Raw genomic sequence first — 72,089 nt, forward strand, 5'->3', positions numbered from 1 at the left:
CGTGGCGGCTTAGAAACTGAAGTTAATGTCACAGATTTGTTTTTATATCAGCGTTATTGAACACAAGCAGAGATGGGGCCACGAGATCACAGAGGGCCCACAGATCTCTTTATTGCTAGTTACTAGGAAACAGAAAGAAGGACTAAGTTGCTATGCAAGGTTTGTTAACATGTCATTTCCAGTGTGCTGCGTACTACGTTAGGTTCACAGCACAGCAGAGGTATATTTAAAAGTGATCAGGTAACAAAATCTGATATTTACTTTTTTACATTTATGTACTTGATTGTTAGAAGATTGGTGAGCTGTGTGGTTTTAAAATGAAAAATGAAATGAATCAGCCATTTTCATTTGTCCCAGCCATGTTTGCTCCGACTAATGAGTTAATATTTACAGTCTTTTCAAAGCTTCCAAATATGTATCATAGCAGAGAACATACCAAGAGGGGGGTCCTTTGTAATGTTAGCTAGAGTCTCCCTCTTCCCTTTTGTCATCAAACACAGCGTTTGGTTTTCCATTTGAGAAAGAACACACACACAAATAAAACATGTCCAACCGTATTAGTGAGGGTGGAACAGCCACTCTGATGAGGAGCGAGCTGCTGTCATACACAGGCCAGAGGGGACTAGAAAGAAAACCAAAACCACAACAGCAAAAAATCATTACTGTACAAGTATTTAGGATTTGTTATATATTTTAAATTTTCCATTTCATATTTATAGTTGGGACCCATTTTCATTTTTACTTTAACAGTTCCGACAAGTTATTTCTCCCTTCGTTCTTTCTTTAAAATGTCTCAGGTCCAGAAGACAGATACATGGAGTCTACGAGACGAGAGCGAGCGGGAAGCAAGCGGAGAGGACGAGGAGGATGCGCTGGACGTCCGAGTCCAAATCCAGCCAGTCTATCAGTGGCCTCCCTCCTCCTCCCCTCTCTCTCCCACGCACCCCTCCGCTGCTCAGCTGTTGCCGTCTGATTCCTGTTGCCACGCCAATACCCACTGTTGCCGCGACGACGCCTGGCCTCGCCTCCTCTCCTCTCCTCTCCTCTCCTCTCCTCCCCTCTCTTAGACCTTGGCCTCCAGCATCTCCAGGAAGAGTTTGTGCATGGGCACCTTGCCCTGCACCTTGATGCTGTAGAAGTGCTGCACGGCCTTGGTGGCGGTCTGCCGCAGGAGCGGGAGGGTCATCAGCAGCTTGCCGGCTCTCCGCGGGTCCTCGGCGTGCTGACCGCCCTCGAAGTCCTGCAGCGCCTCGTGCAGCGAGTCCTGCAGCTTCTGCACCGCCTCCAGGTCCTCTATGTGCATGGAGTCTACGGGGCAGAGCGCGTGAGGAAGAGGAGGAGGAAGAGGAAGAGGAAGAGGAGGGTGAGCAACACTGAGACAGGGGAGGCACCAGGTTCATACATTACATTTCATTACATTTCATTACATTACATTTCATTTGGCTGACGCTTTTTAACCAAAGCGACTTACAACATGAAAAAAACATTTAGGTTTTTAAGAGCATTTATAACAACAAATAAAAAAAAATACTGTAAGTGCATCAATGAGTGTAATAAGTGCATAAATGAGTGTGATTGTCTGTAGCATCATACGATGCCTTCAGCATGGACATTTACATTAAAGCTGGACTTATAACTTATAGCATTTAACACAAAGGACACCCTATTATTGTGATGAAGCTGAGCAGATGCTGAGGACCATATAATTCACACTGGTTTGTGTAGCTGCCCCCGCCATAGTTAATCAGTCAGTCATATAGTGAGTATAGTACTTATATAGTGCTTATATAGTACTTATTTCTTATTTTGCGGTTGCGGTTTTGAATTTGCTGTAGTGTTTTTTGATTTGCCGTTGTGATTTCTATTTGTTGTTGTGTTTTGCACTTCAGGGCCACCGTACTATAGTATAGTCAGCTGTTTTCACAATATAATATGATTTGTGTGTAAATATGTAATGTTTAAAATATTGTTATTATATTATTATTAAAAATATATAATTTCTTTTAATTATTCTTATACATGTATATAGAAATACACTTGCATACAGAAATCTAGTTAAAGCGTACGTGTAATGTGCTGGGAGATCTAATGACATCTAATGTGTGTGACGGCAGCTTTGCTCCAGAGAGCCAACCTTACATCTATAAAACAGCACTGACATCTGAATCACCTCAGAGTAGAATAGGGAATACACACTTGCTAATTCTCCCCAAAATGTGTTTACGAGAACTACTGTATGGTGTTCTCAAGATATTTCTCACATTGAAAAATGTGTGTGTGTGTGTATGGGGGGAGGGGGTGGGGGGTGCAAGTCAATTGAACAAAAACAGAAGAAAGGTTTTAGTCGCATGATTTCACTCCAGTACTATACACTATGTGTGTGTGTGTGTGTGCATGTGCGTGTGCATGTCTCTGTGTGTGTGTGTGTATGTGTGTGTGTGTGTGCGTGTGCGCGGCCATGTGTGTGTGTGTGTGTGTGTGTGTGTGTACGTGTGTGTTTGAAGGTGAAACATGAAACATTAATGGGGGAGGCCTGTACAAGCTAAAAAAAAAAAATGAAGAAACAATTTCCCTGCAATCCATCAGAGAAGGCCGTCGATAGTGCTGATAAACTGCTAATTACAAAATCAATTGCTATGAATTTTCACGGCACACAGAGAGTGGCTCTCCCAGGGGACGCGTCTCAGAGAGGCCTTGTTCAGGTGATTAGTACATTCTGCCTCATTTGAACCTGTCACTGCCATCCTCTCTTGCCATCTCTCCTCGGCATCACACTCTCTCACACGCTTCTGATCACTATGGCTTTCGTCCTGCTCTCTCCCTTTATGTGTGTGTGTCTCTCTCTCTCTCTCATTCTCTCTCTCTCTCTCTTTCTCTTCTGTCTCCATTGTGTTTTTCTAGCTTGCCTTTTATCATCTTTCTCATATCCCACCTCCTTTGTTCAGAGAGGATCGCGATTAGAGCGGAGAGCAAGAGGCACCATCAGCATTTTTTATTTCCAGCCAGAGGAGGAGGGGGGGGGAGGGGAGCGGAGGGGCCGCGTGTGTTTGTGTGCAGGACAGCTCGAGAGGAGACAGGAGTGACCAAAGGCAGGGCCGCCCATTGATCAGAGGGACAAGCGCTGCCTTCTGAAAAGCAAGCTGTCGATATTGCTGCTGTGCCCCCTAACCAGTGAACAAACGAGCCACATCACTCTCTGATACTCATTCCATTCCACTTAACACATTTTATTGACAGTCCCTGCGCTACTAATGAAATGCTAAATTTATCTCCCGCGGCTGCCGTGTCCCCTGGCTCTTTTTATAGAGATAGAGGAGCCACAATGCAGGGATGCCACGGGATGGGTGGCATTCAATTAAAAGCTCAACAGTGCACCCCTATCCCCCATCGCACGCACGCACGCACGCACGCACACTCTCTCTCTTCTGTCTCTCTCTCTATCTCTCTCTCTCTTCTTTCTCTCCCAATCTCTCTCTTCAATCTCATTCATGTTTTATTTGAACAACAGTTCAAACAAAATTAAAATCAGATTCATGTGTTGCTTTATATACTATATTAGTAATAGTAATTAGTAGTATAGTATATATTGCTTGTGTATTTATTTGCATGCTCACTACATTGCATATGTTTGTTTTTAGTCATCCAAAACAAATATTATATTTCTGAATTCTGATATATGAACGTTTTTGGAAATGGTAGATTTAAAATATAATTATCTTATAATGGTATTTACAATCTTCTCATTAACTAATCCACTTTATGAACTGTAGTTTGATATTTCTCACATTTAGAAGAAGAAGGGGAGTGTAAGCAACATTCACAACAATAGAAAAAAGATTTTAGTTGCACACTTTCTCTTTTTCTTTTAACGTATAGTATAAGAGAGAGATCTGCTCCATAGCTGATGAAGGCTTGGCTGCATTAATGTATAGTACAGGAGAGAGATCTTCTCCATAGCTGATGAAGACTTGGCTGCATTACTGTAATGTATCGTACAGGAGAGAGATCTTCTCCATAGCTGATGATGGCTCGGCTGTGTTGACACACTACCTGAGTTGGCGAGTATAGTATGTACAGTATGTATAGTATATGTGTACAGCATAGTATGTATGTATAGTATGTATGTCTAGTGTACGGTGTAGGCTGTGTTGCCACCCTACCTGAGTTGGCGAGTATGGTATGTATGTATAGTATATGTGTACAGTATAGTATGTATGTATAGTATGTATGTCTAGTGTACGGTGTAGGCTGTGTTGCCACCCTACCTGAGTTGGCGAGTATGGTATGTATGTATAGTATATGTGTACAGTATAGTATGTATGTATAGTATGTATGTCTAGTGTACGGTGTAGGCTGTGTTGCCACCCTACCTGAGTTGGCGAGTATGGTATGTATGTATAGTATATGTGTACAGTATAGTATGTATGTATAGTATGTATGTCTAGTGTACGGTGTAGGCTGTGTTGCCACCCTACCTGAGTTGGCGAGTATGGTATGTATGTATAGTATATGTGTACAGTATAGTATGTATGTATGTATGTACTGTATGTATAGTGTACAGTGTAGGCTGTGTTGCCACCCTACCTGAGTTGGCGAGCGCGATGGCCTTGAGGGTGACGAACTCCTCCTTCTCCACCTTGAGCTTCTTGTACTTGCGCACCAGCTGCAGGATGGCCAGGTAGAGGTCGAGCAGGCCGGTGAGGCGCGAGTGCTCCTCGTCCATCACGTAGTCCTCGGCGTACACCAGCTCGTCCTCGTACGGCAGCGAGCGGAACACGATGCTCAGGATCAGGATCTCCATCCAGGCGCTCTGCAGCAGGCTCATCTGGTCCCCCAGCGACAGGCTGGAGAAGCCTGCACACACACACACACACACACACACACACACACAGGCATTCAGAGCATGCTCAGTTCTATCTGTCTGTGTGTGTGTGTGTGTGTGTGGGGGGGGGGGATTGTGTGTGTGTGTGTGTGTGTGTGCGTGTGTGCGTGTGTGTGTGTGTGTCTGTGTGTGTTTGTATGTGTGTGTGTGTTTGTGTGTGTGTGTGTGCGTTTACAAGTTTACAAGGAATTCATAATGAATAGATAAGGAATTCATTCCCAGATAAACCTTGTCCATAATAAAAACATGCTATATAAATCAAAGAATGCAAAACAACAACAATCAATTATTATTTTAAAATAACTGATAATTTCATACTATGAAAAAGCTAAATATGTATTACAACACAATTTCATAGTCTCGTTGAGATTGTGTGTGTGTGTGTGTGTTAAAGGTTAACGTTACAGCTTATTTGTTGCATTATATCACATAGATTAATTATCACAAGTTAATTTTGCTTAGATTATATTACAATGCTCTCTAGCTTGTTGAAATGGCTGAAGTCAGTCTTGGGGTGGACCAACTGTCACCCCCCCTCTTTTAACTGCCAGTTACTCAGCCTCTCTCTCTCTCTCTCTCTCTCTCTCTCTCTCTCTCTCTCCTCCTCCTCCTCTATCTCACTCGTTCATGATGATGAACAAGACACACTTGGATGTAATGTGCCACAGCATATTAACACAGAGACATCCAAATGACAATTGTCATTAAATACAGTTAATGAAACAGCGATTACTAACGCCTACTCCATCTGACAACGTAAAGCCAACGTACCGACTTCTCTAAAGCCTGACACTCACGTCTGGCCCGACCAAAAGTTGCTGTTGTGTGTGACGGACGGCGACGTGCGGATAAGCATCTCGTTCATTTGGGCCCATTTTGTCTCCAGCCCACCCCATTTGCTATTGATAAACCCTGTGGCCTCAGGCCGCGGCCATTTTGGCCAGATTTAAGGCCATCTTAAAAGCATCTGATAATGCTGAATGATTGCTCTAGTCTCTACTGTTTACTGTGGCCCCTGCTGTGGGAATCCCACTCCTTTAAAACACACCAGGAGTCTGGAGGCAAATACAGCGACAGGAGTACAGTCCACACCGACTGGACAGACACATCTACTGTAGCCACACTGTTTTCCCTTTTCATAGAAATGATCTCACTGAGGAAGAGTTGAAGGGCCGATGTTTATCTCCACGTGACAGAATGACATTATTGTGTGTGTGTGTGTGTGTGTGTGTATGTGCGTGCGTGCGTGTGTGCGTGCGTGCGTGCGTGCGTGCGTGCGTGCGTGCGTGTGAGTGTGCAATCAAAGGCGTGGTGAGCAGGGCAACAGATAGACAGGAAAAGGGGAACCTCAGAGTTCAATTTTCCTTATCTGAGTGGTGAACACTTTGCGGGAGGGATACATTAATTAACAGATTGGGATCGCGGCGCGAGGCCCCTCACATTGGAGCAGGAATCAATATGGGCAGAATAGAGGAGAGACGGCAAAACAACACAAAGGCAGCCGCCTCAAACACAGCTGCACACACACACACACACACACACACACACACACACACACACACACACACCAGAGTCTGCATCTACCTCCACCATCACACACTCATACTCTATCTCTGACCAAAGGGATTCGCCCCATCTGAATCTGCTGCAGAATACGTTCCAAAACATCCTTATTACATGTTAATCGTTTTGTGCTAATTCTGTGTTGGTTTGAGGTTTGGGTGAGTTGGGTAGGCGTTATCGGGTGGGTCGGGTGGGTCATTGTTTTAAGTCTCCACGCTGTGCCATTACTTTGAATTTGGATGCTTACTTTTGTGACAAACGAACAACCTCACACTTTTCTTGCCCTAAAAAATGCCACTCACTTTTGTACTTTTGTAATTTGATGTGCAATTACTTTATACAATTTGATCACAAAAAAGAATAGAATTCCAATTCCAATGAATTCCAAAACAATGTTTAAATGTCTCTCCTCTCAAAAAGTACAGTATGTCTAGTATGAACTAGATGTGCAGCACTCGGCTGTGATGTAGCTGGTCACTCCTGTCCATCGGAGCATAAACTCTGGCGATGGTCACTCCTGTCCATCGGAGCATAAACTCTGGTGATGGTCACTCCTGTCCATCGGAGCATAAACTCTGGTGTGATATTGGCAAATGTGGGTCAAGCGGACACCACCACTAAGAGATGCTCTGCAGAGAGAATTCAGCTGTGTGTGTATCCACGTATAGTGGACCACCAGCCGACCGGATGACCACAAACAACATATGCCTGACGAAGATCTATGAGATCGAAGTGTTGGAGCATTAGAGATTCTGGGAGCATGTAAACAGTGTGCATATCCAGAATTGTTATCTTTTGTCTTCTGCTTTTTGTCCACGAGCACCACATGTCCATGTGAAAGTAGACTGGCGCCCCTCTCCTCCACTGCTCCCTCAACTTAGGAAACTGAGCTGTGGTTCGCTACAAATCGGATCTTTTCTCTTCACCCTCACCTCCTCTTTCCACTCCATTTAATCCCGTAATGAAATCACTTCCCCATTGAACAGCTCACACAGACCTGTGGGCCTACTGTACACTCTAGAGTATGCTGTGGCAAGATGCCTATGAAACCCAAATGCACATGCTCTCTCTCTCTCTTTGTCTCTCTCTCTCTCTCTCTCTCTCCAATATGTATATTTTCTACCTTTTCACCTTTTCTTATTTATCTATCTATCTTTCTATATGTGTATATGTATATCTGTATATATACTTTGTCTATCTGTCTATCACATTACGTAACATTTACCAGTGTGAGATTTTTATAATATGAGGGTTTGACTGCAGCAGTGGCTCATGATACCTCTGGCTAACCCCATATCCTGATTGCCATGTGACCTGTGACCTGCGTCTGTGTTTTGACTTGAGTTTGTTTGTGGCTTCAATGTTTGACGTCTGTTTGGGTGCAATATCTTGGCTGCCCTCAAGATGTTCTGCTTTGCTAGCTGCTAGCTGTTTTAGAGGAAATACTGTTCTCAATACTTTCCTTCATACAATTCCTAATCCCTATGGACAATTAATTCCCTACACTGGACTATTTGAACTTTCTGACACTAAAAATGACCTTACGGTACTGAAACTGACCCCAAGCAGATGGGTTGGGCCCCTCAGCCATGGATGTGTCCGAGGTTTCTTCCTACAGTATATGTATCCCCAATTCTAGGAAGTTTGTCCTCGCCCCTGTCACTCAAGGGCTCTCTCTGAATGTGTAACACTCTGTGAAGCGCCATGAGACATGTGTAATGTTTTGGTACACATATATAAGTGAAATTAAATTGAAATTGAAATTGTAATACTGTACAGTAGGCATCACAGCCCTGGCACTGTAACCCTGCACGGACTATGCAGATAACGCCTGGACTCTGCTGGCCCCCTCTATTATTTAATAACCCCAGTTTCTGTGTTTCTGCTTCAGTCATAATAACTCAAACGTTCATAACTCAGTTCAGTCCATAACAAAAAAGTTCATAACTCAGTTCAGTCCATAACTCAAGACGTCCAACGCAAGACGCCGCTCGTCCATTCCACATTCCACATTGTCATTCTGACCGCGGCTGCGTCCACGGCGTCCGCCCTCGTCCGTGATTAATCAAGGGGGCGTGTCCAGATCAGCGCTCCCCCAGCAGCCGAGCCGAGCGGAGCCGCAGAAATGAAGCGCTGCTGATTTGTGCGGAGCAGACGGTCTTATTTCATTAATTTATTATTGTTTCCCCTCCTCTCCCACACGGCCATTAGCAGCGCTCGTAAAGAGAGCAGTAATTACATGGCATGCTTAAGTCCTCCGTCCTCCTCCCCCCAGCACAAGACCCCAGCATTTCAACGTTAATCAGGCAGTTGGAGGAACAGAAAGAGGCTGATGATAATGGTACGTTTACCTACAGAAGATATCGAAACACCACATTGTTAAAGGCTTTGAGATTTTTGAGCCAGCCAGAGGATAGAGCAGGTGTTTGAAGTTGAACCTTGAAATGCTTTGATCACAAGAGGAACAACTTGGCACTGTGCAATTGAACAATTTAGAGTGGATGGATGTGTGGATGAATTTAATCATTTTCACAATTCATTGTTTTACGAGAAAGCAAAAGACCAGTAGAGCAAATGAGTTGAGAGACTGACATGACATTTTAACAATAGGCCACACTAATCTTGAGATACAAGCCAAAGCCAGAGCTTGATCATTACAACACCAATGGATATATTGCCTTGGGTTAGGGGGTGTGCTGTGGGTAGCTTGGGACAGTTTCAGGGGAGGAAAATGAATAAGAAGCAAGGGGCAATAACCGGGGTCCAATGAAAATCAACTTTGTCTAAAAGTGACATATACCACATTTTATCTAAAAACAGCAAAACAGCTATGGTTTTATATGGTATATTTTTATATTATATTTTTTTTTTGCCGTGCTTTTTTTTTAATGTCTAATTTAGAATTAGTTTGGAAGTGTAGAATACATTAAGGCGTGTGTTGCAGAATACATTAATTGTTGCAATTTGTGACTGTTGGCTGCAGTGGCAAAAGCAGGCTTCACCTAAGACCACTGAGAATTGAGATTCAATGAGGGTCTACAAAGAGAATGTGTACAAAGAACCAAAGAGATAAAGCTGCTGAATTGTAGATAAAGCTGCTGAATTTTGATCAACACTTTTATTTAGTTTTTCAAAAATGTCAATAATGTATCAGTTTCTTAATGTATCTTTCTATCTTTTGCACATAATTTATTGTCAATTTGACAAAATATTAAATCATATAATATACTGTATATACCCTAATTTAGTGTATTTGCATTCAGGTATTCCTTACAATAATGAAAAGATGATTAAAAGATTATAGTAGAAAATAAAACAGCTCCACATCCTGTCCGCCTTTCTCTCTCTATTCATATCTATCTGAGCTCTCCTGTTCACCATTCTCTCAATCTATACGTCTTTTCCCGAGCTTTGAGCTATCCACATTACCCCTCTGTGGCGCCATGGCGATGGGTGATTTGTGCTGTGGAGTGTAAACAGTCGGACGCTTCATACAGTTAAATACAGCGGCGGCGGCCATGTTTAACGGCAGTGTGACCCGATGACCCTCATGCTCGTGTGCCTTTAAGTCTCCCAGGAGGACCACAAACCTCAGTTGGTCATTATATGGCATTATGGAGCTCCGCACCACGCTCCAGACGCCTCTATCAGACCCTTTAATAAGGGGTCATTAATCTCCTGAGCTGACCAGTCTGACCACAGACCGTCTCAGAAGGGGGGACTGTCTGTGGACAGCTGAGAGAAACTCTCTGTGCCGATAAAATATGGATTATATGACGATTTTCTGAAATATCAATAACAAACAGGCATGGAATCCAGCAGAGGTTCTAAAATGTAAATCATGAAGCCAAGAAATACGACATGCACACACAACGTGTGTACACACACACACACACTCCTTTACACTGGCCCACAACGCATGTTTGACTCCTCCTCACCTTTTGTCCTCCCTCACACACCTTGTGACTGTGTGCAGCCCCCGCCACACCTCCCCACACCTGATTACGCTATCCATCTTTATCTATGGACGCTGAGGCCTGTCACGGGGCCAAATTGAAAACACCAAGGCCTGTCTGTTGGTGTCTATGTCTAGTGAGATGTGCTCAGATCCCGATTTATCAGTCAGCAATATTCACACACTACTACGAGGGGATTACACAGGGTCCCCTAACCACAGCTGGCAACACCATTAGATGTCACTTGTAAATGCAAAAATATATATATATATATATTAGAGATGGAGAAGGAGCAGAAGAATGAGGCAAATGGGAAGCATTATTTGTGTATTTGTTTGGATTATGTGTACACCTCAAAGGTTTAGCTAAGTGTCACACAGACAGAGTGGATTAGGTCGATAGAATGGAAAACTATGTGAAGATGTTACAGTTAATAAATTAGTCTTGTCTTGATTTTGAACCCATTTCACAGCGCCATAATACAGTGTAGATGAATGTAAGTGAATTAATGAGTAGAATGAGTAAGTAGTCAGGTGGCGTGATGCAACCTCAAGGAAATATGTACAGTGGTCCTTATCATACAAATCACTCCAGCCCTCCTGAACAGAGAAAGGAGTTGCTTATATTAAGGGGAAGAATAGCATACAGTACAGTCTTTCAGATGTGATCAGCATTCCCTGCTCTGTCTGTGTCACTTTTGTCAATCTTGTGAAAGGCAAATCAATAACTATGAAGTCAAGGCCTTCGTTGTACTCTGTGCATTTCTCCTGGGTTTGTCTGTATGATCCTCTCTGATCCTGAGGTTTCACTGTCCCGCTCTACGTGTTCCTCTCCCCCTGCTGTGGACTATACAGTACACATGACTTGGTGGAGTGACGTTATTAAGATGTTGCCTCAGACGGCATAAAACTGATGGCTCTGATAGAATCACAACTCTGAACTTTGGAGGTTCATCAAATAAGTAATTCTAAGAGATAAGGCCATGAATCAGGGACAGATTAGAAAGATGTTTGTTTGTTGTTGGGCAGCGAGCTGAGGTGGTCTGCCCAGAATTTGCTGTCTGTCCTCCAGAGTACTGAGCCATCTTCTGATGTTATTGGATTACGCGTCACATTTGTAGTCCATGGACGGGCCCGGTCGCACACATCCTTAATTCCATTGGTGTTTTGAGCTAACGCTATTTCCCAGCAACCCTGCGCTGTGCTCGTGCCTCAGCTCTGATGGCTTTCAGTAGCAGTGTCACACAGGCTTCGCATTTTCTAGCCGTGTCCATGCTGTCTGCTTCTGTCACTGATATCGCCCCAAACACAGCGAGATGCCAAGTGCCATGCACTGGTTATCAGTGACATAAATGCACTCAGAGTTATGAAATACATTTCAGATTTGTCCAGGGAATTGCTGCTTCTTTTGACATAAAGAAAATAACTTGAAGTCACTCTACTTGTCCTTTTACATTCGGACACGTTCAAAGCCCAGCAGCATTAGTAGAGTATTTTCTCCCATTTCTATCTGCAAGCTTTAGCTGTGCAGGCATAATAAAACATCCCAATAACAAACACAACAGCTTGAAAAGGACGCTGCCACTGTCTTTACTACAGAAAAATACTCTTAAGCTATTCCAATGTTTTAATAGGCGGCATTAAATAAGACATGCAGAGTAGAACAGAGCAAAGAGCATAGGGTCTAACCTACTGTACAAGACTGAGCTGTGTCAAAATCAGTTGTAATTTAGCATTTATTATTATATCTTACCGTAACATATTCAACTGTATTCCTCAAAACACTCTAGTGCAGACAGCAGAGCACACACTGTTGGACAAAGTGGCAAATAGCAGGCATAACGTCGGACGTCTTGAGTAGCCTAACACTAATATGTGCACACATCATAAAAAAACACAAGTAGCACATTTTAACCCATTAGTATGCCTGTGTATCTTCTTTAAGTCGTTTAAAAAGCAACTGTGACGACACTGATAACATCACATTAGGGGATATTTCAGCACTGTTTAAATGGACAGCACCACTCACCACTTTGACGTGGCAAAGTCACAGGGACGCAGCTACAAACTAAGCCATAGTTGCTAATGCAAACAATAGTCTAGCTCAAAACTCCTCAGATTAGAGTAGGCCTACTTTTGCTCCCAAATGGAAGCTCGTTATTATCCATACATCGACCCTAAATTGATTTTAGTCTGGACTATTCCTTTAAGAGCGATACATGCACGCTCGTCGCTCACGCTACAAGCATATCGTTAAATGCACATAAAAACGTAATCGTTCATGAGATCACTCATTAGAACACTTGTTACCGCTAATAGCCATCGCCTTGACAGCTAGCTAACTTCAGGCTGGTTGCTACTGTAATTAAGTGACATTTTTGTTCAACTGTGTGAAACACAAAACAAAAACTTTTTCAGTTTTCCAAACCTTTCAGACAAAGGCCAATAAATGCGACTAGGGGACATCCTCCTTTGTCCCAATTTGCACCAGAGCAGAGCTCAAGTGGGAGGAGTTATAAATATCAGCAGTGTAGATAGGTGCTGGAGCAAATGAGAAGGCTTGTTCCAAAGAGTCTTCAGCTATAGAAATAAATAGCTAACAGACTAACACCCAGATTTGAGATGTGCGTGTTTGAAGTGCATTAAATCTCCTGGAAAACACATGTTTTATAGATAGACCGATATATCGATAGAGTGGTAGATCAACAGACAGATAGATATATCGGTAGATGGGGAGCAATCTCATGTCTCCAGTTGACTCCAATGGGAGCAGGTGATGTATGGTCGTAATGGGGATAGCAGTATCAATCACTGTGCAAATGTATGGAACATTGATATAGTAATACGTACAGCAGCAAGGCATTCAGGACGGTTGTTTGTGTTTACCGTCATCCAAGTAAATGTGTTTCTCTAGTAGCTAGCGCCTCAGAAGGTTAAATGGACGGCCGATAAAGGCATGCTAAAAGGCCACTGCCACTAATGCCCCTGTCTCTCAATCACTAATTAGGGCAGGAAGCAACCTCTTCACAGCAAATTGCCACTCACAAGGAATCTTTTCAGATGTTCCCGAAAAGGGGGCAATAAAAAAACAATTGAGAGTCTTGAGAGCCAATTTCCTTGATTTATAAACTGCGACCCTTCGACTCTGGTCATTGGCTTCTTGTCAATGCCCTAATCAATGTTTCCCTGCTATAATGAACTGTTAATCTTTTTCATTTCATTGCCAACAGGCTAAAATCTATCACAATGTAATCAGTGCTGTCCTGCCATTCAGGTGAGAGGCTGGGGTGGGCTGCTCCTCATCACGCTACTGAGGAGTGTGTGTGTGTGTGTGTGTGTGTGTGTGTGTGTGTGTGTGTGTGTGTGTGTGTGTGAGTGTGTGTGTGTGTGTGTGTGTGTGTCTGTGTGTGTGTGTGTGTGTGTGTGTGTGTGTGTGTGTGTGTGTGTGTGTGTGTGTGTGTCTGTGTGTGTGTGTGTGTGTGTGTGTGTGTGTGTGTTGGGGGGTGCTGGGGGACATAGTTAAGGGTCACAGTAATGCCATTTAAAGTGTGGTGGTTTTAGTAAGAAATTAGAGCAAGCAAGGCGAGCAGTGCCCAATCTGAAGAGCCTGCTGCTGTAAATATAGTATAAATGTTTGTGTGTGTGTGTGTGTGTGTGTGTGTGTGTGTGTGTGTGTGTGTGCCCCATCTGAAGAGCGTGTTGCTGTAAATATAGCATAAATGTAAATATTTGCCGTAAATATAGCATAAATGTAAATATTTGCTGTAAATATAGCATAAATGTTTTCCAAGGCCCTATAGTCTCTTCACTACAAGGCAGTGTTGCCTGTCTGGATTCATTTCTCTGCTTGCAGTGCTTCTTGAAGAGGCCCATAATAATTACTTTATTTATTTTTCATTTTACAGTAATATTATCATCATCATTTTTATTATTATTTATTTGCACCTCACCTTCATTCTAACATTCATTTAACCAATACAAAGCACATGCAATGCTAACAACAAAGTTGTGGCAGAAAGTACCTCAAGAGACCAAAGAGGCGTTTGATTACTGTATATGCCTTCCTCACTATGAACTGTGTGTGTGTGTGTGTGTGTGTGTGTGTGTGTGTGTGTGTGTGTGTGTCTGTGTGTGATTGTGTGTCTGTGCTTGTGTGAGGGGTGGTGGTGGTGGTGTGTGTATGTGTGTGTGTGTGTGTGTGTGTGTGTGTGTGTGCGTGTATACGTGTGTGTGTGTAAGTGTGTGTGTGTGTGTGTGTGTGTGTGTGTGTGTGTATGTGTGTGTGTGTGTATACGTGTGTGTGCATGTGTGTGTGTGTCTCTCTCTGTGTGTGTGTGTGTGTGTGTGTGTGTGTGTGTGTGCATGTAAGCCACCTACCTGGGATGTGCTTGGCCCATCCGATGATGACCACCAGCTCGCGGTCGGCCAGGTCACAGAGTGTGGTGAGGGCCTTGATGTCGCTCTCGGGCATGGAGGGGTCGGGCATGGCGTAGATCTTCTCCGGCTCCGCCACCAGCAGGTGAGACACGATCTTCGTCACTGAGAGCACAACAACAGTGGAGGTGGTGTGAGAGTGGAGCATCAACATATTTTGATGCTGATAAGTCTGATGTGAAAGTTCAGATATTTCTATTTTTAATTTACATACAGCACATTTAATGCATCTTTTATAGATATTTATTTAAGAGATGTTTTTAATCCAAAGGAGGTCTTTCTTGAAAAACACATTCACTTTTACTTTTAGAATTCATAGTACATGTTGCAAGCAAAGCATAACCTTACTACCTACCTACTGTTGTCTTACAGTAAAAGCAAATGGCATTAGTACGTTGGCAATGCAAAAGTCTGGTTTGTTTTGGATTGGATTGTAAAATCGTGAATTGCGATGAGTGAACAGCGTGTAGTAGAGTGAGCTAGCACCTGTCCCATATTCTCTACTGACACTCCCTGATGAGATTGAGGGGGTAAGAAAATGATTTGGTCCTAATGACACTGTTCTGCTGTGTGGGATGGACATGTGTGTGTGTGTGAGATGTTACTGTATATGTTTGCGTGTGTGTGGGATGGACATGTGTGTGTGTGAGATGTCCTGTAAATGTGCGTGTGTGTGTGGGATGTACTCATGTGTGTGTGTGTGTGTGTGTGAGATGTTACTGTATATGTGTGTGCGTGTGTGGGATGCACATGTGTGTGTGCGTGTGTGTGTGTGAGATGTCCTGTAAATGTGTGTGTGTGTGGGATGTACACATACAGTGTGTGTGAGTGAGATATTGTCTCTGTGTGTGTGTGTGTGTGTGTGTGTGTGTGTGAGATGTCAATGTGGATGCTCACAGGGTTTCTTTGCAGGAGGAGGGACAGTGAGGCCCAAATACGCACTGTACGTGTGTGTGTGTGTGTGTGTGTGTGTGTGTGTGTGTGCTCACAGGGTTTCTTTGCAGGAGGAGGGACGGTGAGGCCCAAATACGCACTGCTCTCAGCGTCCAGCCGCCTCTTGTACTTCTGACGACCCCCACGCACTCTGTCCAGACGCACGCCTGAGGAGGAGAGGAGCAGTGTGTAAGAAACACAACACACACACACACACACACCTGAGGAGGAGAGGAGCAGTGTGTAAGAAACACAACACACACACACACACACACACACACACACACACACACACACGCCTTAGGGAGAGAGAAGCAGTGTGTAAGAAACACAACACACACACACACACACGCCTTATAGGAGAGAGGAGCAGTGTGAAGAGAGGGCATTATACACAGGTGACGTACACACACAATTCTGTCATGTGACTCATTCATGAGTTGCGTGTAAAGATCAAGAGTAAATGTAAAGCAGTACTTCATCAGCGCCACCTGGATCACTTCTACACACACACACACACACACACACACACACACACTCCTGTAAAGATCAAGAGTAAATGTAAAGCAGTACTTCATCAGCGCCACCTGGATCACTTCTACACACACACACACACACACACACACTCCTGTAAAGATCAAGAGTAAATGTAAAGCAGTACTTCATCAGCGCCACCTGGATCACTTCTACACACACACACACACACACACACACACACACACACACACACACACACACACACACTCCTGTAAAGATCAAGAGTAAATGTAAAGCAGTACTTCATCAGCGCCACCTGGATCACTTCTACACACACTCTAGAGGGATAGAGTTCTTTAGAACATTATTCATCCCTCCCACACACACACACACACACACTCACTCACACACACACACACACACACACACACACACACACACACGCACAAACATTCGTCACACACAAACGGAGAGCCAAAATGTAAGTGTCAATAAATCATCCCTTCAGTTGAAATTAAAAAAAAATTGTGTGAGACGTAATGTGTGTGTGTGTGTGTGTGTGTGTGTGTGTGTGTGATCACAGAGGTCAATGCTCTCACACACTGGCTTGTAATTACACTGCTTTCAGGAGAGGTGACAGGAATGTAAATGAGACGCCTGCGTTAAGTGTACCACCGTCACACATACCCCCCACCCCCCCCCCTAACACACACACACTCTTACACACATACCCCCCCCACACACACTCACACACACCACCACACATATTCCACTCTGACCCGCACACAGCAAACGCAACACACACTCACACACACAACACACACACACACACCACCACCACCACCACACATATCCCACCCTGACCCACACAACACCCCCCCCCACACACACACAAACACTCCCACCCCCCCCCCCCCCCTGCACACACACACACACACACACACACACACACATACCCCACCTTGACCCACACACCAGGACTATGAAGCCGTTCTTAATTTAAGTACCTTTAGCAGTGTGTGTTTAGCACCTCATCACCATGGAATGGCCTGATTGATGTAGCGCTTGATCCAGAGCCATGGAACTGTATGGCAGCTCAGCTCAGCCTGTCAGCTGTTGGTCTCAACCATAGTTTGACCAACAATACACTCTAAAAAAAATGTTGGGTTAAAAACAACCCAAATCTAACCCAACCGCTGGGTAAGTAGTGGTCTGGTCGCACACAGCACTGGGCTACATCAACCTAGGAAATTGGGTTATTAATTACTGAATGTAGTGTAGGAATACGCACATCTATACAATTCAGCAGGTGCAAGATATTTATAGTTTTAACCAGAAGGTTTATTTAAATGTACATACTGTAATGTCAGTGTTCTATTACAGTATGATCACTGCTTAACAGGGAGGGATAATCCTTAAAGGAACAAGCCAACGTTTGAAATGTGCTTATGCCGTCTACCCCAGAATAAGATAAGAAGTTAGGCAGGCGCTATGTCAACATTTCCACTTCCGTGTGCAACTTTAACGGTTACCGTGTTCTGTCAAACTTTACATGAGCAAAGCTGGCCCTCACCAAACCCTAACATGGTTAAAAGATGGTCAACAACGCCCTGTGTTTCAATTAGCTGGCTGAACATTTTCAGGCTTTTTACAGCTTCTCATTCTAGACCACATGAATGCATAGTGCATAGACTGGGATCAACTATTGTGTTCATCTATTAACCCAATGAATCTGAAGATAACGGAAATGAGTGAGAGAGCCCTAGAATCTCAGCCATGGCTGGCTCTAAGACATCCTGGATATCCAGGTTTGAATTCAACTCAGATTCATTTCCTGAAATAGGCCTCGGCAAAAAATAAAAAATTAAAATCAACAAAAAATACATAAAAACATATAATACCTTAAAGTTTCAAACTGATGCATAGTGTTGCTTTGAGAAACTACTGTATGATCAGCATCTGTGCAATCACTGTAAATTATATTGAGATACGATCATGTCTGAGACCATGTCTCTCATGGGAGAGAAATAATGACACTGACACCTTGAAAGCTTTGAAATGGACAATTCCCATGTTATGCAATCATTTAACATCAAGAACCCGGTCTTAAGCTCGAGCATGCCATCCCCAATTGGGCTATTTTTAAATGTGTAAACTTTATTTTCCACGCACATGTAAATTGTACCTTTCAATGAAGTGCGAGTACACTACACATCCATTTGTGTCACAAGCTTAATAACAGGCAAATAATAAATACCAAAATCTTTCTCTCCACACCAGAAAACCATATTATCATTACAACAGCTGAACAGGGAAATTTCTCCTGCTTATATAAATTATTTGATTCCCAAGAAACATGAATCTGATTAGGATTGTCTTTCAATTTCCTGACACTGACAACCCACTAACCTAATTACCTCCTTGTCCCAGAGGCTCCCTGGTTCTCTTGCAAACACAGTGAGATCATTTGAACTGCTACTAAGTTGCAGTAGAAATCTCATCTCAAACTGTAATTTGTCATTTTCTATTTCTGCACCAATAATTGGCAAGATACAAAATTGAAATAAAAAACATGCAAATTATCGAAACAGATTAAGTGTAAGCTGGAGATCATGTTTTGAACATCATCACAGAGGGGGGAAAAAAGGACAAAAGAATATGTTAACTCCCCAATCTCCAATCTAGACAAAAACAGACTATTTAAAAGTGCATTCGTTTCATGGTAAATACACGTGGGTCATTTTCTGTGGGTCAGTTAAAAAAAAAAAACCAACAAAAAATGGATACAACGACATTATTCAGATGGATTTCAGATGGAATATTACAAACACTTGGAACTTGGAGCCCTCGGAACCCTTCCTGACGAGAATGTCAGCAGTACAGCACATACAGTACAGAGTACTGATGGGAGTTTGAGTTCTTTTGTCAGCACCACATATCTGCCATTGTCAGGATGGAAAGTTCCAGACTGTGCTAATTGTGATGTTGTCACATTGTAATGCATCTCCCCGTCCTAGTGAGGCACTTAACAACTGTGCTGCTGACCCCAGAGTCTGACTGCCCTGTTCCCACATTACTGACTGTGTGCATAAGCTGAAGAGAAGCATTGCATGAGGCCTACAAGAGATTCCAAGGCACATGTATATGGATGCCTGATTCTAATAGAACAGAGCATAACTGACATATCCTCACTGAAATCAAATGCATGTTGCACATTCTTGCAGTAAGACAAAGAAAACAGAGAGAGAGAGAGAGAGAGAGAGAGAGAGAGAGAGAGAGAGAGAGAGAGAGAGAGAGAGATGATCCCTATATATTGAGTAAGATCTAAATTCTTATTTTAAGAAATAGTTGTAAAAGATGGTTTGGGGCAGAATATGTTGTATCTCTTTTGTGACCTGCTGAGAGGCTAAGAGCATTCGTATTGAGTAAAACAGAGAGCTTGATGATTAGATTTACTAAAGCTCTTCTTCTCTCTTCTCTGAGTTCCTTACAGACATCATCTGTGTGTAGGTTTGATGGTATGGTGGTGATAGTGTGTGTGAATATCTGTGTGTATGTTTGATGGTATGGTGGTGGTGATAGTGTATGTGTCTATGTATGTGAATATCTGTGTGTATGTTTGATGGTATGGTGGTGTGTGTATGTGTCTATGTATGTGAATATCTGTGTGTGTGTGTCATGCCAGACAAAGGAGTCTTGTGTCTGCACAAGGGTGGTTTCGGATGACAGCCCTTCAAAGCAGCTCGTGGAGAATAGACAAGGTAGGCAGGCTGGGGGTCAGAGTTGCTGGCAAGTGCAAACACACACACACACACACACACACACACACACACTGATTAGCAAGAGCCACAAGGTCTAGGGGGCAGCTGAACTCGGCTCCGCTCTCCAAAACCAACAATACTCTCAACAAACACACACACACACTCACACTCATACACACACACACACACACACTCCAGAAATGGCCTGTTCACACTTTTTTGTGGGGTACTATTGGGCCCTCTTGCCACAATGCCCCCCGCCCCCCCCCCACACACACACACACCCACCATGACTGTTTGAGGTTGTGGGGGTGCTTATTTTTGGTACGCTCACCTGTTCCAAAGCGCCTGTATGCTGGTTGGGGGGGCTGTCGGCATGGCTCAGATGGTTGGCACTGACACGGGTGGCTTAGAGGCACCCTATTTTAGCTGGGTAAAAAACCAGTGACATCAGCCCTGCCACCCTTGCCCTGCCAGATCCTGCCTTTCATGGTGGCCGTGCAGGGCTATTTCCAAAGAGACGCTGCTGCCAGGCTGTCATGACAGAGGAGTGGGGCTGCATGCCTTCCCCCAGGGCTCTCTAGATGGATCCATCATGCTACCTGCGCTGTAAATTACTGTCACAGGAGAAAGGTGCTCCATCTGGGCCTGACTGCAGCTGAATTAAGGCTCCATGGCACTCCAGGCAGGCTAACGGTGCTAGCATAAGGAGCTGGGCTAGCTAGCATGCAGTAGCCACAAAAGTTGTGGGTTCAATTCCCAGCGTCCACCATTGCGCCCTTAAGCAAGGTTCTTAACCCCTAGCTGCTTTGGGGATATTGTGATATAATTGCCTTATGCAAGTTGCTTTGGATAAACGTGTCAAACATGTAATAAATAAATGTAATTTATTTATGTAATAAATAAATGTAATAAACCAATGGCCAACATACAGTAGGGCCTCCCTGTTTTCACAAGGGACATATGTTAGTGCTCCTCAGTCCTCTGTGGAAGAGCAAATGTGGACTGGCACTATGAGTAAAAGAAGTGAATGTGTGTGTGTGTGTGTGTGTGTGTGTGTGTGTGTGTGCACTTGTCTCTGTGCCAGAGTGCCTTCTCTTGTGGCTGCTCTCACAGCATTGGCCGGGCGTGTGTCGTGTGTCTCTTGGCAGGAGTGATCTAGAGCCGAGCGCTGCTGGCCACATGAAGGGCCGGTTGCCGCCGGCGACGCTCCTGCAGCCCGGGTGGAAAACATGTGTTTGCTCTCGCGCTCTAATCCCACTCACCTGTTGGCCAGCGGAGCATGAGAGAGACCCTGGGGGAGGCCGCCGCAGCCAAACACATGCTTCACCCGCCCAGGAATCCCAACCCCCCCCTCTACGCGCCCCCCCCCCCCCCCCCCACCGCGCCAGGCATGAGAGAGCCGCGACCTTCAGCACTCTGACACACAAGCAGAGCTGCTCCGCAAAGTCCGCATGCTCGGCGGCGCGGCGCGGCCCGCTCAGACGACGGAGGGTGACGGAGGAGCTCATGGTCACTCTCTGGTCACAAGCTAACGAGAGACCTCAGCCGAGCTGGCATACCTCACACACACAACTGTGAGCATGTTCACATGCTGCTCCTCTCTACACACCACCAAGGTTTCCCCCTATGAATGTGTGAGACTGATGAATGGGACACAGCGTGTTTGTACAGCATATCCGAGAAGCCCATAGTAATTACATACATTTCAACTGACCTCTGTTGACCGTGCCTGCTGGACAGCCCCTATAGACGTGCTAGAGACTGAACCTACATGATCTGGGAAAGTAAACAACAGTCCTCGAGTATACTGTATCTTCTATTACCAGATCTGTCTCTGACTAATACGCCTCTACACCAAAGATCCTTCCCTGTGAAATATTTGGCGCATTGTTTTCCGTTTTGGTGAGCTCTGATGAGATGCATTTGTTTAGTCAAAAGATCTGCCTTCTCCACTCCCCATATCTAGTCTAAACCACACACACACACACACACACACACACACGGCAGCTCGTTGAGTGGAAAGGCTCTCAACTGGAAAAAGGATGGGGCCGCATTACATCTTTGTAATTTTGTTCCGATGTCTCCTTGAGGGGCCGATTGATCGTACGCTCACGTACTGTGGCGCGTGCAGGGGGACGGACAGGTCACCTTGCTATAGCAGGACGGATGGCCAGGGGAGAGTGGACCTGATTCAGGTTATGTCATTTGCAAAATGCACCAATTTATTGTGAGGTGTGCTTGAAAAATATTGGAGTAAAGAAAGCTGTTTAGGTTATGAAACCTTCACATGATTATTTGTGTTTTAATAAATATGTAGCAGACACGTAGGTTATTAGCGAACAGGTAGGTAGCATGAAATAGGGATATTTCCAGAGGCTTCAGGAAACACTACATCTTTTACAGTAATATTGTCTGATTGTGTGCTTGCAAGCATTGTCTATATGTTTTTGCGCTGCTATGCTATGGTATATGATTCCTCAATACCACTGACATTTTTGTAAAATCCCACCAAATTTCATAATTACTATTTTACTTTTTAATTCTTTCATTTTAATTGCTAATGAAAAATGAAATGAACTGGTTATAAGTATCAGCCAATGAAGACATGCTCAAATATCTTGTTAAAACTCAGTTTCATCTGCCAAGACATTGGCGATTCATTTGTGAACATCTTTCTGTTTTTTTTTTTTTTTGGTGGTCTCTTATTCCTCCAGATAATATATTTCCATTAATTTTTCATCAGCTCGTAATGTGATTACCCCCTCACTCTAGTCTCCAGCCCTCAGTCTGTCCACCTACCCAGCTCGGCGTGCGGCAGCGGAGATTCCATTACCTCGCTGTGCTTCATATACAGATCAACACTCACAATGTCGGAAACTTGCAGAACCGCTTCATATTATAGGGTTTAAATGGAGATGAGAAACGTGCCATCCGTGTACACAAGCGTGCATTTCAGAAGCTTCTAACCCTGGATATGATCATTTCTGTGGCATGTCTGTGAGCGCTAACTACTGTAACATGGCTGAAGTACAGAGGGCCATCATTCTGTCTGCAGTCTATACATACCTCCTGATGTTCTTCTAATGCCCAACAACATTTCTTGGTATGAGGAATTAAAGCACTGTAGTTTACAGTAAAAGCCACACTGGGATGACTTGAAGAAAAAGAAAATAAAGATGAAAATAAAAATTCAAAGGACAAAGCCAGTTGAAATGGAGAGCGCTTACGCCTATTCTTATCCTCTACCATTTTTTACGGCTCACACTGGGTTTTTCCTCTTGAGTTGAGCTGTGACTTGAATAAAAGTGGCCTTGATGGGCAAGTCACACGCAGAGAGGGAGTCGCTGCCCCAGAAAGAGGAAAAGAGTCAGTCAGCCAGCCAGGGCTCTGGGTCTCTAGAGACACCAGACCTGAACACAGGCAGGGGGAGGCTCGACTGACAACATAGATAGATAGAGACAGGTAGATGGATAGGTAGAGAGATAGATAGGTAGATATACGGAAAGATGGAAAAGATAGATAAATATATGGATAGATAGGTAGCTAGAAAGACAGATAGATAGACAGATAGATAAATAGATAGATAGATAGATAGATAGATAGATAGATAGATAGATACAAAGAAAGATAGAAAATGCTTGCAGACAGACAGAGAGAACAGGGGAAATCCACTAGAGAAGCATGTTCAATTGTCACGGAATTCCCAGATGGCACGACTTGGGGAAAAAAAGCCCCAACATCCACAGGAAGGGAGTTCGGAAATCATTCATCCAATCAATAAGCCAGAGAGGCCTGCGAGGGGCGGCAGCGTGAGCTTGGAGACGGAGCGCCGGAGCGCCAGAGCTTTCCCACTCGGAATACTGTTACACCTCGATTAGTGGGACGCACAGATTGACCTGTTCAGCATATTTCTGTCCCCTCAGCCAAACGCTGCATTATTTACCAGCAGCCGGCTCAGGCAGGGGAGGACCACATATAGGATAGGATAGGGGAACAGGCCAGCACCAACATACACACTCACCACACCATGAGCCCATGGCAGGCTGGAACTAGAATATTTACAACACACGCACACACACACACACACACACACACACAAGCACGCACACACACACACACACACACACACACACACACACACCCACACAAGCAGGTATACACACGCATACACACGCAAGCGCACACACACACACACACACACACACACAGGAAGGATATACGTATGTTCATATTTCTTACCTTCTTTCAGCATGCCAACTTTAAGACACTTCATGAAGCGACAGGCCTGGCAGGACTTGCGTCTCCGCTTGGTGATCTCACACTCATTTGTGGCTGGACAGCTGTACTCGATGTTACCTGCGGAGAGATCAAGGACAGGTGCGTCTATTCACTCTGTTACTGTAAAGGACAGGTGCGTCTATTCATTCTGTTTACCTTAAAGTACTTTTTGTCATAGTGCACATTTTAATTGATGTAAAAATTTTGGATTACAGTAAATGAAAATAAAAAAATCGGAAAGGTAAATGATTTCAATTACTGTAATTTAAAGATATACACACAGACTTCAAAACAATACCCTAACCATGATACACCCATGTCAAAAGTACAGCATAAAAATACAGATAATTGAATAGATTATTGAGAAATGGTTATTGAATGTGTGCATATTACAGTACAATAAAATCACACAAACATACAAAGTGGTACACTCGTCAAGCGTCTACAAAGACATGTATGTAAATAAAGTTTTGAGAAGAGCGAGACATCTGTGAAGAACATACTGTAGTGATCAGAAATAAGAACCAAACCGCATCTATCTCATCTATATCAATAAATAGTGTATGTGTGCATACTGTAATTTCATATTACAGTAATCTATCTATCTACAGTACATACTGTGGGATACTGAACACAAAGATGGAGGGGAGTGGTGTTACTGAGAGAGCTGAGTGAGAGGAGAAGAGAGGAGAAGAGAGGAGAGGAGAGGAGAGGAGAGGGATGGAGGGGAGAGGAGAGGAGAGGAGAAAGATGGAGGGGAGATGAGGTGAGAGGAGAGAGATGTAGGGGAGCAGTGTTGAACAGAGCTGAGTGAGAGGAGAGGAGGGGAGGAGAGGGGAGGAGGGGAGAGGAGAGGAGAGGAGAGGAAAAGGGAGGAGAGGAGAGGAGAGGAGAGGAGAGGATGTAGAGCAGGACGCTGTGGGCCCAGACACACAGGCTCAGGCTGCTCTTCCCATTCAGCTCGTCTGCATGTGTGCCATTAATTCCACACGGGGCCCCTGGGGATCCCACACTCCTCCGCAGAGTTCCCAGAGCCACGCTCCTCCTCCTCCTCCTCCTCCTCCTCCTCCTCCTCCTCCGCGCCGTCTACACCAACACCCACGCACCCACGGCCTGTTCTCCAACATACACTCACACACTCACCAAATCTATTTACATTACACTACATCGTACTGATACATTATTCACACCCAGCATTTGGACTCTAGATAGTCAGGAATAGCAAATTCAGTATCAAAATAAATAAAACTTTTTTTGGTGCTGCTAACAATGGTGACGGTTGTAACCAAGTTTGTTTTCCTAAAGGCCAGGTGGTGCACAGGAACTTCAATTAGGGTAAAGAATGATGGCAAATAAGCTCCTGAATTCTGAGTCGCAAGGGTGATTAAAATGTGTGTGTGCGTGCTTGTGTGTGTGCATATGTGTGTGTGCAGATATGTGTGTGTGTGTGTGTATGTGTGTGTGTGTGTGTGTGTGTGTGTGTGTGTGTGTGTGTGTGTGTGTGTGCGCGTGTGTGTGCGTGTGTGTATTCCATATAATATATTTGTAAATGACTTCTTCACAAATTAGATTTGCAGTCTATTTTTCTGGCACAAATGAAAGAGTACCAGCCTTTGCAATTATGGCAACATTATTGTACAGCTCGAGTGTTATGTCCCAAGATGTCTTAAATAATTAGAAATTCCCTCCCATTATCTGGGTTATTTGAATCAGTATGCCAACTAACTCCTCTCTCTGGCGCCGGGTTTTGGGGGATTAATACAGCAGAAAAGATAATGTTGATAAAGTGTGATAGAACCTCTTCCTGTTATTGTGTTTCACATACATTTATCATTTATGTAGCGTTCGTCAAGCAGCTGCTGCGCAACACAATCTAAATGATGTGCTACTTAGCAGTGATTGCTTTGATTTGATACCTAAATAAAATTTATACTTCCAATTGTAATATGCTGTGAATACAAAATCATGTAAAAAATAAACTGAGGAGGGAACTAAGGATTTGTTCTTCTTAACATTACATTACATTACATTTGGCTGACACCTTCTAACCAAAGTGACCCCCAACAAGGGAACCAATCAAGGGAGAGTGTGATTAAGCACAGTAAGTGCAGCAGTGAGCGCTTCTCCCATGCAGCCAAGGGCCAGTGTGTTCCACCAACAGGAACAACAGAACTGGTAGTGTGTTCCACCAACAGGAACAACAGAACTGGTAGTGTGTTCCACCAACAGGAACAACAGAACTGGTAGTGTGTTCCACCAACAGGAACAACAGAACTGGTAGTGTGTTCCACCAACAGGAACAACGGAACAACAGAACTGGTAGTGTGTTCCACCAACGGGAACAACAGAACAACAGAACAGTAATATTTTGACACTTTAACTACATGCAAGCTAACATCTCAAAGTAGCTGGTGTCATATTGATGTGCTGATGCAATGTGAAACCTTACACATAAGCACATAAAAAAGTGTATAAAACCCTGAACCCCACCACACACACACACACACACACACACACATACACACACACACACACACACACACACACACACACACACACACACACACACACACACAGTTGATGACAATACGGAGGGCCATGCAAAGTATTTTTTGAAGGCGGCCTGATGGTAAACAGAAGAAGATTTGGAGCATAGGATAATTGAAACAAACACACGCCCCCCCACTGGTGTACGGTCCATCCAGTCATCCCATTAAACCCAACATTTCTAATCTCATTTACTCTGGTATCAAAGGTTATTTTATTTAACATAAATAGAAACTGGAAAAAGAAAGGTTGTTTCCTTATACACTTCCTTTCTCAGTATTTATATGTCAATTTCTTATATGGCTTTTCAGGACCTGTGCCAGTAGACCGGGGCGTATTGGAGAAGTCAGGTTCTGTAAGTAAATTACAGTAAAATGGCAGGTATTCCTCCTGAAAATCTAAACTGACTTTTACAGGCTTACTGTCAAGGTCTATTACTTCATATACCAATAAGAAGAGTAGGAGGGGTTCGCTGGGTTCTCCAGCAATTTCACACTTTTTCACACACACACACACACACACACACACACACACACACACACACACACACACACACACACACACACACACACTATATATATATATTTATATACAGTAATATTTGATTGGTAGAGCCAAATAACATGTTTAGCCTAAAGAACTAGAAAGACTAGAGGAGTGAGGATAGGCTTAACTGAATGATGGTGGGACTTATTTGACATCTGAAATCATGCAGAAATGAAACAGTAAAAACAGATCAGTTTGTATATCTCTCAGTCTCTCACCATGTGTCCCCTGCAGAAAAGATGCATATCAAAAATGCAAGGCCAGGGCATGTGTGTAACTAAGGTCAGTTCTCTGATGGTTCAAAGCTTTCTCAAAGTGTACGATCCCATTTTTCTTTAATTCTCCTCCTTATAGCTCACTAGAGCATCACCTGGGTTGGCTAGATGGAATGGAACACCAGAATGAGGTGAATGGAATTGTGATATCAAAATAATTCCAACGGCAGATTAATTTACATCACTGACACATTACCATCTTACTTAGTTAGATGTGCTCTAACTTGTGTCCACTCGTTTGGTGAAATGTGCTCTAACTTGTGTCCACTCGTTTGGTGAGATGTGCTCTAACTTGTGTCCACTCGTTTGGTGGGATGTGCTCTAACTTGTGTCCACTCGTTTGGTGGGATGTGCTCTAACTTGTGTCCACTCGTTTGGTGAAATGTGCTAATTGGTGTCCACTCGTTTGGTGAGATGTGCTCTAACTTGAGTCCACTCGTTTGGTGGGATGTGCTCTAACTTGTGTCCACTCGTTTGGTGAAATGTGCTAATTGGTGTCCACTCGTTTGGTGAGATGTGCTCTAACTTGTGTCCACTCGTTTGGTGGGATGTGCTCTAACTTGTGTCCACTCGTTTGGTGAAATGTGCTAATTGGTGTCCACTCGTTTGGTGAGATGTGCTCTAACTTGTGTCCACTCGTTTGGTGGGAGGTGCTGTGAGGGTAAGTGCTCCAGGAGGAGATGACAAGAGTGCCCTGAAGGTACAGCACAGTAGATGGGGCCCTCTGCTCTGAGAGCATCTGGAGCACAATGGCCGAGGAGGTGCAAGCTTGTATTAGAGAGAAGAGCTAGACGCGTACAGACCCAGACGTCACTCTGCATTAGTGACCTGAATTTGATTTAGTCAGCCGTGGGTAGCCGGTGAGGAGGTCAGTCAAAGTGACGTGCCCTTTTAGGTTGATTGAAATCCAGGTGAGCCTCAGTGGTTTCATTGGGCAGTCACAAGTGGGTAAATTAATTCAAACAACTGAGTTTGATTTCTTTAGATATGGCAGTACCGATATATGGTGGCTATATTGATTACATGTCTAGCTCCCAAAGAGTCATATACTGTAAAGGCAAAGGGAGAAAGATTCAGAGGACACTATTATTAACCAAAACACCATGTTTGGGGAAATAAGGTTATTTGCTGTCTACTCCAGAGTCAGATGAGAAGATTAACAGTCTTCTCTTCTCTATGCATCCAGTAACCCTCTTAGCCTAGCTTAGCATAAGTCACTGCTAGTGAGTTATACCAATTAGCCTATAGCTTATGGAAATAAGATGTCTAATCATTGTTTAACAATATTGTCTCTGTGATTCAGATTTGTGAAAGGTTGTTGATATACGAATTCACGAGCCAATCAAATTACACCCCTCCCTTCAGTACGCCTGAAGAACCGTGCTGATTGGTGGGAAAAGCTCATGCCTTAGGCTAGGCCACTATGCTCAGAGCCAAGGGTGTGTGCGTAGGCCTACAAACACCAGTTTACTGAAGAAACGCTGGGACTGGGAAGAGCAATTTGCTGATTTTTTGAAGACGTTTGTGGGGTTCTGGGCTGTACCAACCTTAAGAGTTGTCTTAAATTAAAAGGGTGCTATAGTCACGTCCACACACGTGTGATCAAATTGTAGCCACTACAACACCCACAAATCTCATTCTCCCACTTAACTATACTTGTACAAATATACAAATACAATCTGAACACATCCATGCTGTCATATATACTTATACCCCCTTCAAACAGAACTGCACTAAATGCGGCAAGTCTCCGTATGTGGTAGTGATGCAGTAATACGTCACTTTTCGAGCAGTTGGTTCTCTGACATCACAAGACATTGGCCCGACCATATGTTGAGATACTGAACTGAGTCAGCTGCAGCGCCTGCTATACTGTAGATGAAATGTCACAGTATTGGGTGTGCCTCTAAAAACAGCGCGAGCAATGTTTGAACCTGTACATCACAAGGTAACAATGCAAGCATCACTGGCAGCTGAACTTTGATTGGCTGTTAAACATGCAGCCGTCATTGGCAGCTGAACTTTTATTGGCTGTTGATGACCAGTTTATTCAGTGAGCCAAATCGAACTTGGGGAGTTCTGGGAAATGTAGGCGCGTATTATGTAAGCATACCAAATATCAACATTTCAGTTAAAGCAGTTCTTGAGATTTTGAACTCCATCATTAGCCGTTAGCATAACCCCTTTACTGACAACATTTCATGAAATCTGGCATGCATCCCAGGAATGTGGCAGGGATCATGTATCTCAAATTCTTTAACGTTTGAACCTGTTCGTCACAAAGTATTGCACAGCCAAGCGCTGAATTTCACTCACTAGGTACTCATTCTGTGGCTGGTTGCTGCTCCACAAATGAGCTTAGGTGATAGGCCTCCCAATGGCACAACAGTTGTCGAGTTTTTCACAAAAAAAAAAAAACGTTTTGGGCCGAACCAACCAGAGGAGGGGTAACACAAGGGACAAGCCCACCCGCGGCAGAAAGCCCTCTGTTATCAGGAAGGGGGAAAAAAACGGCGCTACTTTCGACTGAAAGTGTTAAATCAATTCTGATACTCTGAGGACACGTTTTGCCGATGGATTAAAAGGCACATCAGTCGTGAGTGACAGATGGGATTCTGTGTGTGAAGAAAACAAAACAGCGCATGACAGATAGTGCCTCATATGTTTAAACCAACTGACAATTCCAGCCTCTCAAGACACTCTCTGATCAGGAGAGGAGCAGGAATGCTACTACGCCTCCCCGTTATTGGTGCTTCTTTAACATAGTGTGGCCCTTGTTCCTCCCTTATTAAGCTCATTAGTCGCTTGTTTTCCTCTTTAAAGGCTTTTTGTCTGAATAAAATGATCCCCTCGTCACTTGACTAGTCAGTCAGCGTGCGTTGTCTTTCACTTTCATCCTCACGCAGCAGAGACACACACGCCCTGGCAGCGAGCATCACCTCCAGCACCCTGGGAAAACCCGGCCAGCGCAGATTATTATGCCATTAAACCAGCGGCCGTCCTTTCAAAGGAATGGATGGATCTGCTCAATCTGAAGAATGTCCTTAGCTTGTTCTGCCTCCCTCCTCATCCTCCTCTTCATCTTCTAGCCGTCCTTGTTATGTCTTTCTGTCATTCTCTTATTCCTTTCTCCCCCCCTCATCCCTTCTTCCATCCCTCCGCTGAAATTACCCGGTGACGCGTGCCTGCGTTTCTAATTGGCATGGCTATCCCCGGAGACACCCCCCTCCTCTTGTCCTAATGAAAAGCCTCGGCCTTAATTACACTTTCCAAACGCTGATTGTTATTGACAAAACTCCTGTGGCTTGGACAAACGGCACAAGATTAGGTCCATTACAGGCAGCCCTCTGAGAAAGAGGGAAAAAAAGAGAAAGAGGCGGAACACATGAGGGTTGGGAGGGTGAGACATGGAAGGGGGCTCTCAAACTGACAATGTAAAGTGAGGACGAGGAAGAAAGAGAGATACAGAGAGAGAGAGAGAGAGAAATGATAGTCAAGTTTTTCTTTTCTTTCATCTATCTGCTCTCTTAATTATTCAGGCAATTGCTTCTCTTAAGAGACGGCTCTTCTGCTCTCCTTTGTTACAGCCTTCGAGTGGCCAGTCGATGTGTTTAACGAGAGAACAAAAGCTGACCTCTAAATATGTGGCGTGGGGGGCATGTCCATCCTTTGTCAACAGCACAGGCGGCTGCAAACAGCAGCGGTTGGACTAAAGCCTTTGTTTGACAGCAAAAAGTGGTACATAGACTGTTTAAAGCTGATACATGGAGGGGTGGAAGATCAACACCTAGACAGTGCTATTTGGACACCTGCGTTCTGTCCAAACCAAAAATGCTTCTAACTATTTGTCAGATGTTTAAATCCACAGTTTAATCAGTCTAGAACAGGTGGATTTTCCTGAGATAAAAATAGAACGCCACATATTTCTGCCTCTCTCACCCATCAGCCCTCATCATTACGCAAACACAAATCCTAAAATGTTTCTTTACAACTTCATCATGTGCATACACATAGTCAAGGGCGTTATATATGTTTTTTCCCCCACTACCAATATAACAACAAAACAATTATATTCAAAACATCTCATCTGGTTATGAGAGTTTGAGTTTACCAACTACACTAATGTCAATTGTTTGGTACACCTAGAAGGTCCGGTGAGAACATAGAGCAGTAAGCACCACTATTAATGAACGGACACTCTCCCACAGACGAGACCTCTAACCACTTGGTTCAGATGGGGTCAGTTCAGTGGTCCATTCTAATGGAAGTGTGACAACAATCTGAGGAACTCAGTGCAGCCATGTTATCTCCAGCATGGGCTTTTATCTAGTCGGCGTGGTAACCCTTACATCAGATACGGTAATCCTATATGCATTTCTGATGATCACATGAATCGATCATGCTGATGATGTCATTAGCTGGCGCCACAAACTGACTCAGGTCTCTCTCTCTCTCTCTCTCTCTCTCTCTCTCTCTCTCTCTCTCTCTCTCTCTCTGTGTCCACGCGCTTAGCTAAGGCATGTCTGCCTAATGATCTCCTAATGCATTTCCGGGCTGCATTAGGTGGCATAGTTCACCCCCACTGTTGATTGTGGCAGAATGCGGAAATGATGGGACAGTGCATTCCATTACAACGACTGCTTCTACTAACACTCATGCTAATGCTAACTGTTTTTACAACCAAGTCAGTACTTTTGAGTTATATTTCACTTGTATAATAGTCTGACTGGAATAATCAAAGACACGTGTGACACAATTAGATGAAGTCATAAGTTATGAACTGTGCAGAGTGATTTAGGTGTAAGAGTAAATATTTGTGTGTGTGTGTGTGTGTGTGTGTGTGTGTGTTTTCAAGGGGTGAAAAAGATAAAGATACACTGTAACATGCAATATGATCTAATGAGGTGTAGCAGAGAAACAATCATGACCCAGAGTGAGTCAGTCTGTTCCAGTGGCAATAGGGAGAGATCGGTGTGTGTGTATGTGCCTGTGAATGCATGTGTATGTGTGCGTGTGTGTGTGTGTGTGTGTGTGTGTGTGTGTGTGTGTGTGTGTGTGTGTGTGTGTGTGAAACAATGCTGCTTAGGGCTTTGGGGACCCCATAGAAGTAGGTCAGGGGAGAGTGTACAGTATGTCTGTGTGTGTGTGTGTGTGTGTGTGTGTTAGCTTACAGGTATGGACAGCAATAATGGGACAAGAGAAAAAAGGAAATCTAGAATACACATAAAACACACACACACACACACACACACACACACAGATGAAAAAGACTGGAGCCATGGCCAGTACCTTGTATGGTGCGTTTGAAGAAGGCCTTGCAGGCCTCGCAGGAGGCCACTCCGTAGTGGTAGCCGGAGGCGATGTCGCCGCACACCAGGCACAGGCGCTTGGGGATGGAGTTGAGCATGTACTCGCACTTGATGGGCGAGTCCTCCAGGATGGTGCTGGAGCAGTCCTCGTAGCGCTTGCGGCAGGCTCCGTTGGGGCCCAGGCCGGCCGGCGTGTACATGGGCGGAGAGTCCAGGCCGTTGGGGTGGCCGCCGGTCAGGCCGCTGCCGTAGCCGCCGCTGGCGTCCGAGTTGCCGCTCGGGCTGTGGTGGCTCACGGTGTCGATGAGCGAGGACGGGCTGGAGGGCTCCGTCTTGATGTAGGAGCCGCAGCTGGAGGGCAGGTGCCTCTCGTCAGCCGCCATCCTGTTCAGCAGCCTGCGGGGGGGCACAGGGGGGGGGCAGAGGAGAGGACACGGTTAAGAAGAGACTGGACAGAGTTAAGGAGAGATTCCAGTTTGATTGGTCCCTTTTATTGAGTGCAACTTTACAGCAATGAGCTTCCTTTTTTTTGTTAAATCTTTTTATTTCAAAGGACATTCAATGCAAATACATTTTCTTTGTCTTTCATATACTTTACAAGTCCTTTTTAATTATTTCCCCATGCCCCCCCATCCCCCCCACCCCCACCCACACACACACCCAGGGATAATCCAATACATATAACAACTTAGAAATACTTAGCAATGAGCTTCCTATGGGCAAGCTACTTAGAGAAAAAATAGCTTAAATGTAGCTTAGGTCACGGAGTACTGTAAGTACGGAAAAATGAATAAATGAATAAAAAACGAATTGGTAAAGAAGCCAGACAGCTAACACTCTCGGGGCATTAACATTTAGATATTGGACATTGACGACACAAATCACAAAATGCTAATAAAATTAAAAAAAAACGGCACATGCATTTAAATTAAATGGTCAAGATGAATAAAGACTGAAAAGAATGATGAAGCATCTTGTGGTAAAGAACACTACGAAGATTGAAAGGAGCCTGTACGCCTTGATAGATTAAATACAGCTATTTCAAGAGGACAACTTCAGATTAACCAAAAAAAAAAAGTCTGTCCATCAATAAAGCGGTTGTGCCGTGGGTGCTTCTATTTTTCCCCTTTTACTCTAAAGAACACTAAAGGAAAATCAACAGAAGAATAGCGCTGGAAGAGCTCCACTGTAGCTAGAGGAAGTCAGATGTGATTCCCACTCCCTCTCCCTGTGAGCTAGACTCTGCCTCTGCGTATCTGATTTAATCGTAAGGATGGGTGACAGCAGGTCCAAGGGTGAAAGGTCAACCTTATTTTCTCACCCCAGCTTTCTCCGACCACGGGGACGGGGTCAATGTGTCAAATTAAATCTCATTCCAAAGTTCCCCTCCCTTTGGTCGGCCATGTATATTCATCACCTCTCCAGGCTCAAGCCATCTCTGCAAGTGGCTAAAATAAATAATAAAGAAATGCCCCCTGTTAAATCCAGTGACCTTGAAGAATAAACCCTTTGCAGGAGCACTCTAGGTTTTCCTCCCAATTCAAGTGCCGCCATTGCTCCCAAGAAAGCAACGAGATGGTGGTCTTACATCAGCTCACCGAAGGAACAGTTGGTGACCCATTGGCTTCGTAACTCACATTTTTCAGGGTTGTTAAGAGAAGAAAAAAGACAATACCTTTGTCAATCGTTTTGTCCAAAATTTAACCATTTATTCAATTCATTTTGCTTTATTTTCCCCATCCTAAAACAGAGTTGACTTAAAATAACAAAAAAGAAAATGCAATAATAAAAAAATTTACATGGGACAAAGGAAATATTGAAACTGCAAATAAAACCTAAATATATATTTACACTATCTAATTGGATGGCTACAACAGGGCCCCATGTCTTGATGTATATCTACAGTATGTGACTGTGGACTGTCTCTGGGACGGTGTCTGGTCCACAGCCATGTAAATGAAGTGGGATGAGTCCAGACAAAGCTGGCCCATAATGCATCTGCCTATTCAGAAGCTTTTGGTTAACAGCCATCCTGGGAATATGGGAGTGGCCCTCAGTCTGGCAATTTCCAAATGTGTAGGTCTGTGTGTGGATGGAGTGTGTAAATATGCCTGTGGGCCTTTGTGGAGATATCAGAAGGGGGGAAGGCAGAGCGAATGCATCTGCATATAATATGGGATTGGCTTAGAGAGAAAAGAGCTTCCCTCAACCCCACAGGGACCCGTTTTAATCATTTTCAGCAACCGGTCAGTAGTTCTGGATTTGTTCCTTCATTCATTAGTGCCCATATATGCTGATCTGTATAGCAACAGACACCGAAGGGAACTCTTTGTTGTCCTTTATACGAGTCGGACAGATTTACTATCGGATGATCTACGTGAGCAAAGAAACGGAGAATGAGGCAGAGAGGAGAGAGGAAGTGGTGAGATGAACAGAGGAAGTGAGGTACGAGGAGAAAGAGAAAGGCCACGGAGCAGAGCCTTTAGACAGAGGAAGAGGAGGAAGGAGGAGGAGGAAATGGAGGAGAACATGATGAAGACAGAACGCAAGGGAGCTAGTTATGAAAATAACAGCTAGCCTGGCATACTATACAGCACTCGTGCCAATGGAGAATAGCCTTTAGCCTTTATCTGAATCAGTAGCGTGTAAAGTGTGCAGGATAAAGAGCTCGTGCTTGGCTGTGTCCAAACTGGGAGGGGAGGGGAACACCCAGCTCTGTGGCCCGGCCATTAAGACCCCCAGCTCAGTGCAGAATTAGATAGAGCTTGTTTGTCCTCCTCGGCCTACTATTGCAGCCCAGGCTCACTTGAAACAACATCATGAGAAATCCAGCGTTCCGACATGCAGTGAGATAGCACAGTGTCTGGATACTGATGCTATCTATCGCTCTCCTCCTTCCTTCCTCTTTACGAGGACAGGATGTGGGGAATGAGGAGCAAGACGCTCTCCTCCTTCCTTCCTCTTTACGAGGACAGGATGTGGGGAACGAGGAGGAGGACGCTCTCCTCCTTCCTTCCTCTTTAAGAGGACAGGATGTGGGGAATGAGACGGAAGACGCTCTCCTCCTTCCTTCCTCTTTAAGAGGACAGGATGTGGGGAATGAGACGGAAGACGCTCTCCTCCTTCCTTCCTCTTTAAGAGGACAGGATGTGGGGAATGAGGAGCAAGACGCTCCTCCCATCACTGGCTTGATGCCAGCAGTCAAAATGGACATGGCCAGATGTGTTTGCACAATAAAACATCTCCTTCCCCCCAATCACTTTTGTTGTTGCTACAAACCAGGCATTACAGATTCAGTGAGAGTAGGCTACCCAAATAAAGTGCCATTGAGTACTTATAACGGACGCCAGGCACTGATACCAATATCGGTTCACAAGTGAAAGGTAACCAGCCCTAGCTTGCAGTGCTTGAAATGATAACACAATGAGTTGTAATTCCATGCCATGGTAGCACAGCACTACATAGATAGCAGTTAAAGAGTTAATGCATAGCAGTGAAAACCCAGAGGTGAAGCTCCCTCTTGAATTGAACAGTTCATATGGAAAAAGTAGTTCATTTCGTGTACAGCTCACACAAGGGAGGATTTTTAATCATTTTTTTTTCTTTTTAACTCTGGAATTAATGTCTGATGGTATAATGGCTTTAAAAGATCAGACACGTTTTGGAAGTCCTTTGCTAATGTTGCTAACTAAAATGATATGTGTCGTGCAAGGCCTGACCTGGATAATATGTAACAATTGAAAGGAAACTTTTGTTCATTTCTCTGCTGAAGACCACTTTTCAGATTCAACAGAAAAACCCAAGAGGCAGATACAAACTGCACAGAATACACACTGCATAGAAAAACGAGGCTACATGAATCACAGGTATCAGGGAAAGCTGTGAATGGAAACCTGAGTTGTTAAGTTGACATCATCAAAACCATAGTTGGGAGGAGTAACGAGGGGCCAAGCAACCCAGCAGGGCATAGTTGCTATGGAAACCCAATGTCACTTTGTCAAGGGCATTGCTATGCACTCACAGCGAGTCTTATGTTAATTGATCAAAGATTAGTTAAGATACAAGCTCACATCCTGTTTACTGCTGCAACCTGGAAGTTGGAGATGCAACAAAGATTTTCCCATCAACAAATCATAACATTATAGCAGAGAAATAGAAGGAAACAAAAATTGCCATTGCAGCCTAATGTAATGAACTATAACCTGCTGAAATGCCTGAACTGCCTTTACAGTATGTTGTCTTCCTCCTCTACTGCACCTACCGCTGCACTTCTAGGACCTTGCAGAACCTTCCGGCAGTCGTTTGCAGTTGTGTCTATTTGGTTTCTTGTTGCATTTTGTAGAATAGTGACTGGGTGCACCTAGGCTGGCTGAACCCAATGACGTCAATCACCAAAAACCCAGGAACAAGTATTTTTCTTGGACAATTGAGTAAACCAGTGCATTTAAAATGTTTGTTTACAAGAAAGATACGTTGTCTGCACTTCTGAAAAGATTGGAGTTCAATGCGCTACTTTAATTTCCCTGTTGGTAAAGCTCCTGGACGACTTTCAATACAAAGTTCGGAAAACGGCGTCAATGAAGTCCTCTCCAGACGGACCTACAGAGCAAATTCAGATTTGCTAACAGGCTCGTTTGGGTTTGCCCAGGCTAAGCTTTAATGTGATTTAAACACGTCAACCATAAAGAAAATACAATGGGTTATAGATGAAGTCATTTTTCATATCAAAAGTCCCAGAAAATTGCCTTGAAAATGAGAGAAAATGTGTCTTTGTTCCATTTTATACCTGACATAAAAAATAAATCTTTATGACCCTCCATCATTAATGGAGAGTTGAAATTGATTTTGTATGTTGACCTCACTTATAAGGTAGGCTAACATAACAACAGCAAATCATTTTCTCTGAAAAAGTCTCTTCAAGTTTGAATTGGTGACAAAAATGTGTGCATTTCTGATGTTTGGTTTGGTTTTTACTTGTACTGAAACCTGATCATGACATTTTGGCTCTCTTTCAACCTGGTCTCAGAGATATATGGAGTTATTATTGTTATGGATTAAAGACGCCTATGCTCTGTCTGGTGTAAATCACAGTGGTGATTGTGTGTGTGTGTGTGTGTGTGTGCGCATGAGAGATGGAGAGAGAGAGAGGGAGAGAGATAGAGATGGAGATGCTATGGCGGGCATGGGGGACAGAGGTGGAGGAGTGATGCATGAAATTAGTTCATTAATCTTTGTCTCATAAACTGTCCTTGTTGAGATGGGGGTGCTCCACCTGCCTTGAGAAAAAGCCCCGTATTCCCTGTACAGTCATAAATTATGCCCTTCCCCCCGCGGGGATTCCCACGGGAGCCTGTCGCACGGGGATATGCACACCACTGAGTACTCGTGAGTTCATGGGCTCTGCTGTACAATTAAAGCAGCGCTGAACGCAACAGTGTTTACGCGCACGGCGCTGGGCCCTGCACACACACGCGTACACACACAGCTGCACGTTGTGACAAATGCAGTGAACCTGCTAACTGGTGACCAACATAATTGATTTTTTTCCGGCACATAAAAGGACTTGTATGACAACAAAGAAGTTCTTAATTCTTTCCTGTGACTGTAACGATCACCTGAGCCTCCTGTAGGCCAAACGGTAGCTGTGCATAGCAACGAGGAGATGATTGACAAGTTACCCACACTGTAGCTTAGATACAGTAGGCGGGGCTTGCCCAACTTCCCTTCTCACAAATGAGTTTAGCATAAACACGGCGACACTTTCACCAAAATACTAAGGCTAAACAGGCAGAATTTACAAGCTATATTTTAGAGTTGCTAAAGTCAGCATTTTCCAAGAAAAGCTCAATCATTTTATGCTGTGCCATAACTACACTGATTGTATTTCCTGGATGGTATGGTATGGCAAATAGAACACCTGCAAGTAAGTATTATTGTTCATGTTGCAATGTTAAACTTCTGCGTCTGAAACGTGATCAATGTAGCTAATATGCATTGAATAAGTACAAGGTGTAAATAAGAGCAATGGTCCAAAACAGTGACTCCCAATTCACACCAAAGATCTACTGTACCACGAGACAAAACCGCTGCAGAATGGTTGCAGCGGTGTGAATGCAGTGGTGTGAATTAAGTTGCAAGGTTGCAAGGTTTTAGAACATTGCAAATCTCTGGTTTGAACCCCCCCCCCCCCCCTTATGTCTTTGCCATTCCGTTGCCTCTTGCTTGTACTTTGAAAAGGCATGAAAATGGCCTAAATGTCATAAGCGCATACCGTAAATGCATCATGCTGCCACTCAGGATTAATCTAGTCTGAGTGGGGTTATAACACCAACGCTAAGGTAACCCTCATTTGTCCTCCTGGAGGATGGAATCTACTTCCACACCCATTAATAGACATCGAGCAGGTGCATGGGAATAGCTGTATTGTTTTATTGGAATATATAATAATAATAATAATAATAATAATAATTATAATAATAATAGTGTGATCTTTCTGCTACCGAACACAAGCTGAGAAACAGACTACAATAGTGTAATGTGTCATACAGTAGACTGGTTCTGTCTCAAGGCACTGCGAGCGCAGGAGCTGTGCAGTCCCTCCACATCTACCTTTACTAGCGCCACAGAGATCAAACACAGGAAGTAGAAATGGCAATGCTTCCTTCCTCTCTTTATCGAGGGAGAAGGAAGGGAACAAAATGAGCAGCGAAAAAGCAGTGGTTCTCAAACTGTGGTGTGGGTACCACTAGAGGTATGCGGACTCTCTGTTGTGGTACTATGGGAGTCTCCAAGATGTTTTATTTCATGAAGACAAAATAATCACTTCAAATTATATGAAAATATATATAATGAAAAATCATTACATTTAAACTAGTTTTTATCTTTCTTGGAAAACAATGCAGAACAGTTTGTACAATGTAAAACATATTGGCCTACGCTACCGTATTTTAGTGCTGTTCATAATGGTGGTACCTGAAGAGTCAATTGTTCTCTACTGTTGTTGTCTACGCTGTCCTAGCGATGTGAGGTGGCCTGTGTTGCTGGGGTCAGACAGAGTCCTCCTTCTGCTCTGCTGTCAGGAGAAATCAGAGCTACTATTGAGATGGACTGTTTTCATATTGATTGAATAAATAAACAGAGCTAAGCGTCGAAGCTAATGCTATTCTGCCCTCCAATTACTGTTCTGAAACATAACCTTCAAATGACTGCGTGCTCCATACCAATAACACCACTGCAGCTAAGTGCAAACATAATCTGTCCCACCATGCACTGCACTATACTGTACGCTTTTTCATTCTTCTTACAGTCTCTGAGATGAAAATTAGTGGACTTAACAGACGCTGTAGTGATTACTTCTGATTCATACCAGAAAGACACAAAAGCATCATTACCCGGCTGCTGTTGGGCTTGAGTCATTCAAATCACCAGAGAGAATTTACAGAGACACACCAGTGATGCGGTGGAGACCTCTTGGGCGGATGAGGACTTAGTGATTCAATAGCTCACTGGCAGCTGAGGGGTATATAACTGCACTATTATTACACAGCATAATCAAGAATACGCTCTATTAGCCACAATCAGCAGAAATGCTGTGGGATTTTTTTGCGTGATTTAACCTCAAATGAATATTAATTAAAAAAAACACCACCATGTACTGTATGCGTAATCACAACGTGCTACACATCCAACTTCATGTTAACATAAAACACCTCTGAGCCACTCAACACTCATGCATTCAACAATTACGCATTTCAATTCATCCACGCTATGCGTATCTGTGTGCATATACATATCAAGTCCCGAGTAGAGTGTGTGTGGATTTGAATGTGTGCATGGAGTGTGAAGGATACTCTGAAGTGACCTGCCAGGTGCTAATCATACAGCGCGGCGCGCGTGTGCGCTCGCTCTGGGAGGAGACAGTAGAAGTGCTGACGCTCCGTGTCAGTGATACCCTTGCACAGGAGTCAGGAGGACACAGGGACCCAACGCAGGCATGCACGCCCCATTCCTGGCTCAGGCATTATCATCCCCCCCCCCCCCCCCCCCCCACACACACACACACACACACAGTCCACCCCACCCCACCCCCAAAGTCCTACACCCTTCTAATGGACCACAGTTTATTTTTAAACACACTGTCACATTGCAGGGATGATGCCAAGGTTACCTTTAGGATAGGATAGGGGAAAACATTAGATAGAAGCAACCATGTTTAGTGTATTGGTACATTACTGTACGCTCTGGGAGGGAGGGAGAGAGAATGAAAAATATACCCACTTAAAGAAATAAAGAGAGGCAGGGCGTGTGGCCACCAATACTGCAGGGAGAGCAAAACAGAGAGCATCCCCTAGAAACACAATGTCCAGTGTGCTTTACTGTATGATGGGCCTGCTTTAGGCTGTGACCTTCCTAATGTGATGTGCCGCGTGCTTCTCCTCCTGGTTATTTGCACTTGCTACAGTATATCGTGTCATCTGGTCGGTGTGACCTGATCGCTGGGATCATAAAGAGCAGGTTATAAACACTGTGGTGCTTTCCTCAGCCCTCGCTCGCTAAATGAATCCGTTTCCAAGTGCAATTCATTTCACCAGGGCAGCTACTGTGCGGCCCATTTGGGTGCCCTGTGCGCAATTACTTTGTGCTGCCCCCCCTGTCGCCCCACACAATACTGTTAGCTTATAGTTATGAATGTGAATCTATCAGCATATTACAATAATGAAATAACACAAATACTAACACAAACAGCTGAAGGAATTAAAAGGCCTATACCTTTCAGACTTGAACTCATCGTGTGATCATAGTTTTAAATATTTATTTAAAAAGAAAAGCTGTTCTTGTGCATTGTCACTTGAAGATATTTAACCTTTTGCCAAGATGATATATTTGGGACTCAGTTGATGTGATGTAAATCTGCCAAGGTATTACCGGAGAATGTCCTTTGAATATTGCAATAAATGACATGGAGCAGTTTCTTATGTTTAGTAGTGTTAGTAGTGTTACAATCCATGCCAATACGTTTCAAAATGACAGATCAGAACAGATGAAACTAAGGAGGAGAGAATGGCATGTAGGCTAGCCTGTCAGCTGACGTGTTAAAGACCTATTCCAGCGAAACACTTTAACCTTTTTAACACGTCCATTGAGTGTTTAGAATGTGCTACAAGACACACAGTATATCACACTAAATAAATTGAAAGCACAATAGCTAGTGACTCTGGTTTAGATGACCAGTCATAAGTTGACTATCCAGAATAACAAATCAGATAGCCAGTCATTATTTTTCAAAACCATTTCTATAAGAATGGTTTTCCAAGATAAGCAAGTTTAGATTACCTAACTATTAGCATAACATTGTTAACCATTTGATAAAATCGTCAAACCAAGTTGTCAAGCTGACGACAGTGTTGTATACCGTGTTGGGGGCGGGGGCAGTTAGCTACCCAAATTAGATAGGCGACAGAGAGAGTACAGAAGATGTATATAAGCAAATTCAAGGCCATGAAGGGATTTGTTTTTCATGAAAAAAAGAATATGTATTTATGAAATATGAATACCTTACACACGGTGTGGCTGTGAGATGTGTGCGATGGTGGAAGCAGATTTGGACATATCAATTATCATCCTAATCAGGGCACACTTCGAGAGCTTTGACTCATCACCGGCCTACTGAACACTGCTGCATTTGAACACACTGACAGAATGTAGTTCATATTGTTAACCTCTATGACGTGCATTACTAGTTCATATTGTTAACCTCTATGACGTGCATTACTAGTTCATATTGTTAACCTCTATGACGCATATTACAGAGATGTAATAGCCTCATCACGCACGGCGAACAGACACATACACGTATCTCTTGGGATTAACATTGACCCGTCATATTCCTCTAGTCTGGTCTTTGAAATGCATTACCCTGAATACTGAACAAAACATTCTGCCTAAAATACAACTATGTCTATGTAGCTAATATTGCTGAATTCACATTAAACCCCAAGCTGCTAGTACAGGTGCAGTACACGAGCTCCTTGATAACTATAATGCTGTGACTGTGCCACACTAGTGCCAGCTCTTTCTCAGCAACAAAGCAAATTAAGAAGCACCGCTGATATTAACTGCCTGTATCAATCATAAACGGGTGTGAATGAAGAGCAGTATTGCTACTATCAGCTCTCTCCAAATACAGACACAAATTGATTGTTACTTTAAGCCTACTCAGCCAGGGAGAGAAAATAAATGCCCCACACACCCCTCAAACAGTGGGTTAACACTAGAGCCTGATGTCGCTGGCTTTTAATTGATATACAATGAGCAATACAAAATAACTATGACTCTTATTTGACTGGGGTGGAGACAAATGTTTCCTTGAATGTTTTTGAAAATGGCGTCTTGCTTCCACACGAGTTAAGTAGAACAAAATGGGCTTGGGTTCAGCTCCAAGCTACTTTTTCTGTTCAGCAAAATGTAGAATGGGCTAATCAAAAAAAAAAATAATGATAATAAAAATATATATATACAGTATATATATATATATTTTGGTTTTTAATATAGCTTTAGGAAATATCATTCTGGTCTACAGAGGGAGAGGAAAACTCGATGACCAATTCAGATGCCAATATGGTAAACAGGTTGTGGGAATGGGCTTTAGCAGTTCACATGTACAGTACTGTTAAATCGGAGAAATTGTTCCCTTTACAACTTAAACATCTTAACAACATCTTAACAACATCTTGATGCACCTACACATTGCAAAGGAAGGAGACTGCTGTGCAGCGCTTACCAGAAATGGGAGGGATCCAGGGAAGCCAACGGACTGAGCAATCGCCCTAAAGTGTGCGACAACGACTTCCTGTTGATACAAGGAAATGCATTTAGAGATTGACGAAAAACAAAATTTCAACCTTTTTTTTTTTTTCCTTGGCCACAAAAGAAAATATGGTAACATGACTCTTAACCCTCGCCAGGATGGCTTCCCCTTTGTGCGTTAGAAGTGGTGCATTGTGGGACTTGGCACAGGAGGGGAGAGGGAGATGGGCAGGTGATAAGGAGGATGAGGGCAGTAAATTTGCCAATCCAAAGAGGTGCGTAGTGGGCCTCTGTCCTGACGGAAGGAGAGCAAAGAGGCCGGGCCTAAGGAGATGGGAGCGACCGATGGCGGCCAGGCAGCATCGGAAGGTAATGTATTCGAAAACCAAATTACCGCAAGCTGATCCCATCTGGACAGTTTCTGAGCTCAGCATTGCTTTTGGTTACCGTGTGATACCATCACCATGAAGACAGCAGAAATCTGATTAACCTACCAGTACTGAAAACACGCAGTCAAAGACCAGAGAGCTTTTAACTTAGGGCATGCTAATGCAATTCTGCTTCCTGGTTTTCTGAAAATGTAATAGAATCGACGACGGAAGGAAAACAGGAAAATAGACACCCAGACACACACACAAACGGACACAGAACACACACACAACCCCAGAACACACAAAACCCAGACACACACACAAACGGACACAGGCCACACACAACCCACACACACACATACAGTACATACACAGGCCAATTGCAACGCTACAGACACGCATTGAAAATGTTCCCCCGTTTTAAGCCAGGTATGGAGTCAAACAAATTGAAATGTAATTCATCACTGGGTGTTTGTTGCTCTGGGTACATGACAGTAACAATCATTTCCTTATATAACAGTTGCAGTCAGGAAGAAGATGCAAATAGTATAGGATAAAATGAGAAGATGCTGATGACAGGAACTCAGAGAAAAGTGAGAATGCACAACAGACCAGAGCTCACACATTGCAGCTCAACACAGTTCATTACACTCCTCCTACAATATAACAACTATATGCCAAAAATCACATTCTTTTATCAACAAAAATCACGTCTGTCCATGTTCTTAAGCGCTAACTCTGATTACAGTAATTTTACTCTTCTATAAGTATAACTATATAAAAATATACTTGGGCACAACATAATACCTCACGCTCATTAAAGCTGAAATTGGCTAGATGTGAGTATTAGCCCTCTCCATCTAGCAGTAAACACGCAGTGGACAGGACTGTCCCACACCACACACCAGCGGAAACCAGGGCAATGGCTCTCCCCTGGGGGCAATCTATACGCACCGCACCGCACACCCATGCAACCGCCCCACTGTCTCCTCTCCTCTCCTCCCCGAGCCTGCTTAATGAAGAGGCAACCGGGCATATTCCATTATGGCCGTCCTGCTACACACATAAGCCCACACAAATCCCTGCCCCGCCGAAACACAACTCACATGTTCACACTCAGCTCCAGCATGCAGTCAGAGTATGCACATCAAGTCCAGTACTACTGCACTGTGTCCTGTCCAAGCCACATAGTCACCACAGCTTCTTCATACGCCTCCATGCATATCATAGACACTACATGCTCGCCTAAAACACAGACTTTTTCATTTATTCACCTATTTCTATTTTTTTTTGTTTTGTTTTGTTTCATGTTATACTTGTTCTGATGTTACTGCGAAAGGAATTGTGCCATATTTTTTCCGATGAGAAAAGAAATGCTCTATATGAAAGGTATAACTTTAAATATATGTGTTAAACAGATGCAGAATGATTGCAATCAAGACATGATACAGTATGTTCATGGTTTTACTTGGCTTAAAAAGACTACACCTGTGAAAGGATGTGTCATTCAACCATCTACTGATCTGAGGAAACTTTCACATTTCTGGCTAAAATGAACACACAGAAACGCAGACACGCGTGCACACGCTTGCACACACACACACACACACACACACACACACACACACACACACACACACACACACAAACACACACACACACACACACACACAAATATTACATGCTAAAAAACACACTTCAATATTCAAAACACATTTAATTGGTTTAAGGTGTTTTAGAATTCTTTAAAATTCTCTGCTGACTTTTAACATGAACATTCAAAGGAAAGATTATCCCATAGATATATTATTTATGGAGGCCATTCTCAGAAGTCTACATATAGCATCATGTTTTAAAGGTGTTATTTTAGAAATTTTAAACTCAACTGAGTTTAAAATATCAGAAATGTGCCTAGTTTAGAATTTTTTAAAAATATATCTTTCATATAAAATATCACTAATATCTTCCCAATCTGTAATACAGTAATTCATAACACCTGTGCACACACACACACACACACACACACACACACACACAGTATAATATCATCAAAGGACACTCAACCATCCAGACTGCTTCATCAACAAACTTGACACGGGCAACTAAATTTAGTCTTATAATGTCATTTTGACTCACTGACAGAAACAATATCAGTATTTGTTGTTACATTATTAATTGCAAGACAGCATAAATTTAGTTCTCACACTGTAATTCCCCATATTCCAAAAAAATGTGTATCTGAGACAAGAGCAGAGCAACACCTGGTCTTTGTTCCTCTCCTGTCTGGGAGCAGCGCTGTTGCTGCAGTTCATATTATATCATTTGTATCCTCTAATGTTGAATTGAATCCTCATTATTGGGCTCTTTAGACAGACAGACTATAACTTCCAACACCTTTGTGTGTATTTATGTCTCTTGGAACAGATCCTTTCATTTAAAACCAGAACTATTCATGTTGTACAGTACTTGTGCATATGTGATAACTCATCACAGCAAAAAATAAGTATTTATTTGCGTTATTAACACCTTCATAATATTAGCTGTTGCAGAGGAAACGATCTATGCTTGTACCACTCACTAACCACATGCATTGCAGTGCACAAAATCATGCATTCATTTTAAAAAGCCTTTGCGCAAGCAGGATTTACTCTCAGGCTTGAGGATGGATCTAATCTGCCAGAAAAAAAAAACTTTGTATAACAAAAGCAGCATTGTATGTTCTGTAATTTTAATAAAATTAGAAGTTTATTAATGATGCCCTTGTATGTCTCTGTCTACCCTATTTCATGATTTGAATGAGCACATAGCGTTTGCCTTTGTGTTGTGCTATCTTAGAACATAGAGATGTGTCAACATTATTATTTGTGGGCACATACGGCTCTATTGTTTTGAGATAAATAGGCTGTTATAATTAATGCTATAAATAATTAAAACTTCATCATATATTTTAGAGATTGTTTGTGCAAGTGACACCAGTGAAACTGGGGCCACCAGGAAGGCTAGACAGTAGCGGATAGTTTCACTATTGTGAACCTGATTATGGCAGAGAGTAGATTGCTATTTACCTGCTTTAGGGAGTAATACTGTACGCTTAGCCAAGCATGCACTGGTGAACATTGGAGCTTAGGCCCACCTTTCACTCTGCTTTAAATTAAGTTATCCCCGTCTACTTGGGACATTTTTTGGGAAAAGACAAAAAATGGTCTGCACATAGAAAATACAAATGCAATTTAGTTTCAGTAGTTTCATCCCATTGTTTTCTGTTGTCAAACATTTATGTCAGCCATGCTTTCTTTATCTTCATTATTGCCAAGAATGTGGCCGTAATATTTAACTGGTTAAGATTAAACATATCCTATAGTTTTAGAATGCACTAGTGGTATTTATACATAACGTATGAATGTTTCCATGGCGAAACGTGACAATAACTACTGATCAGCACAGCTCTGGTGAGTTAAACACCATTTCAATTGGAGACTAAAACCTCTCCTGGAGCAATGAAAAGTAATGGTATATGTATAGGTGTATGAAATGAAAGTAAAATAACACAAATTATTTGAAACAGTTTATGTCCCAATAGAAACATAGAACAGTGCTGTCCACTGTACACCTGAGTCAATTCCGTGCCACAGTCTCACTGCCCCACGCAGAACCCCAGCGTCCCTCTCTCCCCACGCAGAACCCCAGCGTCCCTCTCTCCCCACACAGAGCCCCAGCGTCCCTCTCTCCCCACACAGAACCCCAGGGTTCCTCTCTCCCCACACAGAACCCCAGGTTCCCTCTCTCCCCACGCAGAACCCCAGGTTCCCTCTCTCCTCGCGCAGAACCCCAGCGTCCCTCTCTCCTCGCGCAGAACCCCAGCGTCCCTCTCTCCTCGCGCAGAACCCCAGCGTCCCTCTCTCCTCACGCAGGGCTGCCCCAGCTCTGGCTAACTTTTGTGGGCTGGACTTTTGTGGACGGGACAGCGTGTGCCAGGATGCTGCCTGGGCAGCTCCACAGGGTCACCGCCCAGTTTCATTTGTCCCACAAACACTGAGGAGTGTAATTCATCCCTGCCGGTCCCCAGGACAGAGATGCTCTTCATCTTATGAGCTCACATGTACTGTATTCTGTCTCTACAAACAGCAGTGGAAAAGTGAGCGCTGCTTCCTAAAGTAGCTGTTTTTTATTATTATTATTATTATTCTACACGTGGGACCATTTTTGTGTTTTGTCCTTTTCTGCTCAATAAAGCTCAATACAACAGAGAGAATAAAAAGCAAGCAGTGAGGAAAGAAAGAAAGATCCCCACATCTCTATTTGATTCGCTATGCATTCAACCCGGCCACAATCCTTAACCTGCTCCAAAACGGAAATTCTCTGTTTGATTAGCTATGCTTTCAATACGGCCACAATTCTTAAACTGTTCCAAAACGGAAATTCTCCGTTTACATGTCCCCTGCGCCAGAGGTTCACACCTGGCCTGCTCACAGCAGCTGGACAAAATCTGGTTGAATTCATCTACAATTTCACACCTCAAAGTCAAAGTCAAACAAGGATAGTTCCTGGAAGTTTGCGTGAAACACTAGATAGGGTCACAGCAGGTTTGGACTTTAAACTGAGCTGGAGTAAGACACAGAGAAAGTACTGGTCTGTAACCAAAGCAGAAAAAGTTTCCAGAAGAAGCGGCAATTTCCCACGCATTCTTAAATCTCTGAAAGAAAGAAATGGCACTAAAATTCGTAAAACAAAAAAAACTGAGTATGAGTGACCAAGTAAATTGAAAAAAAAAAAAAAAAAACACAAAATAAAATAAAATAAAACAAAACAGAACACACAATAAATAGTCTACAGGGAAAAGACAAATAAAAGCACCTACTGGTTATGATAGTTGAGAGGCTCAGGGATGCAAAGTTCTGAAATGTCCATCAGTCCAGATTTAGCATTCCAGGAATCAGAGGTGGAGAGAGGTAAGGCACACGCTGCCGCTTCTGACCCCAAAACACACACCGAGAGCCGTCACTGGCCACAGCCAGGGACACAAAACACCTCCAGCACGCGGCCAGCCCCCGATCTGCTCAGGTACGTCAGACAATGTGTACGAGTGCATGTGTCTGAGAGGGCTGCTGCGAGTGCCTTTTGGTGCGAGTATGAGTGAGCCAACGTACGGTCCTGTGTGTGTGTGTGTGTGTGTGTCTCTGTGTGTGTGTGAGAGAGACAGAGAGAGACAGAGAGGAGAGTGAGTGAGTGAGTGAGTGAGTGAGAGAGAGAGAGAGAGAGGAGAGTGACACAAGGAAAGTAATAAGGGAGGAGACAGAGAGAAAGACAGAGACAGTAAAGAGAGAGAGAGAGAAAGAGAGAGAGAGAGAGCACTGAGATGGAGTGACTGTGAGAGAGCGAGAGAGAGGAATGACTCTCCATGGTAAGGGTAGGGCTCTTTAAGACTGGAGAGTTTGATGAATATGGAACAGCTGCTGGTAGCTGCTCAGGGGGATGGGGGGTGGGGCTTAAAGAGACAGAGAGGGCCGGCCCAACGGAGGGGGAGGGGAGAGAGGGAGAGAGGGAGGGGACTCGGCTCTCTCAAACAGCCCACTACACAGATCCACGTGCATTACAATGCAGACGCAAAACACGTCTCTCCACGCTATCTTCTCTCCATGCTATCACACAGATTCTGGAAATAAAGTTTCTCAAGCACCTGACATCAGCTCAAATTTTTACAGAGCTATTTTTTGATAGAAAAGCTGTGTTTGTTGAAGCAACTTTGAAGACTTTTCTGGAAACCATGTTGTTAATGCTAAAACCCGATTTTCAAAAGACTTTCAAATACATTATATCAAATCATATTTTTCTACTCTTCATAAACACAATATGGGCCACCAAAATCACAGTCAATTATTTACACAAAATCTAAATTTTTTTACATTCCACTTTCACTTTGTGGGTATCAAAATTGGTGAGAAGCATTCATCGTGATGGACTTTCAAGGGCCAGTTAAACAACTACCAGCATCTCCAGACAAATTAAAAGAGGAGACTGTAAAACCAAGTGCTATCCCCTGGATCCAGGTATTCTTAGTATGCTACTAATGCTGACAACAGGGATAGAAGTGGCTTTCAGTTACATCTCCCCATGAACGGAGATTCGTTCATTCAACCTTTATTCATTCTCAGAAGTTCATTGAGAGTAGTCCTCATTTTCAGTGATGCCGAGATGATGAGTTGTATGATATTGAGTACACTGGAGCTTTCAACAGTGTTGGAAGGATGACTGAAAAAGCATGTTCACTATATTGTTGGCAAAAGTGCATCACTACATTGAGTGAATAGAGTCGGTAAGTCATCATTAGTTAACAGTGACTAACTTGAATGACCCGTGGACAGCCTTTATGCCTCACTCTTCATTAAGCACTGGAAGTAAGGAGAGGATGCAGAGTGCATATTGAAGTTCATGAAACAAACCCGCCCCTTAAGCCTTAAGATGAGATGAGCACCATGCAATCTTATGGAGTGAGCACCTGTCTGAGGCTGAAGCACTGGAGTATCCTGAGCATGACGTTAAACATGAGAAGACACACGTGAATAAAAGGAGCCAGATACAGATAACAAACAAACACACACACACACACACACACACACACACACACACACACACACACGCACACACACACATACACACACACACACACACACACACGTGAGTTATCATGTGGTTTCAGTGTCAATACAGACGATATGTGCTCCACAGCGATGTCCCAGCACCACAAAACCATACAGCAGACTTAAGACAATCCAACTTTATTCTATTCACCATCTCCCATTTCCATAATCAATACTAAGACAGCCCATAAGCCCTATTGATCATCACAGCTGCACTGACGCACAACAATAAGACCCGCAAGTTCCTTTTAAAAATACAAAATCAAGTCATCTACTCTTGCGCATGTCAGCTGAATTAGAAAGGACAGCTAAAGATCAGAAATCATATCAAAGTGTAAAATCAATTATACACTCTTTAATAAAGAGAATCATTTAAGTATATGATCAAAAAAATAATCCAATCAAATATTCAAATTGGAAAATAAAGCCAGATGTCACCAGACAGAATCAATAAGCAAGGCTCCAATTTTTTTTTATTATGTCTAGTATTTGACCAATCATTATCTGTGTATACCATACCATACACGTATGATTAAAAGGACATTTTAAAATAACTGTTTGAACTTAAGTTCCCTTATATTACATGAGTAAGACCTCAAAATTCAATTCAATATGTATCCTGTTTCCTTATTAACCTCACATTTATTTTAGAGGTGTTTATTCAAATTCAGAACGTCTGTGCATTTGTGTCAAGGTGGCTATGCAGAAGCCTACAATACTGCTTTTCAAGTTGCACCATTCTTTCAAACTCAAATTAGGTAGATTCGGTGTTACATAGTCTAGGATGCTGAAAGTGCATTTATCTCTTTTTTTCAATTCTACTCTGAACAGTGATTATGAATTCCTAATTTATAGACAATACTAATGATGATCATAAACCTCTGTTTTGTGCGTCTGTTATATAAATGTAAATAAGTGTGTGTGTGTGTGTGTGTGTGTGTGTGTGTGTGTGTGTGTGTGTGTGTGTGTGTGTGTGTGTGTGTGTGTGTGTGTGTGTGTGTTCTAAGCCACTATTTTAATCTAATACTATACTATTCACCCATAATGTTCGACAAGTATTCCATTATGTATACTTGTTTAACACATTAATTATAAGCAGTTTGTAACTGAAAATATTCTAAAATAAAAACAAACACTTAGGCCAACTGAATCAAACGCCCTCCTCTTAATCCTGACAGTCGGACCGAAAACCAATAAACACAATAAACACATCCCAATTATGTACGAACTATTACCAACTGAGAGTCGACACAGTGCATCTGGCTCATTGATGAATTTGGTTGGCGGTGACCTCTCTGACTGTTACAACGAGACATACTGTAGAGACATCCCACATACACCTGTGACCTGTCAAGTTTCGCAAGTGCTCAGGCTATGAAGCAAAATTAACATTTTAAAGTTAATTTCTGCTTTAGATCCACTGCTTAGTTCATCGTTCAATTGAAAGGAATAACGCGAAGAGGACAAATCAGGAGAAACGTGTAGTTCACACGACAAATTACAGCACTGCAAGCCTGATCAAGCTTCTAGGCAGGCTATCCCACTTGGACTTTTTTTTTTTGTATCAGTGGATCACTGATGTTTTCGTTGCGCCATAATTTACAGACCTGTTGTAGCCTAATCGTCTAGTTCAGTCCATGATGTAGGCTTTGCATTGTTTTGGAAAAGCTATTTTACAACAAACGCAACTGGCTGTTAACAATTGCAATTTGCAGGGCACTGTAAGAAACAAACTTCATTTGTTCTGAACCGACATGGGGTAGTAGCCTCAAGTCTGCATCTAAGGATTGCAAATAATGATTTTGTTGTTGTTGTTGTTTTTTTAAATGAACGATCATGGCACAGAGGTGAGTGTTCACCTCAGAACAAAAACAGGTGGGAGAGAGATTTACCTTTTTGAACACACAGCACATAACGGAATCCGCAGGTAACCTACTACCGCTCACAAGAGTGAACGGTGTTCTAGGCTACTCTGCCGCGAGGTTTTGCCCTCGGCTACCACAGTGCAGGCAGGCAGCCAGCTCCTCCTCCAGCCTCCGCTCTCTCCCTCAGTCCAGTCAAACAACACCGAAAATGGGCTCTGTTATAGCAAGGCTCACAGTAATATCTCTCTAACCTTGAACATGATATAGTAGCCTACGTATATTAAACAAACTAGCCTATGGGTTCGTTTAAGCGCATGTGGCCCAATACGTCCCATTAACAGCAGCATGTGGAGGTTAGTCCGGTTGGATTTTCTCACCGAAGAACTGTGACAGGTGAAACACTGCACAAATTCTGATTACCGGCATGATTCCGGAAAAGGTCAGATGACTTCCAAGGGTAATGAATAAATTATAAGACAACAGTCCTGTCGCGTCTGAAGGTTGAGATAATGGCATCCCTATCACTGTAACTGGCCAAGGCCTAGTTAGAGGAAGCACACGAAAGTTATCTGTATAAAATGAAGCGAAAATATAGTCCCTTAACAGTATAGGCCCAGACGTTGGCAACATGAAAACATATTCGTACATTAAAACAATTGTTCATTCTGCTCGTTAAAAGCGAGCGCAATAGTTTCAATAAATTAAGTGACGTTTGGACTGCATATGTTCCATTAATTACCTAAACCAGAGGTAGAAATAAAGTTTAATTCATACAGCTTTTGGCCTATCATGACATGTTGATAATGCTAAACTTCCCACGAAATGGTAGCTTATTCACAAGATTCACCTTTCAAAAATAAATAAATAAAAAATGGCCAGGAAAATCATTCCAAGACGTTCGCTAGAGGGAGCATTGCCTCAGAGGAAAATAGCCAATAGCGATTTGGTCATTGAGTTTATTGCATTATTTGTAGATTATATACATGTATGTATGTAGCCTATGTATGTATGTATGTATCTGTATATATTTTTCTCTTTTCAAATTAACATAGTTGTTTGTCATTTGTGTAGCCTATTAATGGACCTAATAATTGTAGAAAGGCATCAAAATGATTTGTTTATTTTTACGTCTCAGGTTTATGTTATTGCTGGTAATTTCTGATAAACAAAAACATTCTATTGCATTTTTTTACATATGCCTACATATTACAAATCATGAAAATGTGTCAGTTTAAGGGGTCTGTCGGAACACAAGCCTGTAATGTAGTTAGCGTGTGAGGTTTCACCAGTGAAGTGTAAGGTCATAAAGGTGCATTTTACTCATTTCAGAAAGAGCTGCAGCCTAAAAGAGAAGCCAAACTCTTTGCAACAGATCTGCTTAACTCTAAAAAAAATAATAGTTATAAAAAAAAACCAGGTCTGCTCAACTCGCAACAGTTTTTTCCCCCCCAAACTAAACCGAATCAAGCACTCCCTCCGTCAAATGAGATGGTCTTTTCCTGTTACACCACACCCCTCTCTCACTGGTTCAGGTGCAGGATACAACTTTGGCGATGAAATCCAGTATGCAGGCACAGAGGAGGGATGCGCTCCCAAGTGGAGGAGCTAGCCATCAAATTAAACAATATACAGAGAGAGTAGCCGCACACTCTGATCTCTTCTTGTATATTTATTTAACCAATGTTTTGGCACACAGTCTTTATTCAGGTTTAATGAACAAGTCACATCCACTGTTTTTACATAGTCCCAGGTATAGAGGCATCAAAGGTAAAATACCAGATGCAAGTCATTGCTTAAATGCAAACACAATCAATAAATCAATCAATCAATTACAATAATGGTATTATATCACAATAATTAGAAGGACAGAACACTCTGTTTGACGTTATTCCTTCATGTAACGTTGGCATGTAGTATCTGCAGAAGGACAGGGCAGGTCACAGGTAGCAGGGATCAATGCAACATGTCCTAATCTCCGCGCTTCTGCCATGCTCTCCTCCTCTCCAACAGTGGCTCTGGGTCAGCCTAACAATGGGCTCCCACCTTGGGCACGCCATTATCAATCAGAACGTAATTACATCACCTATTCTCACCAATTTCTCTCAATTACACACCAGTCAACATCACCAAATGTTATTAGTGAACAAACAAATCCAGGCACTGCTTTTTGGCAGCTAAGTCTAGTCCCCTTTACATGTTCATAGTGGATATAAAATGACAGTACTTTACAAGTCTTTGTGTCAGAAAGAGGCATCACACCAGCTGATTCTGAAGGACACTTTCTTTAGCGGAATCATTTTTTAAAACTGTATCTTTAGCGGAATCGTTTTTCAAAACTGTATCTTTGGGCCTTTCTGCCTTTATTCAGATAGGAAAGGGAAGAGCGACGAGAAGTGGGAGAGAGAGATGGGCAAATGACCGTGGGTCAGATCCGACTCCGCGTCCCTGAGTACGCTTAGACCTGAATGTGCTGTGGACGCTGCAGCAGCTTGCTTCCCAGTGGAAGACCAGATGACCCTCCTGTCAGTTACAGTAAGAACAGGAATCTGAGGCTACTATTCACACAGGCTCACCAACACGGGACAATACTGGATTGAAACTAGAAAAACACTCCGAGAGCACAGACCTCCTGGATCCAGACGGTGATCCGGATCACTCCCAAAATGTAATGGCTCCTTCCTTGGGTCATTTCAGACCTTTCCTGAAAATGTCATTGAAATCCATCCATACCTTTTTGTCTTCCTAACAAACAGACAGACAAACAAACAAACAAACAAACAAACAAACAAACAAACAAACAGACAAGCAAACATACAAACAAACAAATCCTGATGAAAACATACAGTAACCTGCCTGGCAGAGGTCAAAATGTTGCCTGGTCTGATGAGTCTCAATTTCTCAAGTCAAATTCGGACAGTAGGGTCAGAATGTGAAAGCATGGTGCATGGATGCATCCATCCTGGTATCTATTGGCTGCTGGTGATGGTGTAATGGAGTGGGAGATATTTTTGTTGGCACACTTTGGCCAAAACCCTGTTGTTGCTGACCATGTCCATCCCTTTCTGACTACAGCGTGACCCTAACTTCTGATGGCTACTAGCAGCAGGATAGCGCACCATGTAACAAAGCTTGAATCATCTCAAATTGGTGTGTTGAACACGACAGTGAAGTTCACTGCAATCACATGATGACCTCCAGTCTCAAGATCTCAGCGCAGTGACCTTTGGGATGTGGTGGAACGAGAGGTTTGCATCATGGATGTGCCGCAGATCATGTCGATATGTATCAAATCCACTGAGGAATGTTTGCAGCACCTTGTTGACTCTATGGCACAAGGTATTAAGGCAGTTCTGAAAGTAAAGGGGGTACAATCAGGTACTAGCCGTACTAGCTGGTGAACCTAATAGAGTTGCAGGTGAGTGTATGTGTAGACCTATTATATGGCATGGCATAGAGGACAGAGGAAGGAGATGTCTGTATGGTATGAACAACAAACATTGGTGTGGTGAAGTTATCTGCAGGGTGTGGGTGGATCAGCCTGTGCAAACTTGCACTGGTGGTAGTGGAATATTGAGTGCAGTGATGCCATTAGCGCTGTGGTGTGGGGTTCAGCAGGTTGCTGCCTCAGGGATGAGTCTGGTCCAGAGCCTGATGCTTCTTAGCCTCTTGGAAAACCTCCCGTTCTCTCGATTACTAGTTTTTATCATCAAAATGGTTTCAAAGCTGTTGTAACAAGGTGGAAAACGTTAACTTGCAGAGCTAAAATGTCGATGTGGATTTCAATGTTATGATGCAGAGGGCAGAGCATGGCATTTAATCCTAGCCTTAAAAATGTTCAGGCACTTTGTTCTTATACTGGCCCCTCAGAACATCTCAAAATTTGGACAAAAATAGTGAAATGTCACTGGCAGTGTGGTATAGTGGACTGTGCATTTACTTCCTAGCTTACAGATGATCCCCATATATTGGAAAGGCATCATTGGAACTAAATATTATATGACCTCACCTCACCCATATGATATTTAATGCCCATACTGGAGAGAGAGATTTTAGGTTGATAGTAAGTCAAAGCCAAACACTAATTTAGCAGTAAGCTTGCTGTTAGCATGTTGTGCCTGTGAATGAGTGAAAAGTATTGAAATAGCATTATGTTTACACTTATATTACATTGCTAAACACAACAATTTAATCCGAACAAAGTTCAATCAATTCTCTCAACACTCTGGAACTCCAGTATACCCCAACCAACCCTACTCTAAATGTGTGCTCATTTGCTTGTGCTCCTGATAGAGTGGGGAAAGATCAAGATGTCATGGCAAAGTGCAAAAATGCCAGCTGCAACTTTAGGTTAATTTATAGTTAAGACGACAAGTGCTGTTTGACAAAACAATAGCTGATTGATGTTGTGGCTCTGTAGACTTTTATAGTTCAGTGCTAGCAATAGATTGTTCAGTACCACATCTAGTCACAATGGTAGGAAATGTCTGTTTACATTTTGTCATGTTTCACCTCATTGTGAAATGTAAAAAAACACTGTAATCACGACAATATTTCTGAACATAGATCTTTGAGTTGTTGTGTTGTGTCACTGTCCATCTGGAGTATACATTGAAAAGGTAAAGGCCAGGGATATTAAATGCTGATATCAAAGTAACAGAGACTGGCAACATTCAGTAACTGAACCCTGACAGCTGTTCCACTATACCCCATTATTCTGACCATGTTCACATATACTGGATGCACAGTGCATTCAGAGATTTCCTGACCCTGAACCAATCACCTACTTCTGCTGACTCTTGGACAGCTAGAGAGCTTTGCTGCCTCAGTGGCCTCCTCACCTACATTCTCAGCTGGTCTTCATATAAATCACAAGCGCTGTTTGTCCTTGCATCGTGGTCATTTCTAACCGCATGTCTAGTCCTGCCGCAACATGGGCCTAAGCTAGGACACTGGATTGGAACGTGTGCTTTGGTAAACCCTTTTCTCAGTCTCTCTTAAAACTTGAACTCCTTCTTGTTCAGTATGCCAAGACCGGCCTAGAATATGTGTCATTGCGTACCGTATATTCAATTGTGTTGCTGTCGCACATAGAAACAAATGGTTTATTTTTGAGCGATGATACAGTTATCTGTTTGCATTAATTTTCCAAATTCAGGTTGATGTTGTGATGATGTGTCTCTTTTCCATGGATGTAATGGCAAGAGCAACATGGTCTCAAATGCCTATGCTCCACATTTTCCCAATGGCCAAAATAAACAAACGTGTAAGTCAGTTTTCCAATTTATTTATTTATCATTTTTTAATGTGTAGTATAAATGCAAAAATACTCCCTCAGCACATTTGCTGTGGGCACGTTCAGCACGTTTGCTGTGGGCACGTTCTCTGAGTTTCAGTGGAGCAGTGTTTGATTATGTGAGAGAGACAGAGAAAGAGACAGAAAGAGAGAACAAGAAAGAGAGCGAGAGAGTGTGTGATGGGGGGGGTGGGTGTTAGGGGGTGGGGGGGGGGGGCACGACACACCATGAGTGTGCCGTCTCATTGACATGTTTGTAGTGCATCTGTCTTTAATGGCTACTGCTAAGTTCAGATGTAGCCCCCTCAAAGGCTCCCCACTTCAGCCGGGACGAGCTGGGGAATTGCAGGGGTCACCCGCTCATTTCCTCATCAAACACACAGCGAGTGATTTGGAATATTTATGAGGGCTCCAATTTAAGTTAAACATTGAACAAAAATAATTCAATTGAATTTATATGGTTGAAAGAATTAAACTCCCTGTGGGGTGTTTGGGAGAGGGGGTGATTAAACAAGGAATAATCCATGGACCGGATGAAAGCTACCGTGCTGAGGAGAAGGCTGTGGGTCTGTCTGGACAGTATCTGTGTCTGGACAGTGGGTTTGGGCAGTGGGTGTGTCTGTTCCTGATCAGTGGGGGGTGGGATGCCAGCTTCATGCCAATGTTTAGCTTAACACACACATACCAGGTTCATCATTAGCTCAACATTTTCGTGAAAAGAAGTTAATGTATGTGCATTTAAAGACAACTCTCTAGTTCCTTGACTTTCCCTGCTTTTGTAGTGACACTTTTACAGAAGATGCCAGACATATTAGTACCAGCACCACAGAGGACATCTCTGCTGAAAAACACAGTTAGAAACCATCTGATGCTGATAACTCTGCTCAGTGTCTTAGTCTTGCCCCGTCACATTCAAATGTGCATCCTACTTGCTGTCATTATATCTTTATCATTATTATCTCTTTTGATCCCTTGGGGATCAATAAAGTATCTACTGTATCTATCTGCTGTATTTATCTATCCATCTGTCTGCAGTATGTATCTATCTATCTACTGTATCTATCTATCTATCTATCTATCTATCCATCTGTCTGCAGTATGTATCTATCTATCTACTGTATCTATCTATCTATCTATCCATCTGTCTGCAGTATGTATCTATCTATCTACTGTATCTATCTATCTATCTATCTATCTATCTATCTATCTGTTGATCCCTATATGATCCACTAATTACAGGCTCCGCTGCCTCCCTGCCAGCCTCTGCTGGTGTCCTATAGGCTCCTGAGGAGTACAGGGCCAGGAAGGGTTTTACTGTGGCTCTGTATAGGCGATGGTCTTTAGAAGAGCTTACCCACGTCGCAACACTCTTCAGTCAGAGGCAGTGAATTCCCCTCCCAAAAATAGCTTTGTATTGCATCACTGTCATAGTAGTAAAAGCAATCAATATCTTCATTCCTGTGTTGGCTCGACCACCCCCCATGCCATAAGAGCACAGCTTGCAAAACAAGACGCGCACTGTCAGCTAATCACTGTCCAACTGCTTTTGGAGACATCTGCACAAAGCGTCACTTGCTGCTTCCTATCAGCCCAGAGGTCAGTGAGACCAAGTACCCCTCCTGCTGGCCACTATATGGGACGATTAGGGCACATGGATTGTGCTCTCCCGTCTCTCCAGACTCTTATTAATTGCCATTTTGTGTCGGCCTGGTATAACCACGCCTGAATTCATTTCATGAACAGGGTCTGGCCATGTTCAATTGGGGATGTTTTCCAGATATAGCACCTTAATGGGTAAAGACTTTTCAGGTTGACTTGAGTGAGGCGCCCTGTTCATGTGTTATTTATTCCCCCTGTACATGGCTCCACTAATATCCCTCGTATTCCAGCCCTCAATGTCTCCATCACCCACAGCCTTTGAGGGTCGCTCACACCAACGACAGGAAAGTCTCTCCTCGTGTTGATGAACGCGAAGTCTAAGATTGGATGGATTCTGATTGGCTATCAGCTTTTTTTTTTTAAATCGCTCTGAAAGTGATCCCCAATTACACACATACACACAGACACAGACAGACACACACCCACACAGACACACACACACACATACACACACACACACACACACACACACACACAACCACCACCACCACCTACTGTACAAACTCTCACTGCTCCACTCTCTTTCTCTCTCTCTCACACACACACACACCACCACCATCACCACCTACTGTACAAACTCTCACTGCCTCTCTCTCTCTCTCTCTCTCTCTCTCTCTCACACACACACACACACACACACACCTCTATACACACCTATACTGTACACTGTATGGACATGTGAACTCAATTTAGAGGGAGAAGTGCTTGACCAAGCTCAGATCTGTGAGCAGTCTATGAAAGGAGCAGGTGGCTTTGTAGGAGACTGAGAAGTGGTCGTCTTGAACACACCCCATCAGGCTCTCTCAGAAGCCTTCCACATGTGATTATAATGGAGCGCTAGGTCATTTATATTGTGTGACCTTTTGTGACCAGATACAAAGGTTGCAAAGATTTCAGCTGTCCTGCAAATTTAAAATTGTCATTTTAGTACATTTCTATCCAGTCTTTGGGCGGGTGAGTAAAATAACCTATTTAAGCCATATATAGTTCACTTCAGTTACCGACTGAAATGTGGTTATACTGTAATTTGAGTGCACCCTACTGTAGCAACCGTATTCAAATATAATGGTGCACACAATGATCAATTCCCAGTGCAGTTTAGGGCTCTCATCCTGGTCAGTGAGGAGCTCACACGACCCAAAAGGTTGGTCTTGTTACTGATAGGACAGCGCAGCGCAGATCAGGCAGGAAATGAGAGAGATATGGAGTGTACTGTACTTGAGGAGTGACCACCACCTACTGTACAGTACAAACTCTCACTGCTCCACTCTCTCTCTCTCTCTCTCTCACACACACACACACACACACACACATACACACATCAGGCAGGAAATGAGAGAGATATGGAGTGTACTTGAGGAGTGACCACCACCTACTGTACAGTACAAACTCTCACTGCTCCACTCTCTCTCTCTCTCACACACACACACACACACACACACACATACACACATCAGGCAGGAAATGAGAGAGATATGGAGTGTACTTGAGGAGTGACCACCACCTACTGTACAGTACAAACTCTCACTGCTCCACTCTCTCTCTCTCTCTCTCTCTCACACACACACACACACACACACACACACACACACACACACATACACACATCAGGCAGGAAATGAGAGAGATATGGAGTGTACTTGAGGAATGACCTCTGAAATCTGCCTCTGATTTGTGTGAAGTGTGACAGCAATACTACCCCTGCTCCTCCCATGAAATTAACTTCATTAAAGAAAATAATAATAATAAAGAATATTATTTAAATCTGTTGCACAATTCTAAGATTACAATCTTATCAATGTGGTGATCGATTTTGAAAAAAATCAAAGAATTTCTTGAGGGTATTCAGCACCTGTTGGTATGTTTTGCATGTGTTTAGATCAAGTACTGTGTAAGATGTCTATATGAATAGGAGTCATAAGACCTGCCTACACATGTGTGCCCAGAGGTCTATTACCAAGTGAGGAGATTGACTCTCAAATGAAGTCATTAGTTACGCAAATCCAGCCATCATCCATCCAGCCTGTTAATAAGAATCACATCTCTCCCCCCTGGCATGCACACCCACACCCACAGCATGAAATGGCTTTTTGGACGCTTTGGAGAAAAGAAGAGGCAAACAAAACCAGATAAAACAAAACAGTGGCCATCATCTGGGGGGGAGGCAGATTAAACATTGGGCTCTCGGAGGGAAAGCCAGAGGATTTACGTCTTCTTTTTTTTTTTGCTAAGGCCTCCTTGGCTGGAATCAGCATCCGCACAGGGACAGGTTCCTGATGAGTTGTTAGAGCAGGAAGGACTCGTGTTGAAGAAGAAATTACTGGCAAAGTTGGGCTAATATCTGTTATTAACCCTGCATGGGTTGCTGTGAAGTGATCTCAGCGTGTAACGAGGGTCCCACTGTCAGGGCTCGGAGGCTCGCTGCACCGCAGCTCTTCCCTGAGGAGAAGCTAACTTATTAAAATAATGTATTAGCTCACCAGATTACTGCTGCCTGAGGCAAAGGCAATTATCATTCCCAACTCCCCAGGCAGAGTTCTCCCCTCACACCCACGACACTGCACAACGCAAAGAGAGCCAGACATAGCACACTCAGTGAAAAGCCTATTAATTAGCAAACCTCCTGCTGTGGGTAGATCAGCGCTTTTGCCACAATGCAACCAGAGGGATGGATGAAGAGCCAGAGAGATGTAGGTAGAGACAGACACACGGAGAGGGACAGGAATGACCGACGGACGCTTTTGCAGAACGACCATCAGCATCAGCAATCTGAATCAGTACTCTAGGAAAAGTTCAAACTGACTGCAGATTCAGCAGACGCGTTTTTCCGAAGCGCAATGGCGGATTTCGGAAAAGGAACAGCGGGCGGCCGCTAGTCTGGCCGTGACGTCACCGCAGAGCGGAATGGGAGAGAAGAAGGAGATGAAGGGGGAATCGGAGGCGGAGCGTCTAGGGAACCAAGGAAATGGAGAGAGTACCACTAGTGACTCCTACTAATGGTGTCATGCGTGCAACACCTTGTTGACTTCACTCAAACTGCCATCGATATTCAGTGCTAATCTACGCAGAAGCAGTGCAAAGTTTTTCTTTCACCTTAAAACAAAGGCTTCACTCTCATTTTGATACTACACTGACTTGCAACACCAAACGTGGAGCGAAGCTGGACCTCAACCTCATCATCATCAGCAGCTACAAGTTCATTGGTATCACCATCACAGAGGACCTCACCTGGAACCTGTTCACCTGCGGCCTGCTCATCTGGGGTGTGAGAAAAGCACAACAACCCCTCTTCCATCTTAAGTGGGGTTCAGACCAAAGATTCCCGACGAGACGAGACGAGTCGCAACTGCGACTCAACGTGTTTAATGCTCTGCGACGGCTTGCGACGGCTTGCAACTACGTGTAACTTCTAATTCACACCGCTGCAACTCAGTCTCGTCACGTCGGGAATCTTTGGTGTGAATTGGGCTTTAGACACCTGAACATTTTTGGCATGGGGACCAACATTCCATGGGCATTCTACAGGGGCACAGCAGAGCCCAACATTCTGACTGGTGGCATATCTGCAGGATTTGGAGGCTGCACTGCCAACCCCCGAAAAGTTCCCCTCCCGTGAGGACGCGTACTCAAGACAAGTGCATCAGCAAAGCCCACAGAATGAGACCCAACCAGCCTGTATCCACAGTAGTTGCTGTCGTCTGGCAAAAGGTATCACAATCTCAAGGCCCGGACCTGCAGGCTCACTAACAGCTTAATCCACCAGGCAACCAGGCTGATGGATAATGGACAGTTAAGGACTGTTATGTGTCTATCTGTGATCCTCCCCCCCCCCCCCCCCCCCCCCACACACACACACATAAACACAATAAGTAATCAAGTATTGTTCATTTAACTTATTTTTTTCTAAAATTATAAAAAAGCCATCAGGAGCTAGCCTGGGTGTTCCCATCCTGCCTTGTGCGGTGATTTCATTCACTACCGCCCTAATTTTTGCCTGAGATAGGGGACTAATCACAGAACAGGGGGGGAAAGCAAGACGATGATGAGCTATGCACAGATGCATTTGATAGACATCCGTTACGCCCAATGAACGGATCTGGGCCCGGTTTCCCAGATTCATTAAGAGGCTCTTAAGTGCTAAGAACTTCTTAGGAGCGTTCTTAGAATGTTCTTAGAGCGCTCCTAAGAAGTTCTTAGCACTTACTGTAAGAGCTTCTTAACAAATCTGGGAAACCGGTCCCTTCGCATTTTTTCCAAATACGAGAAAATGACCGTCTGGTTGCCAGACCACGTCTCATTTGAGAAGTGGAAGGCGCTAGCCAGGCTAATCAGGAGCCACTGTTCGATTAGCTTCTCCTTTTGTCACATTTAAATGGCCAATTCAACTCTTGTGTCTGACTATAGCTTTTGTGGTGGTTAAGGAGAGAATGCAGTATCAGGAGAATCAACACTTGAATTGTTTATGGCATTATTACTGTAACAAAAATATTAACTGCTTTTCATATTAGTCTGTTGTTGTTCTAATAAATTAAGACAAAAATATTTGTGTGTGTACTGTATACAAAGAGGGAGCAGGACATTTGATATGTTTAGGCCTATAAGACCAGGTACAGGTCTGTGACAGCTGGCTTCCTCTGTCTCCCAGTGTTACTGTGCTGAGGTCATCCTTGCTGGTATCGCAAACACAGCAGTCACATTGTGCCACCATGAAGACAGATTGCTTATAATAACCATTAGGGACCTTTTCACTTTGCATTGTCAGCAGTTCATGAGATAATTTTAACGCCATTCAAGAGTATAACTCCCTAACAGGAAGATAAAAATAAATAAGCTTGTTGTGAAAGCACTATATTGGGATGGTCTAATCCTATTTACAAGTCTGAATACACCCAGCATAATGATATTAGACCACTGCAGTGCAGTTTGATTCGACAATTTCTGCTATTTTTAAAGTGAGGAATGCATGGCTTAAAAGCTTTTGAGTGATTGCAAAGGGGACAAAAAAGAAAAAGGCTCCATAGCTGAAATGTATACACTACCAGCTTGGCATCTCCCCTGTTGACGTGAGCGCAATCATTTTGAAATGGAAAATTCAATTGGTAAATCTGACGAGGCTTTGTCAGACTCCTGCGTAAAATTTGATGAGGCCTGGGCATACTTCGCACAGATCAAAAGCAGACCAGGAAAAAACTCAAAATGGTATGACGGTACGATGGACGAAGTTTACCTCCACAGCTCTTGAGGAATCAGCAAAGGAACTTGGATACGTGTTTCCAAACACTTCCAAAACTGTTAGTAGGCTAATCATTGTGGCCCATAGCCACAATACACCGTCTATGTTAAAGCATACTTCCCCAATACTTAAATACAAAAAGAAAGTACTTTTTGTGATCTCACCCATTTTGGATGGAAGAGGGAAGTGACATTTAGTTTTCTTTACAACACATCCGCTATTTACATTACATTACAAAACATTAAGGTACAGTACACTATGCAAGATTCACCTTATTGTAACCTTTGCAAAGCCAATTAGATGGTAAATGAACTTGTACAGACAAAAAGCATGTTCATACAGTATATATATATATATATATATATAAATATATACAGTATATATATATATACAGTATATACTGTATATCTGCCCCTATATGGTGCCCCTCATCTATGAGGGAATACGTCCCCTTGACCCATGTTTAGCATGTTTAACACTGTGAACACTGTTCTTGTTTACTATTTTTGTACACATACATGTAATGTCAGCTGGTATCAAAATACTACTGTGGGGCATATCGGAGTATCAAGGTGGACTCTGAATATCCATTGGAGGCATACAGTATGCATACCATGTTTTGTATATACAGTACGCTTACAGTATGCTTTATACAGTGCTTTTCACAATATACTTCTTTACACAATTTAATTTTTTCTCTGTACACCAATCTACATGCTGTTTTATAAATGAATCTCTTGGTTCTCAGACCTCTAACTAAAATAACATTCATATAGCAATTCAAACCCCTTCCATATTTATTCTTCCATATGTACTGTATGTAAAATAATATGTTACAATCAATAGTAGAAACACTATCCACCTACCTTATAAAAGCATGAGCAAATGATGTGACTAGAGTATGAAGAAAGATGGAAATGTATAGCCTTCCACCAGTAATGCCACTGAAAAAAGCTTACGTCAATCATAAACAATTAAATCATGCCATAATGAATGGAATCAATTCTTTTAAAGGACTGATTAAGGATTTCTGCTCTTGGCCAGTAAAAAAAATAATGTGAGAAAAAACCCTCCATTCATTTCCCACTGTTTTACTGACTTGCATTCCAGCAGTCATGCCCAGTGTGTAATATTTCTAATTTGCCACGAAGCAACAAAACTGACACAAGAAGCCATAAATTCCCTTCTAATTCTAAATAATTCTGATTACATGGACGAGTAGTTTTCAATCAGAAAGATAATCTTGGTGATATATGGCGGGATAATTGGCTGTCTCCGCGACGTAAATATTGTGTCGTTCTATTAATCTTGCTGAATGAGGTGTCAAACTGTCACTCATTCATCAAACTGAATTAGAAATTATAAAGAAAAATTTGCATGCAATTCAGTCCAAGGAAGAGGCAATGCATGTGTGTTTGTGTGTGTGTGCGCGCGCATGTGTGTGGGGAGGGTGTGTGTGTGTGTGTGTGTGTGTGTGTGTGTGTCTGTGTGTCTGTGTGTGTGTGTGTGTGTGTGTGTGTGTGTGTGTGTGTGCACGCTTGTGTGTATGTGTGGGAGAAATATACAGCACCCATGTGATGGCGGAACAAATGAACAGATATTGAGGGTACTTCCGTATTGGTAAGAAAAAACACATCCATAAACACCACCAAGTAATATTATGACCCACACAAAGTGATCTAATCAACAGATTAGGAATTTCTCTAAAATGTGGCATGCTTTCCTTGTAGAGATTCAGTAATACTGATCTGATCTGGGAAAAAAAACTCTGCTTATGAGTTTATACTTTGTAAGATTACAAATCATGCTTTCATTTATTTCTGGATTAAATCTCAAATATCAGTAATTTAACAGAAAAGGTCAATCTTAATACAGTCTCCTCCCCTCCTTTTATTGTCTCATAACTCTCGTTCAGGAGTTGTGACCTGACAGGCTGAGGGTCGACACTAATTAGCACCTATGAGCTAATAATACGCATCAGGGCTGGAGAAGGTAAACAGGAAACTGAGTAAGAGATGCTACGGAGGGGCTGTTGGTCTCCATCACATCATCACTTTCCAGTCACGTGAGTGGGACATAACCTCTGAGGCATGATCTTTAGCCTCTCTCACAAAGTGTTGCTCCTGTCGTGAACTGAGAACTGTCTTCAAGCGCTAGATCAGTGTTGAGATTAATTCACTGGCGAGCCTTTGCAAACAGTCCTAAGATTCTGATTACTATACCGAGAAGGTTATGATTTAATGCACACAAACTATCTGCATGTGCAATAAGCTAACACTGTGTATCTAGTTAAGCTACATGAACTATACGAGAGTGAGTAAAGTGGGGGCAGCAAAACGTCTCTCCCCCAACAGTCTGCAGTCTAGCTTGGGGGAAGGAGGGGACACTTCCCAGGGTGTAGAGATGGACCAGATCCAGCAGGTACTGAGCAGGTACTGTAGTATAGCATGCCCCTCTTGTGTGAAAAAAGAAAAACACCACAAGGCTTGCTTGCACACTTTACATATTTACGTTGGAGACATTTCTATCATAAAAGGATTGTTGTTTTCTGATAGAGCCCCACCAAGGTGAGAATTGCCCTTCCTATCTGCCACTGAGTGAATATGAGCTACGAGTGGAAGTGGCCTCTAATGGAACAGGCCTCTCACCACTCGTCTGCTCTCAGTGGTAACAGGGCTTTCTCTGGTGTCAACACGCTTTTAGTTACACACAGAAGAGTTGTCTTTCTCTGCCCGTAGCCACAACTATTAGTATTTGGATTTAATTCATCATCAATGTAACATATCTCTTTATCAACCATTCTTTATTCAGGGGAACTTGACTGAGCGTTAAGCTCCTTTTCACTAATGCCCTGATAGGCTACCACAATCACAAAATAAGAAAAAATAACTTTCTGTTATTGCTGCATAATTGTTTTCAGTCGCATTGCATTTTTTTATGACTGTAAAAACATGAGTTTGTTTAGAGGGAAAACATTCATTCAAAATAAATGTTCCAACAGAGTGGCTTTTGTTATTACTGACGGCACGTGTTAGCCCATGCTTGCCAGGTGTATGGGGCAGGGACACCCAGCTCCTCCGTTTGGGGGGGCAAGGTTACTGATGACAGGCTCTCGGCAGGCCCATGAAAGGCCTCATTCACCTGGAAGCACGCTCCGCACAGTTGTGCACACATAAGCCTCCAGGCCTGATGAAAGCACACATGAAATCAGAGAGAGGGGAGAAGGGAGGGTAACAGAGTGCAGTTTGGAGGGTCAGAGGGGGAAACAGATGCACACAGACCACAAGTGGGGCAACTAGGGCGTTTATGTGGGAGGATGTGGGGCATGGTGTTGATGGAGAGAGGTAACCTAAAACCTCAATATAATGTGTATATAATTGAATAATAGTAATAATAATAATAATAATAATAATAATAATACAACTATATTTTGCCTTTTAATTTGTAAACACCTGAGTGAACCTGGTTTTGTGATGTAGAAGATGACTGGCTCCACTTCTGTTGAGTTTGATTGACAGCCCTCACTGCTATCCTCCACCATTTGGATGTACAGTAGCCAGGCTTTTAGAACATGAGCCATGTTACTGCTTCTGACGTTTTTTACATAGAGTAGAGAAATCATGGCACTTATGAGTTAGATGGGTACACAAATATATATAAAAAAATTTCAAATAGACAATTTTTACTTGTAAAAACCAAATGACCAATGAAAATGCAGGACTTGGGGGGTCTCACAGGTGAGATGCAGGACAAAGGGTGAACATGTTTTGCTGTACAATCCCCAACGGGACACCTGGCCTCTCTGTGACAGCCTGGATAAATTGTTTACCACATTTTAGGTTGCGACGGGGAAAGGGCGAGTGCATGAGAATGAGGAGCAGAGCTGGACACATGGAGGTGGGATCAGGTGCAGGCTGGAGCAGGTGTAGTGGAGGATTCAGGAGGCAGAGGATGGAGCAACTCAACAGATGCAGGCTACTCAGTAGATTTCCCTGCCCCTTGTGAAACCCAACCCCCTCTGCTCTGCTCGTGATAAGTTGCTCTCGGATGTACGGTATACATTACCTATTGAATAAAGGGGCGATAAACATGAATGAAACAATACATTTATGACCGGCACAACTTCATAATATCAGAACAGACATCACTTCCAAAACAAACACAGAAATAGTTGCCATTGAACCACATTGTCTATAACCACAGCTTTGCCCTCCCACGGGCTCTTGTTTCAGCAAGAGACTCAGTCCCCTGCGCCTCCTCAAATGACCGTCTATCCTCTTCCCCTTCAGCCTCTCCCCTCAGCCCCTGGCACATCCCTGCCATCGTCCTCCGAGTTCTTTATCTGCAGTTCAAAGCCTGATGACTCGTTTATCTGTGAGTCGGGCAGTGGGAGAGGAAGTGGCTGTCAGAGGCCTCTCAGCGCACTGGGTGGAGCGAGCTCTCCCCTGACAGTGGACCGCACCAATGATACCCCTGCACAAGTGTGGCCAACACACACGGGCTGTGTCTGAAACATCAGTACGCACGCTGGGCAGTGTGCATTTTCCGGAAGTTACGTCAGAATAGACTGTCCGAAAGTCAAGCGCTCTCACTAGTTGGGTACTTCGTTTGGCGTGATTTCCAAGCGTGCATCGATGCATCTTTTTTGCCCTCAGGTATCCCATAATCCATTGCGCAGCGCAGGTCAAGCTCCACACGTCATGCAAATCGTCAACACACCCCCCTCCCCGAGTCAGGTGACGCCAACTAGTTAGTGCTGTCCAAATGTAGGTAGGGACGCATACTGAGGAGCAAGCTAACTAAGATGCTATTGGAAAGAAAGTGCTATCCAGCGTGCACGCTTGACTTCTGGACACAGCCACGGACATGGAGCTCTCCTCTGACAGTGTGCTGCACCAATGATACCCCAACACAAGTGTGGCCAACACACACGGACATGGAGCTGAAGTGCTATACGGGACGGGAGGCATGCAAGAACAATGATTATTTTCTTGCTCTGTCATCCTAAAGTGCCATTTCTTCATTTTGCTTCTCTGTCTCATCAACTTTGGTGGCAGTTGATACCAAACTCGAATGACAGCTGAGCTGTTGCCAAAGACAGAAAACATGACATGTCGTCAAAATATAGAAAGTAGGGTGGAAAGTAGAGGAAGCTCAGGGGACTCAACTCTTCAGATATTTGCAGAAGAGATTTTGAAGTACAAAGCTAAACTTTTGGGATCTGTCACATCAGAAAGCCATCAGACAATTTGAGATGGTTTGGTGGATGCCTATAGCTGCAAAGACCCAACATTTAACAGATGTCAACATACTGTAACACCCCTTTTGTAATGAACCAGAGAGAACAGACCTCCTTAAAATGATAATAATCACCTGCACTACAGCTGTCAAAAGCAATCATTTCTCAAACTCCTCCCCCGGAATTCTTAGCCTCTATTTCCTAATCAGCTAATTACACACTGATAATATGAGTCTGCTGATTCATACACTTAAAGGACTACAGATGAATAAAAGTGTAATGATGATCTAGTGGCAATCGTCTTTGCCATAACTCCATATCTCAGTTGGCGGTTATAGGTCCCTATTCTGTTGGTAAACATTAAGACTGTCTGTGGGACATTAACTGGAGGCAAAAAAGAATTCAAGCTAATGCTTGCTAACAAGTTTTATTCTGTCTGTCTTTCTTTAGAAAATATAGATACTGTATAGTGTCTGAGAAGCCATATTCAGATTGGAGGTATACTGTAGGGTCAAAGTCCAATGTTTTTATTGTAGGTGCCACAGATCTATTCATGCAAAACTATTAAAAAAAAAACATGAAATTACTGTAGTGATAAATAGACTACTGTAGAAAGCAAATAAAAAATATATATATTTATTTATTTATTGCTGATTTGCTGTTTTTTTTTTTTTTTTGCTGTGATATGATCCATTCCAAACAGTGATGTTAGTGTTCTGTTGCACCCCTAAAGGATGGGGGGTTTGAGATGATAGTAGACGGGATCACTACACTGGGAATGAGAAGTCAGGCGAGAGCAGAACAATGGCTAGTGGGCAGTGGATGGAGACAGGGAGCCTGAAGGACACTAGAGGAGAGAGAGAGGGGGGATAGAGGGAGAGACAGAGGGAGGGAGAGAGAGAGGGAGGCAGAGAGAGAAGGAGGCAGAGAGAGAAGGAGGCAGAGAGAGAGGGAGGGGGGAGAGAGAGGGGGGACAGAGGGAGAGAGAGAGAGGGAGAGAGAGGGAGGGAAAGAAGGAGAAGGAGGGAGAGAGAGGGAGGGAGAGAGAGAGAGAGAGATAGAGGGAGAGAGGGAGAGAGAGGGAGAAGGAGGGAGAGAGGGAGAGAGAGAGAGAGGGGACATGGGTGCATGAGCGTGTCACGTGAGGGCACGGTAGTGCAGAGGGCTGCAGTTCTGTCAGCAGAAGTGATGGCTGAGCACCAGTGTTATTTGTCTTGCATTGCCATATGGCCCTCACACCGGCCTGGCCATTAATGAGAGAGGGGCGCACTCGCAACGCCGGCTACAACAGTTACAGCACAGCCCCTCACAAGGAGCCTGCATGTGGCACCGCACAGGAAGAAGAAAATATAGAGGTCTAGAAAGACCATAAAGTACGGCAGAGAAAGAGGAAACAGGATTAGGATGTGATATTAGAACGTCTGAGGGAGATGGAGTTTGGGGAAGTGAGGAGGAATTCTCAGCGTAATGACGTAATGAAGGGGGTCCTGATGAGGGGGAGAAGTGTGCTACTGCAAGATGCTGTGAGAGGGACGAACACACAGCTCCAGATGTTAGCAGCACAGAGCCTGTGAAGAGAGAGGCCCAAAGCTGCACAGCTCATCCAGATTTATGTTATAAAATAACACCGGCCATCACACCAGAGGAGTGAGCCATTTTCCACAATTGATAAGAAAACTGCATACAAAAAACTGCATGAAAATCAAGGTGTACAAAATACACGAGGGTATATAATTTTGACTTGGTTCCTTCTTCCTGTCGCGTAGGAAAGGTACTGTAGCCCTTAGCAATGGTGAGCTGGAATGAGTGATCTTTAAACTGTTCTGTGAGCAACGCACAAGCCATGATGCCACTGCGAGAGTGGCAAGAGCCCTTTGCAGCCAATCAGGAGCTGTGAAGTGGGGTGACCAGCTAATACACACACAGGCCACCGTGGACACACACAGGGCACAGATAATACACACACAGGGCTCAGCGGATGCGCTCTTTCACAGCCCGCATCAACACAGTCTGGTAAGTGTT

The 72,089-nt window shown here is 43.3% G+C and overlaps 1 protein-coding gene across 1 annotated transcript; it reads right to left on the reverse strand.

The window, feature by feature from the left end:
• Positions 1-1,036: 1,036 nt before the first annotated feature.
• On the reverse strand, positions 1,037-49,080 carry esrrb (estrogen-related receptor beta). Its single transcript, XM_062522645.1, has 8 exons — positions 48,999-49,080; positions 43,744-43,812; positions 32,944-33,359; positions 24,248-24,364; positions 15,824-15,934; positions 14,778-14,939; positions 4,585-4,854; positions 1,037-1,308 (listed from the first exon to the last, which is right to left on the reverse strand). The coding sequence occupies exons 1-8, from the start codon at positions 49,046-49,048 to the stop codon at positions 1,064-1,066; spliced, it is 1,440 nt and encodes a 479-aa protein (XP_062378629.1). The 5' UTR covers positions 49,049-49,080; the 3' UTR covers positions 1,037-1,063.
• Positions 49,081-72,089: the final 23,009 nt, after the last annotated feature.

Source organism: Sardina pilchardus, chromosome 20 (genome assembly GCF_963854185.1).
Source record: "Sardina pilchardus chromosome 20, fSarPil1.1, whole genome shotgun sequence".
NCBI lineage: Eukaryota > Metazoa > Chordata > Actinopteri > Clupeiformes > Clupeidae > Sardina > Sardina pilchardus.

What these genes read in the sequence shown, in the direction of transcription:
- esrrb (XM_062522645.1), bottom strand. Translation starts at nt 49,048, where the DNA reads ATGGACATTTCAGAACTTTGCATCCCTGAGCCTCTCAACTATCATAAC. An exon ending in CTTCAAACGCACCATACAAG is followed by an intron (nt 24,365 to 32,943) that starts GTACTGGCCATG and finishes ATCTCTCCGCAG; the next exon opens with GTAACATCGAGTACAGCTGT. An exon ending in CATCGCGCTCGCCAACTCAG is followed by an intron (nt 1,309 to 4,584) that starts GTAGGGTGGCAA and finishes TCTGCCCCGTAG; the next exon opens with ACTCCATGCACATAGAGGAC.